Below are 72,089 nucleotides of genomic sequence, written 5' to 3'. Positions count from 1 at the left end.
CAGGAACAAGACAAGGTTGCCCACTCTCACCACTCTTATTCAACATAGTTTTGGAAGTTTTAGCCACAGCATTCAGAGAAGAAAAGGAAATAAAAGGAATCCAAATCGGAAAAGAAGAAGTAAAGCTGTCACTGTTTGCAGATGACACGATACTATACATAGAGAATCCTAAAGATGTTACTAGAAAACTACTAGAGCTAATCAATGAATTTTGTAAAGTAGCAGGATACAAAATCAAAGCACAGAAATCTCTGGCATTCCTGTACACTAATGATGAAAAATCTGAAAATGAAATCAAGAAAACACTTCCATTTACCTTTGCAACAAAAAGAATAAAATATCTAGGAATAAACCTACCTAAGGAGACAAAAGACCTGTATGCAGAAAATTATAAGACACTGATGAAAGAAATTAAAGATGATACAAATAGATGGAGAGATGTATCATGTCCTTGGACTGGAAGAATCAACATTGTGAAAATGACTCTACTACCCAAAGCAATCTACAGATTCAATGCAATCTGTATCAAACTACCACTGGCATTTTTCACAGAACTAGAACAAAAAATTTCACAATTTGTATGGAAACACAAAAGACCCCGAATAGCCAAAGCAATCTCTAGAAAGAAAAACGGAGCTGGAGGAATCAGGCTCCCTGACTTCAGACTATACTACAAAGCTATAGTAATCAAGACAGTATGGTACTGGCACAAAAACAGAAAGATAGATCAATGTAACAGGATAGAAAGCCCAGAGATAAACCCACACGTATATGGTCACCTTATCTTTGATAAAGGAGGCAGGAATGTACAGTGGAGAAAGGACAGTCTCTTCAATAAGTGGTGCTGGGAAAACTGGACAGGGACATGTAAAAGTGTGAGATTAGATCACTCCCTAACACCATACACAAAAATAAGCTCAAAATGGATTAAAGACCTAAATGTAAGGCCAGACACTCTCAAACTCTTAGAGGAAAACATAGGCAGAACACTCTATGACATAAATCACAGCACGATCCTTTTGGACCCACCTCCTAGAGAAATTGAAATAAAGACAAAAATAAACATATGGGACCTAGTGAAACTTCAAAGCTTTTGCACAGCAAAGGAAACCATAAACAAGACCAAAAGACACCCCTCAGAATGGGAGAAAATATTTGCAAATGAAGCAACTGACAAAGGATTAATCTCCAAAATTTATAAGCAGCTCATGCAGCTCAATATCAGAAAAAACAAACAACCCAATCCAAAAAAGGGCAGAAGACCTAAATAGACATTTCTCCACAGAAGATATACAGACTGCCAACAAACATATGAAAGGATGCTCAACATCTTTACTCATTAGAGAAATGCAAATCAAAACTACAATGAGATATCATCTCACACCAGTCAGAATGGCCATCATCAAAAAATCTAGAAAGAATAAATGCTGGAGAGGGTGTGGAAAAAAGGGAACACTCTTGCACTGCTGGTGGGAATGTGAATTGGTACAGCCACTATGGAGAACGGTATGGAGGTTCCTTAAAAAACTACAAATAGAACTACCATATGACCCAGCAATCCCACTACTGGGCATATACCCTGAGAGAACCATAATTCAAAAGGAGTCATGTACCAAAATGTTCATAGCAGCCCTATTTACAATAGCCCGGAGATGGAAACAACCTAAGTGTCCATCATCAGATGAATGGATAAAGAAGATGTGGCACATATATACAATGGAATATTACTCGGCCATAAAAAAAAATGAAATTGAGCTATTTTAATGAGGTGGATGGACGTACAGTCTGTCATACAGAGTGAAGTAAGTCAAAAAGAGAAAGACAAATACTGTGTGCTGACACATATATATGGAATTTAAGAAAAAAATGTCATGAAGATCATAGGGGTAAGACAGGAATAAAGACACAGACCTACTAGAGAATGGACTTGAGGATATGGGGAGGGGGAAGGGTAAGCTTTGACAAAGCAAAAGAGCGGCATGGACATATATACACTACCAAACATAAGGTAGATAACTAGTGGGAAGCAGCCGCATAGCACAGGGAGATCAGCTCGGTGCTTTGTGACCGCCTGGAGGGGTGGGATAGGGAGGGTGGGAGGGAGACGCAAAAGGGAGGGGATATGGGAACATATGTATATGTATAACTGATTAAATTTGTAAAAAAAAAAAAAGGAACGAAAATTTAAATGTTTAATTCAAGAAATTTCAATTAAAAATGCTACAAGTTTTAAAAAAAACAAAACAAGTAAACAAACAGTGGCAGAGATCGCTGGCTGTAATGTGTGGCTGACTTCTAATCAATGGCATAGAAATTCAAGTTATGGGTATCCTTTCTGAGTCTGATCCATACCATCTTCCTGTCCCACAACAAATAAACCAGCAAACAAAGAAACAAAGAAAGAACAACAATAACAACAACAGATTAACAAAAAAACTTCTAAGTTTTTTCTTGACTGGAGATGACTATGCCAAACTTGGAAGCCATATTGTTGAAAATGGCAGAGATTTTATCAGCCTGAGTTCTTAAATGACTATAGGGAAAGACCCCTATCTCCCTTCTGGACTGAGCTTTAGAAAGCTCAGTTTGCTCATCTATGAAATGGGAATAATAGCTACTTTATTTCGAGGACTAAATGAGATAATGTAAAGAAAGCATTTATTTTAATGTATGTCCGTAGAAGACACATGATAAATTTTAGTTTCTTTACTTCCTTCCATCCTCCCTTAGATGCGAGAAAACAATCCTTATTCTTGCTTTCTAAGCCACTGATTCCACTACCATTTTTTCCATTCTCTACCTGGCAGAGAAAACAATAGTTATAAGACTGAAACTTTGTTAACTTCCTATTGCCAAATCTACACATAAACGTGGATCCAAATCCCATCTCTCTCCTTTCCTCCTGCTTCAGTCATACTCTTGCTATTGAGTATTAGACAGTATTTACTGATTAGTGTGTGCCAGGCAATATGTGAAGCTCTGCATGGATTATATCATTAGACCTCATGAAGTAGGCACGATTTTGTATCTCCATGTTGCAGGCAGAAGAATTAAGAGCAGAAAAATTTAAACAGTTTGTTCAAAAAGCAAGCATGGTAGAACCTCCATATATCTTTAAACTCTCTCACTCTATTTTCACTTTCTGTGAAAGTCTGTGTTTAAACATGCTTATATCCCCACAGTCTTGAGAAAAGCCATTTCCTGAAACTACTGTTCCCTCCTTCATTGCCTTCATTTGCTGTCTTTATTTCTTCACTCTCACCCTTCAAGAAACCTGGCTTACATCCTCACCACTCAAATGGTTTGCTTCTTATTTTCTGGTAACACATCCAATGGAGACTGCCTACTTCTTATATCACTCAACCTTTCTGAAATATTTAGTTCTGTTGACTACTCTCTCTTTCCTGAAACATGCTCTCTTTTCCTTAGCAAACTTTTCACTCCACACTACTCTTCTAGCCACTCTTTCTCAGCCTAACTTTGGGGGTTCATTTTCCTCTATTTCTTACATGTTGGTATTCCTCAGGGTTCTTACCCCAAATTATTATTATTTTTTACTCTAAATATTCTGCTGTTAATATCATTCACTCCTGTGGTTTCAATTACAAAATATATGCCACGTATTCCTACCTTTATCTATTCTACCCATTGTTTTTGATTTCTATAGCCATTCAATCAAGTTCTATTTGACATTCCCAATTTAGATGCTGCACAGGCAGCTCAAACTTAACATTTCTCAAACTGAACGTATAACCTCTCTTTCTTTCTAAATATCTTTCCTTCTAGCAGTTCTCCCTCTAAATTTCCCTGTTTTGACAATTTGGCCATTTGTCCAAGTTGGAAGTGGCACATCATCTTTGGATCTGCTCCTTCAGTCATCCCCTATACCCAATCAAGCTCTAAGTCTTGCTAATTAACAAGAAATTCCATTTCCTAAACATAATTCAACTTGATAGGCTTTTGTTCATTCATCATTACCTACCATTTGCCATTATCCATGCCTTCTGAGCATTGAATGCTGAAGGTACATTATTTGCCATTCTCTGAAAAATATTTGTCAGAAGGTTTGCAACTATTTGATGATTCACCTCTCCTTCTAGATTGTGAGAGTTTTGAAAAAAGGAAGCTTGTCTTTGTTACAGTGAATTGGACACTTCCTAATTTGAAAATATATTTGCTAATAGTCCAGTTCATGGAAAGGCCATTTGCCAAATGACTGGGTTCATCAAAGTTACCAAATTCATCAATTTATTCCAAATGGTTTTCATAGTTAAAGCAATTTGGCTGTTTAAGTTTGGTTCCCAGTGATGAAATATGATTTTCTGCATATTAACTTTTTAATGTTGATATATCATCTGAGAACCTGACCAAAAAAACCACAAAAACTATAAATGCTAAAGGTTAGAAAAACAGCATCAGCATTAATAAAAAAAAAATTCTCAAAGGAGAAGCTGTTTTCCAACCTCCCCCCTTCTCTCCCTGTTTTATATTTAATGAGACCATTTGTCTACCTCTGAAATATTTTCAGCTATCTCTGAATGTCATTTTCTATTTTAGTAAACTTTAAGAATTCTCCTATTTCTTTTGCCATTTCCTCAAATGGCATACCAGCTTTCCTTTTATATCTCTAGCATTTAAAGTTTAAGATTAAATTAAACTTTAATTAAGGGTAAACTTTAAATTTAACTCACAGGCACTAAAGTAAATCAGAATTTTAAATTAAATTAAATTTTAATTAAATGAAATAAGTTAACTTTAGAATTAAATTTAAATTTATCTAAAAGAATCAGAATTAGTTTAAAAATCACATTTCCATAAAACTAAAAATGTAACTTCTATTAAGGAAAAATTAGGGTATCTTGACTTGTTTGGTAGCAATTTGAAAAATGATCCTTGAAAATGCAAAAAACAATGAAAATAAATGACCACAATGGACCAAATAAAAAGATGGTAAAGAAAGGTAAAAAATAAATTGAGTAAAAATACTATCAAAGCTAACAGATGAATACTAAAAGGTTGGCTCAATATAAAATGACAATTTATAAAGGAGTAAAAATCAGTGTAAGTTGAGAATTCCCATATGAAAACTAAGATTTTGCTTACTACATATGAACTATTTCATATTCAGTCATCAAATCAAATACAATTTTTAAAACCTATAAGATTATCTTTTGTCAAGTCAAAATATTTATTGGGTTAGTTGTCAGTGAATCAGCCATTTGGTGAACTGATTTTTAGTGACTTTTTCCACTTTTTGCCACCAGCAAACTTGCCTGTACTCTGCACCTTTCTCCAATTTCTACAACTTTCTTGTGTTCATTGAAGCCTCTATTCCTCCTGGCATTCTTCTTAAGGGATGTCTGCTAACCCTTTTACAACCAAGATACTTTAAGCTTCTCTGGTCAGAGATTTGTTGTTTGTTTTCCTCTTTTCAGGTTCACCTTCTTTTCCCTGGCTGAGGCTTAGTTCTATACTTTTTTTCTATGTTCTATCCCTAGGCAGTTTCATCTTGCCATGGCTTCAGTCACTATATTTGAGGAAATAATTTACCAGTCCGTGGCTCTAGACGTGACCCAGATCTCCATGGGCACACCCCACGTGCACTTGGATGTCTCAGAAACTCTTCAGACTCAATATTTTCAAGACCAGAGACATATTCTTCTCTTCTCCCCCACCACTCCAACGCTCTGATCTTCCTTGAAGTTTCATATTTTAGGACATGGCACCAACTTTCCCTCCAATGGCATAAGCCAGAAACCAAGGAGTTATTCATGCCACTTTCTCCTTGTCAGTCTCCAAATTCAACTCATCATTGATTCTTCCATATATTTGTCAAATATATTTTCATCATTCCTCTCCATTGCCACTATTTTAGTCTAAGCTTCCATCACCTCTTGTTGAAAGTACTATCACAGTCTGTTACCTACCTTATGGGGTTGTGTGAACTAAATTTTTACACCTAAAAGCTTAGAACAAAGTCTGACACCTAGTAAGCACCCACTAAATGTATGACAACTTAACAAAAGTAGTATGTTATTTTGTCTCCCTCATCTCCTCTTTTCTTAAGCTTTATTTAAAAATATTCAATATATTTCTAAAATACAAATCAGATTTTATCACTATCCTCTTTAAAACGTTTTAATAGCTCCACATTACTCCTAAAGACCTAAATTCATAACATGGCTCACATGATCATGCAAGTTTTAGCCCCTGAATATCTTTCCATGTTTCTTGGAGACCTTGCTCCTTCTTTGGGCTTCAGGCATTGACCTTTTAAGACCCTGGGATTTTTTTGTATACTTTTCTGTGCATGCCTCTTTCTACCTACCCCAGTGCCCGTTGCTATGAAGCTCCTCTTCCTCTCTTTTTTTTTTTTTTAGTAGACTTTATTTTTTAGATCAGTTTTAGGTTTATAAAGCTTAGTGGAAGAGTGTAGAAAAGTGTAAAATTGAGCAGAAAGTACAGAGAGTTCTCATATACACTTTAACCCCTCCACAGTAACAGCCTTCCTGACCTTCCTTCTCTGCAGCCTCCCCACTGCTAGATGCATTTCATTGGCTCTCATACAACCATATCCTGTTCTTCAAACACCACTTTGAGACTGTAATTTTTTATTGTGATTATTTGTTGCTTGTCTCTTTTCTTTTCAAGGCATAAACCCCATGAGGGTAAAGACTATGATTTCTTATCATGTACTTCCCAAGATCTGATCCAGAGCCTGGCATATAGTAAGAAGGTCTTCAATAAACATTCATCATTGTGATTGAATGTCATATATCATTTAATCCTATATAGTCTCTGGGTAAAACATAGTTCTGCATAATTACCATTACAGAACTTTGAAAACCTAAAATAAAAATGTACTGTAATTTTGTTATTTGTTTCTGTCTCAGACTAATTTAGAGTCTGCATTTATAACTGTTCTTGTACCGTAGCTCTTAAAAATTAAGCACAGATGTTACATTAAGTATACACACGCTGATCGAAATAAAATTATTCTGTCATGTATTAAGTATAAGAATTCCTTTCTGGGCTTCTCTGCTGGCGCAGTGGTTGAGAGTCCGCCTGCCGATGCAGGGGACACGGGTTCGTGCCCCGGTCCGGGAAGATCCCACATGCCGCGGAGCGGCTGGGCCCGTGAGCCATGGCCACTGAGCCTGCGCGTCCGGAGCCTGTGCTCTGCAACGGAAGAAGCCGCAACAGTGAGAGGCCCGCGTACCGCAAAAAAAAAAAAAAAAAAAAGAAAAAGAAAAAAAGAAAAAGAAAAAAGAATTCCTTTCTGCTTTCACGTTTTTCTTGTCTGTTTTCAAACCTCAAGTGTTTGTTTCCCTCCTCTAAAAATTTGCTTATCTTACCTGAGAGGTACATATTACCACAAGGGGGCAGGGATAGACAAATATTCAGTTCCTTTGACTCAGTTCTGTTATCATGAGGTTATTTGTGTTTGTTATTTGAGTATATTTAGGCCATTATTTTCTTTTTTGCATGAGTTTTTTTTTTTTCATTTGCCATTTCGTTTAAAATATATAAGTACTATTACCCTTTTCATACAGTATACATCTTAAAAGATGAACAGACCTCTACTACACAAATTATAGGCATGAAACAACTCATCTCTTCACTACATTAAGTAACTTTATAGAGTTATAAGGATGATATGCCAGACATTGCAGTGAATTAGTCATTGGTAATTTTATAGCTAGTTTCTATTCTTCTGTTTTATCATTAGCCTACACATACACGTACACACATATATGTTGGTGGAGGGAAAAGGAGATTTCATGCTTTTTTTTTGAATAAACATTTTAGGGAGTACTTAAGTATTTATGGCATAGAAATGAGAAATTGAACATTTTAGGAGGAATAGGATATCACAGTATAGTTTGCTTTATTGTTCTATCTTTTGTGCACTAAACACATATTCATCCTCTTGTTCACTTTAATGGAGAAAAACACATCCTGAGATATATGTGGCTTTCTTGACAGAATTCTCCTAAACAGTTTGGTGATCTAAGTACATGACTAATTTCATTTAATTGGTAATTTCAAAATTTAGTTCTCTGTAAATGAAGAACCCATCAAATTTAGAGTTGAATTTTAAGACTGTCAAGTTTAATGTTAATGATAACAAGATGATTTGTATGTGAACAAATTGGTTGGAGAAAGTTTAGAAGAGAAGGAGTTTTTTTTTTTTTTAGAGAAGCTAATAGCAGAAAGAATAAGACTTTGATTCAGATTGGGAGCCACCAAAGAACACATGGACGGTTTGAAGACAAGTCATCTAAACTTGATGCTTTTCCAGGCTTCTGTATCTGCCCTTGCTTGCCTTGCTCTGGGATAATACTTCGTCCCACCACCCCTCTCATTTTCCCCCAGACTGTGCAAGTAACTGGGCATACCTGTCATACTCTAATCCCTTGAACTCATGGAAGATATTGCTAATAGATCACAACACTCCCCGACCCCACTAAATCTGGCCTTAATATCTTTCTCAGTACAGCTTCTCAGAATAGCTCAGATACCAATACCAATTAATTACAGTTGGTTTATGAGGTGAAACATATTTTCCATCTTGGTGACTTAGCCCAAATTTGTAGCTGATTAATTCAGACCAGGATTGGGTGGCTTTGGAGAATATAATTTTGACTTGACTATGAAAATGTTTGTTGAACAGATTGTTCCTTCTTCCATACACATGGCAACAGAAGAATAAACCATTTAGCCCGAGGGTGAGAAAATAAAGGCAACTAAAAATTCTTATAATTGTATTAATCTAAGTCAGGCTGAATTAGAATATTCATCCATAAGCACCATACAAAAGGGACATGTTTATTTTGTTCTTCACTGTATCTCCAGCATCTAGCAAAGGTCTGACATATACCAAGGACTCAATAATACATGATGATTGAATGAGTGAATGGTATTTTATGCCGCATGATTTTCCCCATTTAATGAGGTAGTTGTTCACTCTAAGCTGGTGAGTAATCTGAAGAAAGCGTTCCTGGAGAAGTAAAAGAGAGAGTTTTCTTGAAGGGTAACCCATGGCCTTTTGGAAGCTAGCAACAGGAAGATACCAGCAGTAAAAGCTGGGAAACCTGTGAATGCCTTATTTATTCTGTTTCACTTCAAATCATCAAAGAATCATATGGAAGACTTTGGAAAAAATGAAGATTTCTCATGAGTCGATATGGATACTATTAAATTGGACATGAAATATTAGATATTGATACTCCTCTGAGACTCCATCTCTCAAAATATTTAGTTCAACTCAAATTTTTGAGGGGAAATATTTCAACATCTTTCAAGGACCTTTAATGTGATTTCTATTTCTAAAGGTCAGTTAAGTCCCAGGTTAATTCCTTTTAAGCACTGCTGTCCTAACCTAAGAATAGAAGGCTCAGAACTGAGAATCTTATTATTCATGTGACCAAAATAAGCATAAACAATTTTCAAGTTTAATAACTTGTGTCATAGAAGCAAATGGCCTCTGGGCCATCTGTCTTTTTTTTTTTTTTTTTTGCTGTACGCGAGCCTCTCACTGTTGTGGCCTCTCCCGTTGTGGAGCACAGGCTCCGGACGCACAGGTTCAGCGACCATGGCTCACGGGCCCAGCCGCTCCGTGGCATGTGGGATCTTCCTGGACCGGGGCACGAACCCGTGTCCCCTGCATCGGCAGGCAGAGTCCCAACCACTGCGCCACCAGGGAAGCCCCATCTGTCATTTTTTGACATGTTAAGGAAAAGGTTATGAAATGCTTCAGAGCTAAGTAATTAAATATACTAGTTCCTTAGATATTGTCTATGTCAGTGCTATCTAATAGAACTTTTTGCTATAATGGCAATGTTCTCTATTTGTGTTGTTCAATACAGTAGCCACTAGCTATATGTGGCCATTGGGCACTTGAAATGTGGCTACTGCAACTGAGGAACTAAATATTTAATTTTCTTTACAATAAGTAAATAAAATTTATATTTAAGTAGCCATATTTAAATATACGGTACTATATTTGGATAGTGCAGGCCTAGAAGAATAATGCCTAATTAGAGTGCTGAAATTTTTGAAATGAGATATTGAAAATTTCGACCAACAAGATCATAGACTAAAACCAGAGGAAAACTTCATAACTGTAGTATGGAAATTTTAAAAAGCAACAAGTTAAGCATCTCCCATGTGCTAGACTCTGCTAGGCAATTGTATATTTACCATCTCAGGGAAAGCTTATAACAACCCTACAAGTACAGGTTTTATTTTCATTTTACAGGCAAGAAGTCAGATGTGAAAACTTCTTCATGGAAATAGGATTAGAACTTAATACCCGTCTGGTTTCAAAAGCCATGCTTTTGTAAAATTTGAGTGAGCAGAAGAAAACTACCAAGGTGTAATTGTGAATGCATGTCTATGAGGTGAGGTCAGGGCTGGATTGAGTGTCACATCCAAATATTGGTCTAGAACTTTTTTAAAATTAATTTTTATTGGAGTATGGTTGCTTTACAATATTGTGTTAGTTTCTGCCGTACAGTAAAATGAATCAGTTTTACAAATACATATATCCACTCTTTTTTAGATTTCCTTCCCATTTTGGTCACCACAGAGCGTTGAGTAGAGTTCCCTGTGCTATACAGTAGGTCCTCATTAAGTTATCTATTTATACATAGTAGTGTATATATGTCAGTCCCAATCTCCCAATTCATTCTACCCCCCACCTTCTCCCCTTGGTAACCATAAGTTTGTTTTCTACATCTGTGACACTATTTCTGCTTTGCAAATAAGTTCATCGGTACCATTTTGGTCAGAACTTCTTAAATTCCTTGTCGCTAAGGCTGGAGCTGGTTTCTAATGATGTAACAGGGTTGAAGCTAAAGGTGGGTCAGGTGGTCTGGGATGGGTCGAAGAAGGATGGTGAGGCCAGGGAACAGGCGGGCACCAACGGAGAGCACTTCTGGGTGAACATCAGTCTCATAGAATACTGGTCCTCAGGTACATGGGCGACAAATTAGACTTGCTATTTCCATAAGAGTCGCTGACTTATGACAGCATCCTTGGCTGTAATTTAATGGTTGGATACGTTGATGTTACTTTTCTCTTTAATAATGCTCTGTGACCTGATTTTATCCTCATTCATCATATAGCTTATGCAATGCAGCGGCATTCATCTGGTAAGTGTGAGTCAGGGCACTTCCCTGTTATAATTGTGTAGAGAAACAATTTCTGTAACACCAGAAAGTGTGCTTCCTTATGGTGAGGAGGACGGAGACACGCCTCTACTTGCTGACTGTATCTTTAGATCTAGTGCCTCCGGGTATATGTATTTTCGTGAGAACCTAAATCACCTTGCGGAAAATGTATCCTGTATTCTTAGAATGAAAGGATAACAGCATTTTCCTGGCTGGTCTTTAGAGTGGGTGTCACAAAAGCTTGATTGGTCACTAGTTTGAATATTAAATAAAAGAATTTATTTAAAGAAGGCTGAATACCTTTGTTGAAGAACTGGCTTTCCCAATGGTTGAAATGAATTAGATATGAATGATGACCAGAGTATCTATATCAAGCTAGCCCTATATCTTGCTGAGATTCTTTTAAAACTAGAAATCCAGTATTAGAATTCTTTGATAAAGATTCAAATTCTGAGACAGGGTAATATGACCTAACCTGTTTCGAGTGGGCCTATGAATGGTCGGGGATATCTCTGAGGTCCAAATATGAATCTGATGCAAGAGAGGAGAGTCTTTATAAGATTATCAGTCCATGGATATAGTGGCTAAGAGGCAGCATGTGAGCCAAAAACAGGATATGAAAAGGAAACTGGATTTCTGAAAGTGCAGATGAAATGGTGCATCAATTTTCAGGTCCAGAGGAGAAGGGGAGCTGCAGAAGAAACACAGAAACAGAAACAAGATTGTCACAAGGTGGTGAGGGAGCAAATTACCTGAATTGGATCCCACTTATATTTGAGCAAATGTGCTTCCTGGAGCTGGGGGATTTGTTCTTAAAAGAACCAGTCCTGTAGGACAGGCATCTTGCCAAAGTTCTGGTTGGCTTCACTGCTGCAGGAACAGACACGTTTTGCAAAATCCAAATATTCATAGCCAGGGAAGAGCTCAATTCCCAGGAAATGATTGTTCTTTATTTGATATTCTTAAGCATCGACCATATATTAGATGATATGTAGCTTTAGAGAGTTGAATGGAATTTCTGCAAACATAGCCCAACTGCTGAATTTCTTCTGGAAAAATAAGAAGAAATCCAGCTGAAGAACTATGTCAGAAGCAATTTCTCTCCCTCCCTCTCTCTTCCTCTCTGTGTATGTGTGACCTTTATAAATGAGGATGATAAATCTCCTTTCCCAAAACTTATCTCAGCTTTGGAAAAGGGAAGTGAAAATGTTTTTCCCATTTGAGGGTGAGGTTATCTAAGTACCATAGTACAACATTTGTTAGAGTCTACTTGATTTAAACTCTGACTATACCCAAAGGACTCTGTTCTGCTTCACATGTGCTAAAGGGCCTCCTCTAGTTCATTCTACCTCTCAGGACTTCACACTCCCCGCCCACTTTGTAGGGGAAGACAGGCTGCTATCAGCCTACAGAAAACACACCCTGGGTTTCATGTATTATATCTCTTATAACACATATTCATTTTTCTCTTCTTTTACCAAGTACACAGTTGGCCATGGAGCTGGAGCTGGATGTGGCGCTGTGATAAGTAATATAGAGACTAGAAATGTTACCCTCTTTGCTGCCCATAAAAGTCAGCTCACGTTTTTCTTTCCATATACATGCAAGTAGGTCTGTTAACATGCTCAGATACATACAAAACACATATTAGGATTAAGTTAATAGTTCAAATCCATTCATTCTTTCAATAACTATGTATGTTGAGCACATTCTATGAGCAAGAACTGACCTCATGAATTGTCTCCAAACATTATTTTGTGTGTTCTTTCCTCCTGTATTTTATTCTTTTTCTTCTTATTTTAAGCAGATAACTTGTTTCTTGCCTCAAAGGTTTGTTTTGCAAAACAGAAAGTAGAAACTCTTTGGAAGCAACCCTCTTTTTGCTTTTCTAAAAGACTGTGCTTACAAACATTGGAGAAGTGGGGCGAGAGAAATACCTTCCCCACTGAGAAAGGACAGAGATTTCTCAGACGACGGTGGGAGCAGGGGCTTCTGGGTCTGCCAGCAGAACGGCCCTGCCCCTTTTCCTTGGCAGTACCCTTGGCAATGGCAAGACTCGAAGGGTACCCAGAGAGGCTGGCCCCAGGCCACAGAGTTCTCACCACTCCCAGTAAAGATTCCCAGGGCCTCATGTGTAGCACAGAACAGATGGAGGTCATGTGACACAACGTGAGAAGAAAAAAATGAGCTTTTCTGCAGTAATCAGTGTATAGCAAAGGCTGGATAGGCCTCTGAAGTGCCTTGGGACAGAATAAGACACCCCACTTAGATTTTTATATAATACTAAGGAAAGAAGGACAAACCCCAGCATTAATTATTGGGATTAAAATTCTCTCAGATTACTGGAATTTGGATTTTAAGTCAGTTAAGCAGGGTGGGATTTGCACAGATGGATTTGTTGATTAATTTTCCTACCTGTTGTCAATCTCGCAGAGAACATAAGTTTTAAACAAGTGATTATTGTAAATTGTATTGTAAATATAATGGAGGAATTCAGAGTAGTTTGGAAACAGAACTGGGGGCCTAGTTGGGAGTGTGTTTGTGGGTAAGGTGGAGAGGAGGAAATTATTCCTTGCAAGGTGTTTTTAGTTGTTATCTGCAGGATAAATATGAGTTAGCTTGGTTAAGGGGACATAGGAAGAAGGGTTGGAGCGTGTTCCAGGCAGTGAACAATATGTGGAAATGTCCTGAGGCAGAAAAGAGCTTGTATCAGCCAGTGTGACTAAGACATGAGAATAAGAGAGAGAATGGCTGGGACAGAGGACAAAGTGAAGCCAGGCCTCAGGTTGTGTGAGGCCTACTAGACCATATTAAACAATAATCGTGAGAGACATGGAAAGCCACTGAAGGATTCTAAGTAGGTGAATGACATCAAAGATTTGAGATTTTCTAAGATTAACTTTGGCTGCACCTTGGAGAATAAATTAAACAAACTGACAAAGAGGGTATGGAAGACCAATTAATAGGTCTTATGATTATGGTAGGTTGGACTAGGTTGTAGCAAGAAGGATGGAGAGAAGTTGATAAAAACAGATTTTTAGGAGATTGAATCAACAGACCCTGATGAGGTGGGGGGAGGGGTAAAGAGAGAGAAAGTTGCCTGTGTTTCTGGTTTGAGCAACAAGACAGAGGAGGTAAAATTATGGATTTAAGAAATACCAGTTGAAGAAAACATTTCAGGTTTTTTGAGCACAATGTGTTTGATCTGCTTTGGGGAATTCTAAGCTTTTATATGCACAACAACTATATTATTGAACTTAATAATAATTCATTAGTAAACTAAAGGTGAGTGTAATGAGTACTGTAATAGTGCTAAATTAAAAGTAGATAATTTTATTTCATTAGATACATTAAAAATAAATTAAAAAAGAAATTAAAATGGGTATGAGCTGTTACTGACAAAATTAACAACTTTGACCAAGAAATTTTCCAAAGGTAGACTGTGGCATGAATAAAATTTCTTCAGATTTCAAGATGACAGCAAGAAGCTGATAAAAGAAAGGTTATGAACTGGCTAACACAACACCCTGAAGCAGAAGGACTGAGAAGATATTAAGTTCTCCCTTAATTTCAAATATATTGGGCTTGCAAATTATTAGTATAAACAGTGGACATTCCATCAAGTAACAACAAAGACAGCCTATCTGTATACTTTCACAGTATATATACACAGTATATATACATTGACTCCCCCGGGTGAATCACCTCCAGGAACCATGAACCGAATGGATAAATATGTGGTTTTTGGTCAGAAAGGTCTTTACACTGTTGAATTGTAACGATGGTGATTGGTTGCTAAGCTTGCCACTTCTCTGCCCTCTACCTGCTAAGAACTTTCACTACAAAACTAGCCACTTGGCTTCTGGCACAAGTTCATCATAAAGCTTGCCACAGATTGAAGAATCCAGGTAGTTTCTAGCCAGTCTTTTCTTTCCTGCATACAGAGGCTCACAGTAGAGACCATGTGTGTTCACAGAATCATAGATTTTCCTCAAAGGAAAGGGAAAATGAAAGTAGAATAGATGCTTCAGGTAGCAAAATAGGTAGATAACCAATAAGACATTGATCTTAATGACATTGATCTTACCCTACTCTGTAGTATATAGTTAAATGGAAAGTTTTCTTCTTCTGAGATAAGAATAAACTACAAATAGCAGACAAGAACGTGCTAAAGGGTTTCAAGGTGCCTATCACAGCCAAGCAGCATTTTGGCAGAATTTGATTACAAGGCAGGTTGCAACAGTTGGGGAGCATTTGGCTGGGGGATATTTTGAAAAGGAAAGAGGAAAAGACTATGGAGAAGGAAGCCTGTTGTTCTCAGCAATACGGTCTTCCTTGTGGCCTTGTGCTTGGAAATTTTTCCTTCCCACATAACACTCATGGAGCAAGAGGCCCATCTACTCAATGGGTGGTTGTGAGGGTGAAATGAGATGACACATGAGGGATGCTTGGCTTGTTGCATAAGCTCCATAAATGTTGTCTATCATCATTATTAGTCAGGCTGGTTAACAAGGTCAGACATGAGATGTGACCTATAAGGTCATTTATTTTTTTTAAAATTTTTTTAAATTTTTTAAATTAGTTTCTGCTTTATAACAAAGTGAATCAGTCATACATATACATCTGGTCCCACATCCCTTCCCTCATGCATCTCCCTCCCTCCCACCCTCCCCATCCCACCCCACCAGGCGGTCACAAAGCACCGAGCTGATCTCCCTGTGCTCTGCGGCTGCTTCCCACTATCTATCTACCTTACGTTTGGTAGTGTATATGTCCATGCCTCTCTTTCGCTTTGTCACAGCTTACCCTTCCCCCTCCCCATATCCTCAAGTCCATTCTCAAGTAGGTCTGTGTCTTTATTCCCGTTTTACCCCTAGGTTCTTTTTTTTTTTTTTTTTTTTTTTTTTGCGGTATGCAGGCCTCTCACTGTTGTGGCGTCTCCCGTTGCGGAGCACAGGCTCCGGACGCGCAGGCTCAGCAGCCATGGCTCACAGACCCAGCCGCTCTGCGGCATGTGGGATCTTCCCGGACCGGGGCACGAACCCGTGTGCCCTGCATTGGCAGGCGGACTCTCAACCACTGCGCCACCAGGGAAGCCCACCCCTAGGTTCTTCATGACATTTTTTTTTTAATTCCATATATATGTGTTAGCATACGGTATTTGTCTTTCTCTTTCTGACTTACTTCACACTGTATGACAGACTCTAGGTCTATCCACCTCATTACAAATAGCTCAGTTTCATTTCTTTTTATGGCTGAGTAATATTCCATTGTATATACGTGCCACATCTTCTTTATCCATTCATCCGATGATGGACACTTAGGTTGTTTCCAGTTTCAGGCTATTGTGAATAGAGCTGCAATGAACATTTTGGTACATATCTCTTTTTGAATTATGGTTTTCTCAGGGTATATGCCTAGTAGTGGGATTGCTGGATCATATGGTAGTTCTATTTGTAGTTTTTTAAGGAACCTCCATACTGTTCTCCATAGTGGCTGTACCAATTCACATTCCCACCAGCAGTGCAAGAGTGTTCCCTTTTCTCCACACCCTCTCCAGCATTTATTGTTTCTAGATTCCTTGATGATGGCCATTCTGACTGGTGTGAGATGATATCTCATTGTAGTTTTGATTGGCATTTCTCTAATGATTAATGATGTTGAGCATTCTTTCATGTGTTTGTTGGCAGTCTGTATATCTTCTTTGGAGAAATGCCTATTTAAGTCTTCTGCTCATTTTTGGATTGGGTTGTTTGTTTTTTTGCTATTGAGCTGCATGAGCTGTTTATAAATTTTGGAGATTAATCCTTTGTCAGTTGCTTCATTTGCAAATATTTTCTCCCATTCTGAGGGGTGTCTTTTGGTCTTGTTTATGGTTTCCTTTGCTGTGCAAAAGCTTTGAAGTTTCATTAGGTCCCATTTGTTTATCTTTGTTTTTATTTCCATTTCTCTAGGAGGTGGGTCCAAAAGGATCTTGCTGTGATTTATGTCATAGAGTGTTCTGCCTATATTTTCCTCTAAGAGTTTGATACTTTCTGGCCTTACATTTAGGTCTTTAATCCATTTTGAGCTTATTTTTGTGTATGGTGTTAGGGAGTGATCTAATCTCACACTTTTACATATCCCTGTCCAGTTTTCCCAGCACCACTTATTGAAGAGGCTGTCCTTTCTCCACTGTACATTCCTGCCTCCTTTATCAAAGATAAGTTGACCATATGTGTGTGGGTTTATCTCTGGGCTTTCTATCCTGTTCCATTGATCTATCTTTCTGTTTTTATGCCAGTACCACACTGTCTTGATTACTGTAGCTTTGTAGTATAGTCTGAAGTCAGGGAGCCTGATTCCTCCAGCTCGGTTTTTCGTTCTCAAGATTGCTTTGGCTATTCGGGGTCTTTTGTGTTTCCAAACAAATTGTGAAACTTTTTGTTCTAGTTCTGTGAAAAATGCCAGTGGTAGTTTGATACGGATTGCATTGAATCTGTAGATTGCTTTGGGTAGTAGAGTCATTTTCCCAATATTGATTCTTCCAATCCAGGAGCATGGTATATCTCTCCATCTATTTGTATCATCTTTAATTTCTTTCATCAGTGTCTTATAATTTTCTGCATACAGGTCTTTTGTCTCCTTAGGTAGGTTTATTCCTAGATATTTTATTCTTTTTGTTGCAATGGTAAATGGGAGTGTTTTCTTGATTTCATTTTCAGATTTTTCATCATTAGTGTACAGGAATGCCAGAGATTTCTGTGCATTAATTTTGTATCCTGCTACTTTACCAAATTCATTGATTAGCTCTAGTAGTTTTCTGGTAGCATCTTTAGGATTCTCTATGTATAGTATCATGTCATCTGCAAACAGTGACAGCTTTACTTCTTCTTTTCCAATATGGATTCCTTTTATTTCCTTTTCTTCTCTGATTGCTGTGGCTAAAACTTCCAAAACTAAGTTGAATAAGAGTGGTGAGAGTGGGCAGCCTTGTCTTGTTCCTGATCTTAGTGGAAATGGTTTCAGTTTTTCACCATTGTGGATAATGTTGGCTGTGGGTTTGTCATATATGGCCTTTATTATGTTGAGGAAAGTTCCCTCTATGCCTACTTTCTGGAGGATTTTTATCATAAATGGGTGTTGAATTTTGTCAAAAGCCTTCTCTGCATCTATTGAGATGATCATAGGTTTTTCTCCTTCAACTTGTTAATATGGTGTATCACATTGATTGATTTGTGTATATTGAAGAATCCTTGCATTCCTGGAATAAACCCCACTTGATCATGGTGTATGATCCTTTTAATGTGCTGTTGGATTCTGTTTGCTAGTATTTTGTTGAGGATTTTTGCATCTATGTTCATCAGTGATATTGGCCTGTAGTTTTCTTTCTTTGTGACATCCTTGCCTGGTTTTGGTATCAAGGTGATGTTGGCCTCATAGAATGAGTTTGGGAGTGTTCCTTCCTTTGAAATTGTTTGGAAGAGTTTGAGTAGGATGGGTGTTAGCTCTTGTCTAAATGTTTGATAGAATTCGCCTGTGAAGCCATCTGGTCCTGGGCTTTTGTTTGTTGGAAGATTTTTAATCACAGTTTCAATTTCAGTGCTTGTGATTGGTGTGTTCATATTTTCTATTCCTTCCTGATTCAGTCTTGGCAGGTTGTACATTTCTAAGAATTTGTCCATTTCTTCCAGGTTGTCCATTTTACTGGCATAGAGTTGCATGTAGTAATCTCTCATGATCTTTTGTATTTCTGCAGTGTCAATTGTTACTTCTCCTTTTTCATTTCTAATTCTATTGATTTGAGTCTTCTCCCTTTTTTTCTTGATGAGTCTGGCTCATGGTTTGTCTATTTTGTTTATCTTCTCAAAGAACCAGCTTTTAGTTTTATTGATCTTTGCTATCGTTTCCTTCATTTCTTTTTCATTTATTTCTGATCTGATCTTTATGATTTCTTTCCTTCTGCTAGCTTTGGGGGTTTTTTGTTCTTCTTTCTCTAATTGCTTTAGGTGCAGGGTTAGGTTGTTTGCTCGAGATGTTTCCTGTTTCTTAAGGTGGGATTTTATTGCTATAAACTTCCCCGTTAGAACTGCTTTTGCTGCGTCTCATAGGTTTTGGATCATCGTGTCTCCATTGTCATTTGTTTCTAGCTATTTTTAAATTTCCTCTTTGATTTCTTCAGTGATCACTTCGTTATTGAGTAGTGTATTGTTTCACCTCCGTGTGTTTGTATTTTTTACAGATCTTTTCCTGTAATTGATGTCTAGTCTCATAGCATTGTGGTCGGAAAAGATACTTGATACAATTTCAATTTTCTTAAATTTACCAAGGCTTGATGTGTGACTCAAGATATGATCTATCCTGGAGAATGTTCCATGAGCACTTGAGAAAAATGTGTATTCTGTTGTTTTTGGATGGAATGTCCTATAAATATCAATTAAGTCCATCTTGTTTAATGTATCATTTAAAGCTTGTGTTTCCTTATTTATTTTCATTTTGGACGATCTGTCCATTGGTGAAAGTGGGGTGTTAAAGTCCCCTACTATGATTGTGTTACTGTCGATTTCCCCTTTTATGGCTGTTATTATTTGCCTTATGTATTGAGGTGCTCCTATGTTGGGTGCATAAATATTTACAATTGTTATATCTTCTTCTTGAATCGATCCCTTGATTATTATGTAGTGTCCTTCTTTGTCTCTTCTAATAGTCTTTATTTTAAAGTCTATTTTGTCTGATATAAGAATTGCTACTCCTGCTTTCTTTTGATTTCCATTTGCATGGAATATGTTTTTCCATCCCCTTACTTTCAATCTGTATGTGTCTCTAGGTCTGAAGTGGGTCTCTTGTAGACAGCATATATATGCGTCTTGTTTTTGTATCCATTCAGCCAATCTGTGTCTTTTGGTGGGAGCATTTAGTCCATTTACATTTAAGGTAATTATTGATATGTATGTTCCTATTCCCATTTCCTTAATTGCTTTGGGTTCGTTATTGTAGGTGTACTCCTTCTGTTGTGTTTCTTGCCTAGAGAAGTTCCTTTAGCATTTGTTGTAAAGCTGGTTTGGTGGTGCTGTACTCTCTGAGCTTTTGCTTGTTTGTAAAGGTTTTAATTTTTCCATCAAATCTGAATGAGATCCTTGCTGGGTAGAGTAATCTTGGTTGCATGTTTCTCTCCTTCATCACTTTAATTATGTCCTGCCACTCCCTTCTGGCTTGTAGAGTTTCTGCTGAGAGATCAGCTGTTAACCTGATGGGGATTCCCTTGTGTGTTATTTGTTGCTTTTCCCTTGCTGCTTTTAATATGATTTCTTTGTGTTTAATTTTTGACAGTTTGATTAATATGTGTCTTGGCGTATTTCTCCTTGGATTTATTCTGTATGGGACTCTCTGTGCCTCCTGGACTTGATTAACTATTTCCTTTCCCATATTAGGGAAGTTTTCAACTATAATCTCTTCAAATATTTTCTCAGTCCCTTTCTTTTTCTCTTCTTCTTCTGGAACCCCTATAATTCGAATGTTGGTGCGTTTAATGTTGTCCCAGAGGTCTCTGAGACTGTCCTCTGTTCTTTTCATTCTTTTTTCTTTATTTTGCTCTGCATCACTTATTTCCACTATTTTATCTTCCACCTCACTTATCCATTCTTCTGCCTCAGTTATTCTGCTATTGATCCCATCTAGAGTATTTTTCATTTCATGTATTGTGTTTTTAATTGATGCTTGATTCATCTTTAGTTCTTCTAGGTCCTTGTTAACTGTTTCTTGCATTTTGTCTATTCTATTTCCAAGATTTTGGATCTTGGAAATAGAATCTTGGATCATCTTTCCTATCATTATTCTGAATTCTTTTTCAGGCAGACTGCCTATTACCTCTTCATTTGTTAGGTCTGGTAGGTTTTTATCTTGCTCCTTCACCTGCTGTGTGTTTTTCTGTCTTCTCATTTTGCTTATGTTACTGTGTTTCGGGTCTCCTTTTTGCAGGCTGCAGATTCGTAGTTCCTGTTGTTTTTGGTGCCTGTCCCCAGTGGCTAAGGTTGTTTCAGAAGGTTGTGTAGTCTTCCTGGTCGGGGGGACTAGTGCCTGTGTTCTGGTGGTTGAGGCTCGATCTTGTCTTTCTGGTGGACAGGTTCACGTCTGGTGGTGTGTTTTGGGGTGCCTGTGGCCTTATTATGTTTTTAGGCAGCCTCTCTGTTAATGGGTGGGGTTGTGTTCCTGCCTTGCTATTTGCTTGGCATAGGGTGACCAGCACTGTAGTTTGCTGGTCGTTGACTGAAGCTGGTGCTGGTGTTGAGATGGAGATCTCTGGGAGATTTTCGCTGCTTGATATTATGTGGAGCTGGGAGGGCTCTTGTGGACCCGTGTCCTGAATTTGGCTCTCCCACTTCAGAGGCACAGCACTGACTCCTGGCTGCAGCACCAAGAGCCTTTCATCTACCCGGCTCAGAATAAAAGCGAGAAAAAATAGAAAGAAAGAATTAGTAGAAGAAAGAAAGAGAGAGAAAGAAAGGAAGAAGGAAAGAAAGTAAGGAAGGAAGAAAGAAAGAAAGGAGGGAGGGAGGAAGGATGGAAAGAAAGAAAGAAAGGAGGGAGAGAGGGAGGAATGAAAGAAAAAGGAAGAGTGAATGGAAGAAGGGAGGGAGGGAGGAAGAAAAGAAAGAAAGAAAGAAAGACAGGAGGGAGGGAGGGAGGAAGGAAAGAAAAAGAGTGAAAGGAAGAGGGGTGGGAGGGAGGGAGGAAGGAAAGAAAGACAGGAGGGAGGCAGGGAGGGAGGAAGTAAAGAAAAAGAAAGAGTGAAAGGAAGAAGGGAGGGAGGGAAGAAGGAAAGAAAGAGAGAAAGAAGGAAAGGCGGGACGGAGGGAGGGAGGAAGGAAGGGAAGGTAGGAAAAAAAGAAAGAGCAGGTAAAGTAAAATAGAATAAAGTATGAAATATAGTAGCGTTATTAAAATTAAAAAGTAATTATTGAAAAAAAAAAACGGACAGATAGAACCCTGGGACATATGGTGAAAGCAAAGCTATACAGAGAGAATCTTACACAGAAGAATACACATACACATTCACAAAAAGAGAGCAGGGGGAAAAATCCAAAATCTTGCTCTCCAAGTCCACCTCCTCAATTTGGGATAATTTGTTGTAAAAAGAGGAAAAGGGCGAGAAGTCTGAAATCTTGCTAAGTCCACCTCCTTAATTTGCGATAATTCGTTGTAAAAAGAGGAAAAGGGGGGAAAGTCTTAAATCTTGTCCTCAAAGTCCACTTCCTCAATTTGGGATGATTCGCTGTCCATTCATGCACTCCACAGACGCAGGGCACATCAAATGGACCGTGGAGCTTTAATCCGCTGCCTCCGAGGCTGCACAGAGAGATTTCCCTGACTCTGCTCTCACAGCTCCCGGGTCTCAGCCTTGGACCTGGCCCCGCCTCTGCGCGTAGGTCGCCGGAGGGCGTCCGTTCTTCGCTCAGACAGGACGGGTTTAAAGGAGCCGCTGATTCAGGGGCTCTAGCTCACTCAGGCAGAGGGGAGGGAGGGGCGCGCAGTGTGGGGTGGGCCTGTGGCGGCAGAGGCCGGCGTGACGTTGCAGCAGCCCGAGGCGCTCCATGCGCTTTCCTGGGAAAGCCGTCCCCGGGTTTCCGGACCCCGGCAGTGGCGGGGTGCACAGGCCCCCCGGAAGGCGGGGCGGACAGTGACCCGCGCTCGCACACAGGCCCCGCGGCGGCGGCAGCAGCAGCCCCAGCGTCCCACGCCCATCTCCGGGGTCCGCGCCTTTAGCCGCGGCTCGCGCCCGTCTCCGGCGCTTCCCAAAGCAGCCCTCTAAATGCCCTCTCCTCGTGCACCAGGAAACAAAAGGGAAGAAAAAGCCTCTTGCCTCTTCAGCAGCTCCAGACCCTTTCCCCGGACTCCCTCCGGGCTAGCCGTGGTGCACTAACCCCTTCAGGCTCTCTTCCTGCTGCCAGCCCCAGTCCTCTCCCTGCGCTCCGACTGAAAGCCGATACCCGAGCCTCAGCTCCCAGCCCCGCCCGCCCCGGCGGCCGAGCAGACAAGCCTCTCGGGCTGGTGTGTGCCTGAGGGCACCGATCCTCTGTGCCGGAATCTCTCCGCTTTGCCCTCCACACCCCTGTTGCTGTGCTCTCCTCCGCTACTCCGAAGCTTTCCCCCTCCGCCACCTGCAGTCTCCGCCCGCGAAGGGGCTTGTAGTGTGTGGAAACCTTTCCTCCTTCACGGCTCCCTCCCACTGGTGCAGGTCCCGTCCCTATCCTTTTGTCTCTGTTTATTCTTTTTTCTTTTGCCCTATCCAGGTATGTGGGGAGTTTCTTGCCTTTTGGGGGGTCTGAGGTCTTCTGTCAGCGTTCAGTAGGTGTTCTGTAGGAGTTGTTCCACGTGTAGATGAATTTCTGATGTATCTTTGGGGAGGAAGGTGATCTCCGCGTCTTACTCTTCCGCCATCTTCCCAGGGTCCTATAAGGTCATTTAAACTGTGGCAGTGTGGGGGAGAGTACTCATATTTATGATGCTCAGGCACTTGGCTAGGTACCTGATGTAGGTCCTTTCCCTTTATTCTCACATCAAATATATGCAGAGTATTAACATATCCATATTACAGAAGGAGAAATTCTGACTCAGAGAAGTTAAAACAATTTGTCCAAGGACACACAGTTTGTCAATGGTGGAGCCAGATATAAAAGTCTGTCTGATTATGGGCTTCTTCCAAGGATCTATTGTTTACAGTATGTTTCAAGAAGATCTGGGTTAGAGGAAAGGGAGCTAGCAAGGAGGAGGTATGAAATTTGGAAACTAAGTAGAGAGGAACATAAAAATGTCAGCACAGTGCTCCCAGACCATGTGCATGCCTCCACGGCTCGTTCCATACTGTAATTTGTGGATTTATTTGGATGGCCTCATTGACTAGACTGCATGCATCCTCTCAGTAGGGAGATGACTTTCTCTCTATCCTCAGGGCCATGTTCAAAGTCCAGAACATCGTAGGTGCTCATATATTTGTTGAGTGAATTGATTCATTAAACCAAGCCCAGAATTTCATGTTACAGCACACAAATGTATGGAAACAGGTAACAATACACAAGCCCAATCAATGGCATCTGTAAGCAGAGATCTTTTTTTTTTTTTTTTTTTTTTTTTGCTGTACGCGGGCCTCTCACTGCTGTGGCCTCTCCCGTTGCGGAGCACAGGCTCTGGACACACAGGCTCCGCGGCCATGGCTCGCGGGCCCAGCCGCTCCGCGGCATGTGGGATCTTCCGGGATCGGGGCACGAACCCGTGTCCCCTGCATCGGCAGGCGGACTCTCAACCACTGCGCCACCAGGGATCTTTTTACAGCAAAGTAATGTGTCCTGTAATAATATGTTTGGGTCAACCTGTTAAACAGTGTTGTTATGCACATTAACTTGAGGGCAGACCCCTTCATTCTAGTCACTGTAACCCTCAAATTCTCAGACAAATGCATTTCATGTAGTAGACAGTCAACAAATTTTTATCAAATTCTAAAAGAAGTTAACAGTTTAAAATCATACGTGATTTTCATATTTTTGGGTAGGAGTTAATATTTCCATGTCATTGAAATTTGATGCATTAACAACTTTGAATCTTAATACATGAAATGTATATGTGATTTGTAGTTTTAAGATTTAAAGTCACATCTAAATCATATCAAGTATCTGGATGAAAAGTGAAAAATGGAAGAAAAAATCCTAAACCAAATGTTTGGATATTGGAGGAATATTTGTGCTATGTAGAAACAACCTAAAATGTAATATTTTCATTTTTAAATGCCAAGCCCAAACCTACTATCAACATTATATCTACCTTTATAAATAGGCAAAACTAGCATCCAGCATTCACCTGATAACCTCAATTAGTTTAGATTTTGAGAGTACAGATTGAAACAAGAAAGGAAATGTTTGAGGTGCTGGGAAGTGGTATTAACATTTCTGCGACTCTGGTGTTTTAATTGTGCTGGAAAAAAATACTAACAGGTCAAAAATTGAAAGCTCAATGAGATGAAAACAACGAGGAGTAGGAAGGGGGAGACAGGGGTGGAGGAGGCTGAGAGTTTAATACCGACTTCCATCTAATTTAGGATTTGGATTAAAAAACAGAGAAGCTCCAACCTGCTCAAATCATGCTGCCATCTGTGACTCTGATGTGGCATGTGGAAGAGTAAAAACACATGATGGAAGATTACCAAGACAAAGAACAATTCTGGAATCTCGGCATAGGATTTTCCTTGTGTGGCTAAAAGGCTGAGCTACATTGGAAATATTTAGGTTCCTTTTCTGCTCAACTGAGATGCAAAGCATCTTTTAAAAAACATAGATGTTGCATTCTCTATAAATAGGAACCTTTGTGGGTTAATCAGACACCATTTTCCAGACTTGTCCAGGAGTTGCCTCATTAAGAAATATGTGTTGGTAGTTATTGATTATGTAACAAAAGGGAGAACAAGGGAAATTAAAAATCTTATTTAAGTGGCATAATACTTAATGAGTTCTGAGATGTTCTCTTTAGCCCCAGTTCCCATGGAAATTATTTAATGCCGAAAAGGAGTTCAAAGTACCAAGGGAGACTGCATGTTTTTGTATCACCTAAGCAGAGAAGCAAAGCAGGAAGGGTCTGCATCTTTGAATAAAACATTTTGGGTTACATGCACATCTGCATTTGCTCTTCTTAGAAAGGCATCCAGGAAGCTGGCTGGGGAAACAAGACAACATATTCTTTCAATTTAAAATTTTCATCTTATTTTGTATCCTTTACATACATGTTTCTAAAACGAGTTGATAAGGACAGAAATACCGTTTTTTCAGAAATCAAAGGGAAATTATGCGATACAAAAATACCCTAACATAATGCCATTTTCAGTGAACTTCCTGGATTATAAAGGGGCTTCCCTTCTATTCAGTGTAAAGGAATATTTTTATCTTTTGGAACAGCATCCTGGTCCAGCAGGCATGGTTTTGTGTGTGACAGACATCAAAGACAGACAGTACAACTGCCCCTTTCTCACAAACAGCTTTCCACTTTTCCCATGTTGCCTGCATTCAGTGTCATTGTATCCCATCTTGCCCACGTTCAATTACCATCTTGCTGAGCCTTATGGTGAGAAAAATTAACATGAACTTCAGAGCTTGAAGCTCTGGTCCCAGGGCTGCCTTTTTCTCTCGTTAGTTATGAGGTTGATGGCAAGTTACTGAACATCTACATACCTCAGGTTTCTCATTTAAAGAACAAGAACAGAATTGGCTAACAGTTGTAAAAATTATATAAGATGCTCAGTCATGCTAACTCCTGTCACCCTTTCCCATCAGTTAGCTAAACATATCATCCTTTACCAAAAAATAACAACGGGAGTAATATAAGCTCCTCTTCTGATTTGGTACGTAAATTGAATTGACTCCTATTTCCCCCCTTGTCTTTTTCTTAGTAACAGCACTCTGCTACTGTTATATCTTACTATTCCAGTTACTGTTATTTCCCTTGAGGAAATGACCCCCTACTTACTGTTATCAGATGCCATGGATCCAGGCCTAAGAACATCACATACATAGTTCCTTTGGCTACAGTGTTGGGTTCAGATGACCTGATTTGGTCTTTCAGCCAAAGCTGCAGGCAGGCAGGATGATGACAGCCCAAAAGCATCTCTCCTCTCTGAGGAGCCTGACCATGAATTCCATGGAGGAAAGGAGAGCCAACGTCTGTTCTCAATGACTTTATTTGAGCTCTTTAACCACACATGCCCAAAGCTAAACCCAGTGTGCCCTGGATTTTTTCATCAAATGAGTCAAGAAACTATGTTTTGCTTTAGTATTTTTGAAACTGACGCTTTCAACTGAAAGGGTTTTGATTAACACCTCCAAGGGTGGAGATCAACTGTAGAGGTGGGAAGCAAAGTGTAAATTTGGGTAAGATATTTTTTCATTTTTTACTTGCAAACCTTTTTCTTTAGATGGCCCATATATTGCAAGAAGCCCCAAATGGTCGTACATCATGAAGAAAGAAACAATACAGAGAACATCATCTGAAGCATGTAAAAATAATTATGCATCTCCACCAGAAGAGAGCACTGTAGTTGTCTAAGTGTGGCACTTAAGGAAAGAAATGCATGTTTTGGAACCCAGGAAAACATCTTCCTTAAGGGATAGACAAAAGAAAGTCAGGATAAAAGTTGTCTGCAAAGGGGAAATAGTTAACAGAAATGATCATTAGAGTAGAAAAACCATGTTGACTTTATAATTCCAACATGGACTTGAACAGTACTGGTTGTCCATACTGGAGGCATCCCTCTCCACTGGGAAGGCAGCAGTAAGAGGACACATCTCTGTGCCAAGTGGACAACAAATTAATGGAATTTGTTATCCCAGGGGTTTTATAAGCTAAATTAGTAATGTGGAGAGGCTTAGATAAATTTATTGTTGTGAGATAAATAGTCACTTTTTGAAGGATAGAGGGCAACTTGGGAAACACTGTCTAATATTTAATGTCCACAAAGTGCCCGGGGGGAGTGGAAAGACCCTCATGACTCATGGAGTTATGAGTCTGGTTTAACCTCTTTGAAACTGGGTGATCTTGAGCTCACTTGTCAATGTGGGGTCATAATACTGCTACCTGACATCACTGTAGGAAGGTCAAAACAGATCATTATTTTAGTGCCCTTGAAACACACTGAGTTAAGTTGCAAACAAAGTTCTAATACAAGTCAAAGGCTGCACTTATCATGACTGTCAGTAACCTCCTTGGACTGAACCCCACGATCATCTCATTTCTCAGTCTTTATCTTGTTTGATGGATCAGCACTAGTTGGCAAGTTATTCTCTCCTTCACTTCATTTCATCACCAGCATACACCCACAAGTCTCTTCATTCTTCCTTCTTATCTCTTCAATCCCTAAACGTTGGAAGTGCCCCAGGGCTGAGTCCCCTTTTTTCTTCAATCTACTCTTTCTTCCCATGGACAGTTCCATCCAGACCAATGGCTAATACTCTATACACTAGTGACACCCCAATTTCTATCTCCAGGTAGGATTTCCCCTGAAACTGGGGATCCCTATATCCAGCTTCACTTTGATGTCTAACAGGTGCCTTAAATTTACCATGCCCAAAGTAGGGCTCCTGATATTTCCCTCCAGTCATGTCCTCCTGAAACATCCTCATCGAAGTAGGTCCTCTTCAATCTTCTAGCTGCCCAGTCCAAGGTCTCGGTGTCATCCTCGACACATCACTTCCTCTCCTCTCTCTTGTCCAATCTGTCCTGTCAACTCTTCAAACTGCATCCAGTATTTGACCACTTAGCAGCACTCTCACTCTCTCCCCCTAGTGCAAACCACCATCACTCACCTGGATTATGAATAACTACCTAATTGTCACTGGGCTTCTGCCACTGTCCTTTAGTATTCACAACACTCAGCCAAAGTGATCTGACAGACGTGAGGTCTTGCCCCTCCTCTTCTCAGAATCCTCCAGTGGCTCCCATTGCAGAGGAGAAGCAGGTGTCCTTGAAATTTCATGAATCTGACCCACGATCCAAAAAATCATCTGTGTCTACTTACCATGTTGTTCACTCCACTCCAGCCACACTGGTACCCTTGTTATTCCCTCTACTATCACAGGCGTATCCCTGCCTCAGGACCTCTGCGTTTTCTGTTTCTGTTGCCTGCAGTGCTCATCCCTCAGATGTCCACATGGTGAGCTCCTTCACTCACATTAGGTTTTTACTCGAAAGTGTGCCTGTGAGGCCTTCTCTGGCCTAAATAAAATTTCATGTCTCCACACACTTCTTATCCCCTTTCACTTACTGATTTTTTATTTTATTTATCTTAGGATACTGATTTTTATTTCCAAAGAATTCCAGTCTCCATCAGGATACTGGAGAAATAAGGTCCTTGGCAGCAGGTTTTTGAAACGGTGGATTCACCAGTGTGAAGCCATGAGCTTCTGCCAATGACTGAGCTCTGCACGGAATAACTCTGTCACCGCCTGGGGGAATCTTCAGACCCAAGAACCAGGCCCATGAGACTTAGAGGGCCTTGTCTGCTGTCTTCACATCTCCAAAGGGCTGTCAGGGAAAGAAGAGCACATAAGTATAGCCACAGTAGGGACATACTAAGACCAGTGGGGAGGAGCTACAGGAAGTATAGAGTCCGACTTAGCATATGGAAGAACTTATATACTGGATCCCTTGATTGGAAGGCTGTGCCCCACCACAGCAAGGGAGCAGAGACCAGAAGATTATCTGGCAGTGCAGGAAGAGGAGTTAGCACTTCACAAGCTAGTGGGTGACTACTGGTTCCCAGACACTTGAGCCTTTTTGACATAGTCTGTCCCATCCTTCTCCTGTAGATAATGTCACTGAAGACTGTCCCTGATTCCATATCCTCAGCGGCAAACCTGGCTTCAGCTCACACACACACACACACACACACACACACACACACACATACACACAATGTAATCCACTTAATAAGTATACAAATTATTTGTATGTATGATATAGGTATATATGTATATATAAAAATGCTTGTGAATTTTGATAACTTTATCAAAATTTACCTACAGTAAACCCTGCTAAAAGCAGAGAAGGGAGAAAGAATTGTCATCAATTAATATTGTATAATTTACCCCAGAGGGCATACCATATTCATCAAGGAAGACAATATTCATTCAGCTGCTAATTAATTCAATCATTAGTAAAATTATTCACAAATATTTTTCAAGTGTTTGGAATGTGGTAGGCTCTAGACTATATGCATTCTCCTCCTGAATGGTCTTTACTTAACTATTCAGAGAAAAAAAATAAGGCAAAATGCTTCCCCAGATTCATACTGTCTGCCAACTTTCCAGGACTATGTCCATTGTGTGATACACACTCTGTGAGACAGGTGAATTTTTAGGGAAAAAAAGCCACAATGACTACTAATGATCATTTTTTTCTCTTGTAAATTGGACAGAATAAAAACATTTTCTTTTTTTTTTTTTTTGTAAATTTAAGTCATTTAATCTCCGTTTTATAAACCATGAGAACCTGGTTAAGAGCTATTCATCTTCTCTCCATATCAGGTCTTAGTATTTCATTTGTTATTTATTCATATACATCCTAGTTCATAATTTGAAACAACTTAAAGAGACATATGAAATACATATAATAATTTAGAATTAAAAGACAAAAATAGAATAAAAAAGCAGATTGAATACAAGGTCAAGATTAGGAAAAATTATTAAGAACTGCAGGACCTACAGATGACCACAATTGTTATAATTGAACAATAACTTTGTCACGGAGTTGCCTAGTGGCCAAAGTGAAAAGATAACCAGTTATAACTTTGTATCTTTAGAATCCTCACCATTACTATTAACTAAAAATAAAAACATAAATAAGGAAAAGGGGATAAGAAGTATTGTGTGGAGGCATGAGATTTCAGATAGGCCAGAGAAGGCCTCACAGGGGCTACTTTTGAATAAAAACGTAATGTTAGTGAAGGAGCTCACCACATGGCTATCTGGAGCAAGAGCATTCTAGACAGCAGAAACAGAGAGTGCAAAGGTCCTGAGGCAGAAATAGGACTGTGATAGTAGAGGAATAACAAGGAGCCCAGCGTGGCTGGAGTGGAGTGAACAACATGGCAGGCAGATGAAGATGATTTTTTTAGAGGTAACTGGGTCAGATCATGAAATATCAAGGACATATACGCTATTTATACTAAACTATTTAACTGTTTACTTGAAGACACACGGTAACTTTAGCCTTTGATTTCTATCAGTGTATGAACACTTAGGCAACACTTTTTACTGGTTATTAATTATAACAGGAATAAATATTTTAGTGATCAAATACATAGTCACTCATTATTTTATATTATACAGTCACATTTATTTTATATTTATACAGTTTTCATATTAGACAGGTCAAAATAAGTTTGTACAAACAGAAGCAGTTGGGACTTTTTTCTGTAAACAGTCTTTACCATTCGAACATGTCAAAAAACAAGAAAGAAAGAAAGAAAGAAAAAGAGAAAAAAGACACAAGACAGAAAGTCCAAAGAAATAGTTGTTTTCCCTTAAATTACTCTGTAATAATAACATACACACTTTCTTTCTTTTGTGGCAGATTTTTTTCTTCTAACTGCCTTTGCTTGTTTTGATTTTATAAGGTATGATGATTTTCATTTGTCTCAAGTCTTTGTATGTGAGCCACATCCAAATGGGGAATAAAATAGTAAAGCTGTCCCCATTTGTGTTTTTAAATAAGCCCTTTGTGTAGAAAAATATTTTGGAACCCATATTTTAAAATCATTATGCAAATAGGATGGTAAGAAAACAACCTACTCTAGTGTTAACTCACAAAATCTAAAAAACATTTTAATGGAAAATACAGACATTTTTTAGTCATTAAGCTAGTTTTTAGAGCTACCTCCAGACTTGTATGTCCCTGATACTTCACCATTCTCAACAACCACTAGTTTTTCTTTCTCTGAATACATATTTTCAAATCAAAGGGAACTCTGCTGTTAATGCCAGACCTGAATGAGAGAGAGAAGAGAAGGGGGAGACGAGAGGCTTTGTGTAATCTAGTATTAAGCTTCTGATGAAAATACCAGTTCTTAGTTTGTGGCTAGATTTTTTTCTTATAGTGTCTGTTGTGGATTGTAGTATGTCCTTCTAAAAGATAAGTTCAAATACTAACCCCTGATACCTCTCAATGTGGTCTTTTTGGAATTAGGGTCTTTGCAGATGTACTTAAGTGGGAAGGAGGTGATGATGTTAAGTCCTCATCTGAGCCCGAAAGCCCAGAACCAGGAGCGCCAACATTCCAGGGCAGGAGAAGAGGGATGTCTCATCTCAAGCAGAGAGAGCGAATTCACCCTTCCTCCACATTTTTGGTCTATTCAGGCCCTCAACAGGTGGGATGATGCCCACCCACATTAGGAAAGGCAATCTTTACTCAGTTTGTTGATTCAGATGCTAACCCTTTCTAGAGACGTCATCACAGAAATAATTTTACCAGCTATCTGGGCCCTTAGCCCAGTCAAGTTGACACATAAAATTAACCATCCATAAGGCATTGGTAGGGGAAGTATTCTGTTATTTTTGATTCAACCTCTGTCTTTTAGTGGGCCTGCGTCCCTGGGCTATGACCTTAATAAGTGTTTCTTAGCTTTTTTACCCCTTTTGGTAAGACAAGAAGTCCAGAAGGGGCTGGAGCAGGAGAAATGCCTTGCTCCAGGGCAATTATATTTGTCAATAAGAAAATGATTATTCTTTGAATACATACTAAATTCACACTAAAAGTGAATAAATTTCCTAATAAATACTGAAATATTTGAAGTTACTCAATTGTTGCTGACACCTGTTTTTCAACTTGCTCTTTGTGGTTCTTAACAAAGGGCAGAGAAGAGGGGAAATTTTGACATTACTCCGGGTTTGTTTTGCTTGGTGTGGATGCCTATTCCTTGTTGAGAACCTTGGGTAGAATAAAAAGATCAACAGAATGAAATGCTTTGTGTAGGTCTTAATACTGTCTTAGATTATATCTGAGGGTAAACTATATCAACTGATGTGCCCCAAACCACACATCTAATCTGCACTACAGGAAGGCTCCAATCCAAGTTCCTGAATTCCCACGAGGTGATCAACCATCCCAGTTTACATGGGATCAGGAGTTCTCCAGGGCCATGGGACCTTCAGTGCTCAAACCAAGAAGGCCTCAGGCAAAACAGAAAGTGTTGGTCACCATGGTGGAGAATTTCAAACCCTTATTTAAAACTGAGTAAAAAGGTAATACAAGATGAAGAATTTTTCCCTTTGCACTTATTATCTGTGTGCTGATTGCTTAGAGTATGCCTGTGTATGTGATGTGACAGATTACAGGAAGATCAATTTGCTGGCAAACAGTTTATAAATTACTTCATTACTCATATCAGCATCATCTGAGATTTCTATCTGTCTGACTAAACCAAACAATAAGTCAGACAGAAGCTTCTCTTTTCATGCATAAGTGCTGAGCTTATCTGCCTACTGGCAGCCTACGCCTGGGTGGGAGTTTGACGGCAGGTCTGAGTGAATCTTTCATCCCTTTACATGTTACCATTAGAAACAGGAGTGGGAGGAAACAGGATGGTGCTAGAGGGAAAACATCTTGGCACAGCCAGACTTGGGAACAGCTCATCTTGTCTCTACTGTCACCTCCACTGCAACCAGATTGCTCTTTCCTTAATGTAGCAACAGATCGTGGTCACTGACATGTTCAAGCATCAAATGACCCCAGACCTGTGTACTCCAATTCTTACAATTGGGATTAGAGCCTCAATGCCAGTGCTCCAGTTACAGTGATTATAAACATCTTGTCTCTTATTTCCCCTCAACCTAGGACTGAGGCACAGTGTTTTTATAGGCAGAACCCTGACGGTTACAGATAATTTGACTGCAATCTTGTTGGACATGGGTCTATTGCTCTGACACTAGATTGTATCTCACCTGCTGAAATTCCAGCATTTGTTTGCAACTCCCCTCTCATTCTCCTGGTCAAAAGGAGGTAGGTTTGTGTCAGACTAAACCTGGGCAGATGCCACAAGGCTGGGTACACAGCAGTGGGAAGCTTCAGCTCAGAAAACAGGTAGTGGTGTCCTGGTGGGCATCTGAAGGTCAGTGACTGGGACATCAACCCAAGGGGCTTAATGGAGGAGCAGACCCAATGTATAGAAGCAAAATAGGAGCCGGGGGCTCAGGAAGTAGTGGAATAAGGAAGGTGGGACTCTTTTTTTTTTTTTTTTAATACATTTATTTATTTATTTATTTATGGCTGCATGGTTCTTCATTGCTGTGTATGGACTTTCCCTAGTTGCGGCAAGCAGGGGCTACTCTTCGTTGCGGTGCATGAGATCTAGGCACACAGGCTTCAGTAGTTGTGGCTCACGGGCTCTAGAGCGCAGGCTCAGTAGTTGTGGCGCATGGGCTTAGTTGCTCCGCGGCATGTGGGATTTTCCCGGACCAGGGCTCGAACCTGTGTCCCCTGCGTTGGCAGGTGGATTCCTAACCACTGCGCCACCAGGGAAGTCCGAGGAAGGTGGGACTCTTAATGGAGACACCTGGGAGGGGCTTTGAGAGGTTGGTGAGCAGACACACACTGTAGCGCTTACCCTGGGATGGCTCTGATTTGTGAGGCTTGTTAAATGTAAAGAGGATGAGATGCAATGAACACCGACTTGATCTAACAGGCAGGTCTATTGCTATACCCTGCACATCCCTAACAAGTAGTCTTCCTGTAAGGAAACAGAAAAGTCTCCTTAACAATTATAAAATTATTGTAGGTACTCTTTATCCAGCCAGTACTCTGGCTTCTGTCTTGTCTAGATATAGTTCTGTTATTGGCCTGTATCTAGATTGATTTTGAGTCCTTAGGGAATATCTGTTTGGATGAATTTTTTTTTCTCTAAGGCTAGATCTTGACTAATTGTTTAATGATGGTGTAACTAACAGAGAGAAATTGTCTAAGATGATAATTGCTATGTTAGAGAAAGAAAAATTGAGACTGCCTTAGGCCAGGAAAAGCAATATTTCAAGTTTTTATTTTGATGTTATAGATGAACAATTTTGGAAAATTTTGCTTGAGTATTTTCTATCCTTGGAACAGCAGTTTCTAACTTGTTCAGAGGTAATGGCATTATGGCCATTAGGGTTTGGGGAGTGTTTGTTGATGGGAAAGTCTCTAGCCATACCTCTGCTTGACTGCATATAGCACAGGGCTATGTCTCTGAGGTGTGTGTTTCTCAGGAGAGAGAGTTTGGCTGGAGGCTTTTCCCAACTGAGCAGACATTGCAAGAACCTTGATCTCTACCACTTTGAAGAAAAGTGCAGTCCCTGTTATTTTGAAAAAAAATGACTCGTGGAGTCTCTACTGCACTGAAGGATGGGTCCTTAGTTTATTGTTCAGAACTTCACTGGAAATAAAAGCACAGCTTTTCAAGGATTTCTCTTCCAGAAGCTCATTTCATCCAAATTAAAAATAAAATTCGGAGATGCAGTTAATGTGTGTTAGCCCTTGTAAGACCAACACAAATCTTTAAGACTTCTCTGTGAAGAGCTTTAGGTCTTTATAACTGCCATGGATGGGGAATATGGCATATGTGATTGTGTGTGTTGAAATGCTTTGTATTTGATGACTTAGGAGTGATGACCACACCCAGCCGCTACTGGGAACAGTTTTGATGGCTCTGCCTCTTTTCCCCTCATTTTTATCTATTTTTGTAAACAAAATGGTTACTAAGAAAAAGAACACTTTGAAATAATTTAAACCTTTTGTCTTTAAATATATTATGTCAAAACTAAGAGTTAATAGAATGGATCTAACCAGTGAATTTGAAAGGGAGATGGCCTCCCCTACAAAGATTACACTAGTGGACACTTACATACATTTACTTTGTGCCTGGTACTTGTCTAAGCACTTTGCAGATATTTATTCATCTAATTTTTATAGCCATCATATGGAACAGGTACCCTTATTATTTTAATTTTACAGATGAGGGAATTGAGGCTTGGAGAAGTTAAGCACGGTCTGAATTGCACACACACAGCTGGAGCTGAAGGCCAACCCAGGGAGACTTATTCTAGGGCCTATTTAGATAGTGGTAGATATTCAGTCATGGTGGGCTCAGGCCTTGATACAGTTCTCTGGTTTACATAAATCAGCTGTGCATTTCCTTGTTGAAATCCACACCAATGGGAATCATTAAACAAATGACATGAGGAAGGTTATATTTTCTGACTGGGTGTGCTAGGGGCATTAATATCTCTGGTTTTATTTGGATCCCACTAATTTCTTAATCATTTGGACGTGCTTTTGCAGGCTGTTTTTGCAATTATTTCCTCAATGACTCTGATTACCTCTTCTCTCTGTTAATCACCTTCTCCAATTCACATGAACTTACCAGAGTGCTGACAGTTGTAGCTGCAAGAACAGAATGCCCTGACTGCTCTTCTAAATTATAATTCTCTCAATACGGGGGCTATCTAAATATTCTCTTTTTTCTGTCAACTGGAAAAAGCCCTGATATTTATTCTTCACTGACACAGAGTCTCTGAAACTTGAAATATATTTCTGGCCTTCTCAAGCCTTCCTAACTTTCTCTTTCCAGCTTGAAGACCTTTCTAATTTGTCCTTTCTGCCTGTCCTCTGTGATTACTCATTCCATCTCTTCCAGGCACCTGCACCTCTTCTCCATGTGGCTATCCTTCCTCATCTTCAGGTATCTCCTTCTTTCCACCATACTCTGACCTTACTTTTCTATGCATTAAACTTAAGAATTAACCCTTTACTTTTTCTTTTGTCAAACGAATCCTTAACTTTTTCATCCCATTCACTAAAAAGAGCTCATGAACATAAATGTTTATAACTCTCTCCCGGTCTTCTCCTTCTCTCCTACTTCTCAAAATATGCAGCACATTGTTTTGGAGGCACTTCCAATTTAAGAAAAAGAAGAGCTAAATTTATCTGTGCCAGACATAATAGTACTTACAACACTCCAAGAGGTTATTATAATTCTCAGTTTACAGATGAGAAAGCTGAAGACGAGAGAGAAAAGGAACTTGTTCAGGGTCACGTAGCTACTAAGTGGTACAGCTGGGTCTGAATATGGATAAATTCTGTGTTTTCAACCCCCATATTCTACTGCCTTTTAAAAGACAACAGTATGTCTACCTAGCCTCTGTTATCCCACTGTAATAAATATTATAGTTTCTGTGTCACTTAATAAATGGGATGATCAGTATTGCCAAGTATGGAATTTGCTGCTTCCAAAACATTTAGATGCCTTACATGCATAGAATTTCCTAGTGATAGTTAATGTGTGATATAATAACTCATCTTTTATTTTGAAGAAGATGTCATGACAGGCCTTAAATCAGTGAACCCCAAAGAACTTCATGGGTGTAGCAGGCTCCAATATCTTTGTATGGTTTATATCCCTCCCTTTGGGCCATGTCTCCTATTGAGGAATATAGAGTAGTTTCCATGCATCATGTCTGATTGACATGATGTCATCAATATAGTGTATTAATGTGATATGCTGCAGAGTGTTCAGATGGTTCAAGTCCCTTCAGATTATACTGTGATAGAGGACAGTAGAGTTAACATAGCCCTGCAGCAAGACTGTTAATATTTACTTGTCCATATCAAGTGAATTCAAAGTACTTCTGATCTCCTTTACTGATGGATATTGAAATGAACACATTCACCAAATCAATAGGCACATATGACATACCTGGGGCTGTATTAATAATGCTCTAGTAAATATATCAGATCTGGTACAGCAGCTGTAACTGGGGCTAACACTGGTTATGTGTGTGTTGGTCCACTGTCGTCCACCAGGATCCATCTAGTTTTTGCACAAGCCAGACTAACGAATTAAATGGGGATAAATGGGAATCACCACTCCTGTATCCTTTAAGTTTGACTGTGGCAATAATCCATTCTACCCAATAACAGATCAGATTTTTGAGGGAGTTTCACTACTTCAACTGGATGTCAACTTCCGATGTCAAACACTCCAAGAGGCTGTATTTTAGTGGAAAATTCTTAAATATTAACTTACAATTTAAAGACTGAGCAAAAAATGTCAAATTTCTCCATTCATTAAACAAATCATTTTTGTATACCTATTAGAGCTTGGTGAAGGGTATGGATAATACTTAGAGGTGAGAAAGCAACAAAGTAACCTGAAAATATATATAAGAAGATATAAATAGAGATTAAGTAAATGAAAATATGGTGAAGATACAGGGAAGAGCTTTAGAAGTCAGTAGAAGAACTATACAAAGTACCTAGAAGTTGCTGGAAGGTCTTGATGAGGAAAGATAAATCTTCTAAGGAGTATTTATTATAGTAATGCTTAACATTAACAAGCACTTATTATGGGCTAGGCACTTTATTTACATTTTCTCAATTTATTCTTTCTATAATCTTAAGAGTTGAATGCTATTATGGTTCCCATTTTACAATCAAGAACATTGGAGTTTAGAAAAGTGAAGTAATTTGTCTCAATTCTGATCCAAAGCTGGTAAGTGGTGGAACTGAGATTTAAATGCTCTTAACCCCATGCCAAATACATATCTGTTGGTAGCGATGTGCCCTGGTGGAGGCTGCGGTAATCTAAGCCTGCAGTGATTGGAGTGGGAATGAACGCTCTTAAATTGGGGAGGAAGAAAGATGCAGAAATACATAGCAATAATGTCCTAGGAAAGCCTGAATGCCTTCACCTGAAGATAATTAATGAAGGGAGCATCATTTTGGGGATAAACTTGCTGCAGAAGATGGAGACATGAGGGGAATTTAGTTACTAGAATTTCCCTGTCTTACAAAGGCTTGTCAACATAACTAATACTCTGTGAACCATAGAAATAGAAGACAGTTATGAGGATGACCTCTTAAGAAGCAGAGAAGGCTTCTTAGCCCCTCTTTTCTTCATTAGGTATGTTATAATCCCCATCTCCCCCATACTTCACATTTACCCTCTGACAGGACTCTAACTTAATTCTTACTTGTTCAGCACTAACTTATCACATTCGTTTTGAAATGCGGATGACTGACGTGGTGTTTAAATGTAAACTCACTGGTTTAAATGTAAACTCACTGGTTAAAATGTAATTTTCACATAATATAGGCACATACCATGCTATAGCTTTTCTTATTTTTTAATGTAATTTTTAGAAGGCTATATTAAATATCAATAATGGAAATTAAATACATTACCTGCAACCACCATAAAATAGATTGCTCAATATTTTATTACTTTACAGTTCTTATTAATATGTATACATCATTTTTACATAATTGTAATCAAAGCAGAGATATAATTTTGTTTTCTTTTTCCCATTAATTATGAGCATTTTTCCATATAGCTATTTAGTTTTTTGAATTAACATTTTCCTGGCTGTATTTTACTGCATAGAGTCACTGTAGCAAAATGCATTTAATCATTTCTATACCACTGAACATTTAGGTTGTTTTAAGATTTTACTGACATAAATAAAGAGCAATAAGCAAAATAGAAATTGGAGTCTGGGTCACCTATGTTTGAGTCCTGACTTTGCTATTTATCTATACAGGGATGAACATACTCACAAATATCTGTTGTGTTAGAAACCAGACTTGGTGCTGGGTATGCAGTGGAGCATAAGAAAGATGTGGCCCATTCCCTGCACAAAGATGCAGTAAATGGATCAGTGTGATGATAACAGTAATATGCATCTCACATGATTGTCGTGAGGAGTAAAAGACATCACAACTGCAAAGTGCTTCACCAGTGCCTGGCATAAAATGTGTCCAATATTATTCTTATCCTTATGAGTATTATTACTGTAGTGATCTTATCGCTATTATTGTTATTATTTAGGCTTAAAACTTGCTTCAAAGCTACTGGTTTTCAAAGATTATGCACTTATTGATTGCTCTTAGTAAGCATAATTTAATATTTCTTAAAGCTTCCTTAAGGTCATATTAGTTTACAAGTTGAGTTCTTAAGTGACAGCTGTAGGGGAGACCACTGTTCTCATGTATTGAGCACCCTCTGTGTATCATCAGGCACTGTGCCAGGCCCCAGAGGGAGAGCAGTGGAGCCTGACATCTGACCACAGACTAGTTGCTTCCTCAAGAAGATGATGATTTCTGTTGTTTTTGATATAAAGCCACATGATCAATTTTCAATGTTCATATTTCAAAAACTATGGGAACTCTGACACAAAGTGCAGGAAACCCCTAAAATCTGCGGTGCTAGAATATCACACTTCTAATAAAACAAATAAATTCACTTTCTGAAGTTTCCTTAAGTCTGCATGACTGAATTTTTATGATCATCTTAACGATGATGGACCTCTTTAATCCCTCAGCATAGTTATAACATTGGCTTTGACTCCTAAATTATGAGTCACCGTTGCTACTTGTTAAAGCCCACAAAGAATTCAGCCTACTTTTGCAGCCAAGTTGATATTAAATAGAAAAATTTTGTTACAATACAAATTTTGCTCATCAGCTTTGCTGGAATCTCCTTATATGAGACTATGTACAAGAACTTAGTTACTAAGATCCTGTTTAATTCATGTTTGCTTATGAATTTAATAACTTTAAAAAATTACATCTGAACACATATCTTTGTTGTTGAGTAGAGATGCCTAACTATAAGCCATAGACTACACAGAAAGGGATCAGATGTAGCTTCACCCACAGTGCCCTTTGAAAGAAATAATTTCTCTGTACCAATACTTTTTTATCTCTCAGTCAGTTGTTTTTGAACTCACTTAAAGTGTTACAATTTGATAGGTTTTGATATCTGTCTACACTCATGAAACTGTGATTAAAGTCAAGTGTTTAAAGGTATCCATCATTCCCGAATGTCTCTTCATACCATTTTGTAATCCTTATTCCTCACGCTTCCCTGTCTCCACCCTCAACTTCAGACAACAACTGATCTGCTTTTTGTAACTACAGATTAATTTTCTGTTTCTGGAATTTTATATAAGTTGAATCATATGGTGTGCACTCTTATTTGCTTGGCATCTTTCACTTTGCTTAATTATTTGGAGATGCACCCATATTTGTGTGTATCAATATTCTGTTCTTTGAATTCTTGAGGATTAGTCCATTGCATGGATATACTGAAATTTGTGTATCCATTTACCGGTTCATGAACATTTCAGCTGTTTCCAATTTTTGGTTATTGCACATAAAGTTACTCTGAAAGTCATGTATAAGACCATGTGCTTTCATTGTTATTGAGTAAATACCTAGGAGAGGAATGGCTGGGTCATGTGGTAGGTGTATGTTTAGTCATTTAAAAAACTGCCACACTGTTTTCTCCAGTGGTTGTCTCCTTACCTTCCCACCAGCAGTGTGTGAGAGTTCCAGTTGCTCCACATCCTCACCAACACTTGATTCAGTTAGTCTTTTCAATTTTAGCTGTTCTAGAGATTGTACTGAAAGTGAAGTCAGCATCTATGGGTCATAGGCCAAATTTGGCCCATCACCTGGCTTTGCAAAGAAAGCTTTCTTGGAACACAGTGTTGTGCATTTGCTTATATATTTTCTATGGCTGCTTTTGCTTTACAGTCGCAGAACTGAATAGCTGTGATAGAAATCATCTGGCCGATAAAGCCTAAAATGTTATGATCTGGGTCTTTACAGCAAAAGTTTGCTGACCCCCAGTGCATTGGTATCTCTTTGGTACCTTAATTTGTATTGTCCTAATGACTAATGACACTCAAACGTCACTATATAGGTCTTTAAGCTTCAGGCTGTTAAACCTAACAGCAGGTGGCAGAGTTACACTTTTCTCTGTTACTACTATGCCTAATACAACTGGAAAGAACATAAAAATCATGTGTTCCAAGTACTCTTCTAAAACCAGACTCAGTTTTTTGTTTCTTGTGTTCTTCACTATGTCATCTTTAATTATTATATTCATAGGTGATCTAATCTTCCCACAACCATAAGAAATTACCTCTTGTACTACAATTTTCTGCATACTTCCAAACACCTTTTCTCTGAAGTAGTATTGGTTTCCCAAATGGGGACTAAAGTTTTGATTTGTTGGCCCTTAGACTGGGGCTGGTCTAAAAGTGACACTTTTTTTTTAAAATCCTGTTTTACCCCTAGGTTCTTCATGACATTTTTTTTCTTAGATTCCATTTATATATGTTAGCATACAGTATTTGTCTTTCTCTTTCTGACTTACTTCACTCTGTATGACAGACTGTACGTCCATCCACCTCATTACAAATAGCTCAATTTCGTTTCTTTTTATGGCTGAGTAATATTCCATTGTATATCTATGCCACATCTTCTTTATCCATTCATCCGATGATGGACACTTAGGTTGTTTCCATCTCAGGGCTATTGTAAATAGAGCTGCAATGAACATTTTGGTACATGACTCTTTTTGAATTATGGTTTTCTCAGGGTACATACCCAGTAGTGGGATTGCTGGGTCATATGGTAGTTCTATTTGTAGTTTTTTAAGGAACCTCCATACTGTTCTCCATAGTGGCTGTACCAATTCACATTCCCACCAACAGTGCAAGAGGGTTCCCTTTTCTCCACACCCTCTCCAGCATTTATTGTTTCTAGATTTTTTGATGATGGCCATTGTGACCGGTGTGAGATGATATCTCATTGTAGTTTTGATTTGCATTTCTCTAATGATTAATGATGTTGAGCATTCTTTCATGTGTTTGTTAGCAGTCTGTATATCTTTGGAGAAATGTCTATTTAGGTCTTCTGCCCATTTTTGGATTGGGTTGTTTGTTTTTTTGTTATTGAGCTGCATGAGCTGCTTATAAATTTTGGAGATTAATCCTTTGTCAGTTGCTTCATTTGCAAATATTTTCTCCCATTCTGAGGGCTGTCTTTCGGTCTTGTTTATGGTTTCCTTTGCTGTGCAAAAGCTTTGAAATTTCATTAGGTCCCATTTGTTTATTTTTGTTTTTATTTCCATTTCTCTAGGAGATGGGTCAAAAAGGATCTTGCTGTGATTTATGTCATAGAGTGTTCTACCTATGTTTTCCTCTAAGAGTTTGATAGTTTCTGGACTTACATTTAGGTCTTTAATCCATCTTGAGCTTATTTTTGTGTATGGTGTTAGGGAGTGATCTAATCTCATACTTTTACATGTCCCTATCCAGTTTTCCCAGCACCACTTATTGAAGAGGCTGTCCTTTCTCCACTGTACATTCCTGCCTCCTTTATCAAAGATAAGTTGACCATATGTGTGTGGGTTTATCTCTGGGCTTTCTCTCCTGTTCCATTGATCTATCTTCCTGTTTTTATGCCAGTACCATATTGTCTGGATGACTGTAGCTTTGCAGTATAGTCTGAAGTCAGGGAGCCTGATTCCTCCAGCTCCATTTTACTTTCTTAAGATTGCTTTGGATATTCAGGGTCTTTTGTGTTTCCAAACAAATTGTGAAATTTTTTGTTCTAGTTCTGTGAAAAATGCCAGTGGGAGTTGGATAGGGATTGCATTGAATCTGTAGATTGCTTTGGGTAATAGAGTCATTTTCACAATGTTGGTTCTTCCGATCCAAGAACATGGTATATCTCTCCATCTATTTGTATCATCTTTAATTTCTTTCATCAGTGTCTTATAATTTTCTGCATATAGGTTTTTTGTCTCCTTAGGTAGGTTTTATTCCTACATATTTTATTCTTTTTGATGCAATGGTAAATGGGAGTGTTTTCTTGATTTCACTTTCAGATTTTTCATCATTAGTGTATAGGAATGCCAGAGATTTCTGTGCATTAACTTTGTATTCTGCTACTTTACCAAACTCATTGATTAGCTCTAGTAGTTTTCTGGTAGCATCTTTAGGATTCTCTATGTACAGTATCATGTCATCTGCAAACAGTGACAGCTTTACTTCTTCTTTTCCGATTTGGATTCCTTTTATTTCCTTTTCTTCTCTGCTTGCTGTGGCTAAAGCTTCCAAAACTAAGTTGAATAAGAGTGGTGAGAGTGGGCAACCTTGTCTTGTTCCTAATCTTAGTGGAAATGGTTTCAGTTTTTCACCATTGAGGACGATGTTGGCTGTGGGTTTGTCATATATGGCCTTTATTATGTTGAGGAAAGTTCCCTCTATGCCTACTGTCTGCAGGATTTTTATCATAAATGGGTGTTGAAGTTTGTCGAAAGCTTTCTCTGCATCAACTGAGATGATCATATGGTTTTTCTCCTTCAATATGTTAATATGGTGTGTCACGTTGATTGATTTGCATATATTGAAGAATCCTTGCATTCCTGAAATAAACTCCACTTGATCATGGTGTATGATACTTTTAATGTGTTGTTGGATTCTGTTTGCTAGTATTTTGTTGAGGATTTTTGCATCTATGTTCATCAGTGATATTGGCCTGTAGTTTTCTTTCTTTGTGACATACTTGTCTGGTTTTGGTATCAAGGTGATGGTGGCCTCGTAGAATGAGTTTGGGAGTGTTCCTCCCTCTGCTGTGTTTTGGAAGAGTTTGAGAATGATACGTGTTAGCTCTTGTCTAAATATTTGATAGAATTCGCCTGTGAAGCCATCTGGTCCTGGGCTTTTGTTTGTTGGAAGATTTTTTATCACAGTTTCAATTTCAGTGCTCGTGATTGGAATGTTCATATTTTCTATTTCTTCCTGATTCAGTCAGGTTGTGCATTTCTAAGAATTTGTCCATTTCTTCAAGGTTGTCCATTTTATGGGCATAGAGTTGCTTGTAGTAGTCTCTCATGATCTTTTGTATTTCTGCAGTGTCAGTTGTTACGTCTCCTTTTTCATTTCTAATTCTATTGATTTGAGTCTTCTCCCTTTTTTTCTTGATGAGTCTGGCTAATGGTTTATCAATTTTGTTTATCTTCTCAAAGAACCAGCTTTTAGTTTTATTGATCTTTGCTATCATTTCCTTCATTTCTTTTTCATTTCTTTCTAATCTGATTTTTATGATTTCTTTCCTTCTGGTAACCTTGGGTTTTTTTTGTTCTTCTTTCTCTAATTGCTTTAGGTGCAAGGTTAAGTTGTTTATTCGAGATGTTTCCTGTTTCTTTTTTTTTTCTATTTTTTTATTAGTTTCTGCTTTATAACAAAGTGAATCAGTCATACATATACATCTGTTCCCACATCCCCTCCCTCATGCATCTCCCTCCCTCCCACCCTCCCCATCCCTCCCCTCCAGGCAGTCACAAAGCACCGAGCTGATCTCCCTGTGCTCTGCGGCTGCTTCCCACTATCTGTCTACCCTACGTTTGGTAGTGTATATATGTCCATGCCTCTCTTTCGCTTTGTCACAGCTTACCCTTCCCCCTCCCCATATCCTCAAGTCCATTCTCAAGTAGGTCTGTGTCTTTATTCCCGTTTTACCCCTAGGTTCTTCATGACATTTTTTTTCTTATATTCCATATATATGTGTTAGCATACGGTATTTGTCTTTCTCTTTCTGACTTACTTCACTCTGTATGACAGACTCTAGGTCTATCCACCTCATTACAAATAGCTCAGTTTCGTTTCTTTTTATGGCTGAGTAATATTCCATTGTATATATGTGCCACATCTTCTTTATCCATTCATCCGATGATGGACACTTAGGTTGTTTCCAGCTCCGGGCTATTGTGAATAGAGCTGCAATGAACATTTTGGTACATGTCTCTTTTTGAATTATGGTTTTCTCAGGGTATATGCCTAGTAGTGGGATTGCTGGATCATATGGTAGTTCTATTTTTAGTTTTTTAAGGAACCTCCATACTGTTCTCCATAGTGGCTGTACCAATTCACATTCCCACCAGCAGTGCAAGAGTGTTCCCTTTTCTCCACACCCTCTCCAGCATTTATTGTTTCTAGATTTCTTGATGATGGCCATTCTGACTGGTGTGAGATGATATCTCATTGTAGTTTTGATTTGCATTTCTCTAATGATTAATGATGTTGAGCATTCTTTCATGTGTTTGTTGGCAGTCTGTATATCTTCTTTGGAGAAATGCCTATTTAAGTCTTCTGCCCATTTTTGGATTGGGTTGTTTGTTTTTTTGCTATTGAGCTGCATGAGCTGTTTATAAATTTTGGAGATTAATCCTTTGTCAGTTGCTTCATTTGCAAATATTTTCTCCCATTCTGAGGGTTGTCTTTTGGTCTTGTTTATGGTTTCCTTTGCTGTGCAAAAGCTTTGAAGTTTCATTAGGTCCCATGTGTTTATCTTTGTTTTTATTTCCATTTCTCTAGGAGGTGGGTCCAAAAGGATCTTGCTGTGATTTATGTCATAGAGTGTTCTACCTATGTTTTTCTCTAAGAGTTTGATAGTTTCTGGACTTACATTTAAGTCTTTAATCCATTTTGAGCTTATTTTTGTGTATGGTGTTAGGGAATGATCTAATCTCATACTTTTACATATCCCTGTCCAGTTTTCCCAGCACCACTTATTGAAGAGGCTGTCCTTTCTCCACTGTACATTCCTGCCTCCTTTATCAAAGATAAGTTGGCCATATGTGCGTGGGTTTATCTCTGGGCTTTCTATCCTGATCCACTGATCTATCTTTCTGTTTTTATGCCAGTACCACACTGTCTTAATTACTGTAGCTTTGTAGTATAGTCTGAAGTCAGGGAGCCTGATTCCTCCAGCTCCATTTTTCGTTCTCAAGATTGCTTTGGCTATTCGGGGCCTTTTGTTTTTCCAAACAAATTTTGAAATTTTTTTTCTAGTTCTGTGAAAAATGCCAGTGGTAGTTTGATAGGTATTGCATTGAATCTGTAGATTGCTTTGGGTAGTAGAGTCATTTTCACAATATTGATTCTTCCAATCCAGGAGCATGGTATATCTCTCCATCTGTTTGTATCATCTTTAATTTCTTTCATCAGTGTCTTAAAATTTTCTGCATACAGGTCTTTTGTCTCCTTAGGTAGGTTTATTCCTAGATATTTTATTCTTTTTGTTGCAATGGTAAATGGGAGTGTTTTCTTGATTTCACTTTCAGATTTTTCATCATTAGTGTACAGGAATGCCAGAGAGTTCTGTACATTAATTTTGTATCCTGCTACTTTACCAAATTCATTGATTAGCTCTAGTAGTTTTTCGGTAGCATCTTTAGGATTCTCTATGTATAGTATCATGTCATCTGCAAACAATGACAGCTTTACTTCTTCTTTTCCGATTTGGATTCCTTTTATTTCCTTTTCTTCTCTGATTGCTGTGGCTAAAACTTCCAAAAGTAGGTTGAATAAGAGTGGTGAGAGTGGGCAGCCTTGTCTTGTCCCTGATCTTAGTGGAAATGGTTTCAGTTTTTCACCATTGAGGACAATGTTGGCTGTGGGTTTGTCATATATAGCCTTTATTATGTTGAGGAAAGATCCCTCTATGCCTACTTTCTGCCGGGTTTTTATCATAAATGGGTGTTGAATTTTGTCAAAAGCTTTCTCTGCATCTATTGAGATGATCAGATGGTTTTTCTCCTTCAACTTGTTAATATGGTGTATCATATTGATTGATTTGCGTATATTGAAGAATCCTTGCATTCCTGGAATAAATCCCACTTGATCATGGTGTATGATCCTTTTAATGTGCTGTTGGATTCTGTTTGCTAGTATTTTGTTGAGGATTTTTGCATCTATGTTCATCAGTGATATTGGCCTGTAGTTTTCTTTCTTTGTGACATCCTTGCCTGGTTTTGGTATCAAGGTGATGGTGGCCTCGTAGAATGAGTTTGGGAGTGTTCCTTCCTCTGAAATTGTTTGGAAGAGTTTGAGAAGGATGGGTGTTAGCTCTTCTCTAAATGTTTGATAGAATTCGCCTGTGAAGCCATCTGGTCCTGGGCTTTTGTTTGTTGGAAGATTTTTAATCACAGTTTCAATTTCAGTGCTTGTGATTGGTCTATTCATATTTTCTATTTCTTCCTGAGTCAGTCTTGGCAGGTTGTGCATTTCTAAGAATTTGTCCATTTCTTCCAGGTTGTCCATTTTATTGGCATAGAGTTGCTTGTAGTAATCTCTCATGATCTTTTGTATTTCTGCAGTGTCAGTTGTTACTTCTCCTTTTTCATTTCTAATTCTATTGATTTGAGTCTTCTCCCTTCTTTTCTTGATGAGTCTGGCTAATGGTTTGTCAATTTTGTTTATCTTCTCAAAGAACCAGCTTTTAGTTTGGTTGATCTTTGCTATCCTTTCCTTCATTTCTTTTTCATTTATTTCCGATCTGATCTTTATGATTTCTTTCCTTCTGCTAGCTTTGGGGGTTTTTTGTTCTTCTTTCTCTAATTGCTTTAGGTGCAGGGTCAGGTTGTTTACTCGAAATGTTTCCTGTTTCTTAAGGTGGGATTGTATTGCTATAAACTTCCCCCTTAGAACTGCTTTTGCTGCATCCCATAGGTTTTGGGTTGTCGTGTCTCCATTGTCATTTGTTTCTAGGTATTTTTTAATTTTCTCTTTGATTTCTTCAGTGATCACTTCGTTATTGAGTAGTGTATTGTTTAGCCTCCATGTGTTTGTATTTTTTACAGATCTTTTCCTGTAATTGATGTCTAGTCTCATAGCATTGTGGTCGGAAAAGATACTTGATACAATTTCAATTTTCTTAAATTTACCAAGGCTTGATTTGTGACCCAAGATATGATCTATCCTGGAGAATGTTCCATGAGCACTTGAGAAAAATGTGTATTCTGTTGTTTTTGGATGAAATGTCCTATAAATATCAACTAAGTCCATCTTGTTTAATGTATCATTTGAAGCTTGTGTTTCCTTATTTATTTTCATTTTGGACGATCTGTCCATTGGTGAAAGTGGGGTGTTAAAGTCCCCTACTATGATTGTGTTACTGTCGATTTCCCCTTTTATGGCTGTTAGTATTTGCCTTATGTATTGAGGTGCTCCTATGTTGGGTGCATAAATATTTACAATTGTTATATCTTCTTCTTGGATCGATCCCTTGATCATTATGTAGTGTCCTTCTTTGTCTCTTCTAATAGTCTTTATTTTAAAGTCTATTTTGTCTGATATAAGAATTGCTACTCCAGTTTTCTTTTGATTTCCATGTGCATGGAATATCTTTTTCCATCCCCTTACTTTCAATCTGTATGTGTCTTTAGGTCTGAAGTGGGTCTCTTGTAGACAGCATATATATGGGTCTTGTTTTTGTATCCATTCAGCCACTCTGTGTCTTTTGGTGGGAGCATTTAGTCCATTTACATTTAAGGTAATTATTGATATGTATGTTCCTATTCCCATTTCCTTAATTGCTTTGGGTTCGTTATTGTAGGTATATTCCTTCTGTTGTGTTTCTTGCCTAGAGAAGTTCCTTTAGCATTTGTTGTAAAGCTGGTTTGGTGGTGCTGAACTCTCTCAGCTTTTGCTTGTCTGTAAAGGTTTTAATTTCTCCATCAAATCTGAATGAGATCCTTGCTGGGTAGAGTAATCTTGGCTGCAGGTTCCTCTCCTTCATCACTTTAATTATGTCCTGCCACTCCCTTCTGGCTTGTAGAGTTTCTGCTGAGAGATCAGCTGTTAACCTGATGGGGATTCCCTTGTGTGTTATTTGTTGTTTTTCCCTTGCTGCTTTTAATATGATTTCTTTGTGTTTAATTTTTGACAGTTTGATTAATATGTGTCTTGGTGTATTTCTCCTTGGATTTATTCTGTATGGGACTCTCTGTGCCTCCTGGACTTGATTAACTCTTTCCTTTCCCATATTGGGGAAGTTTTCAACTATAATCTCTTCAAATATTTTCTCAGTCCCTTTCTTTTTCTCTTCTTCTTCTGGAACCCCTATAATTCGAATGTTGGTGCGTTTAATGTTGTCCCAGAGGTCTCTGAGACTGTCCTCTGTTCTTTTCATTCTTTTTTCTTTATTTTGCTCTGCATCAGTTATTTCCACTATTTTATCTTCCACCTCACTTATCCGTTCTTCTGCCTCAGTTATTCTGCTATTGATCCCATCTAGAGTATTTTTTATTTCATGTATTGTGTTTTTAATCGATGCTTGATTCATCTTTAGTTCTTCTAGGTCCTTGTTAACTGTTTCTTGCATTTTGTCTATTCTATTTCCAAGATTTTGGATCATCTTTACCATCATTATTCTGAATTCTTTTTCAGGTAGACTGCCTATTAACTCTTCATTTGTTAGGTCTTGTAGGTTTTTATCTTGCTCCTTCACCTGCTGTGTGTTTTTCTGTTTTCTCATTTTGCTTATGTTACTGTGTTTGGGGTCTCCTTTTTGCAGGCTGCAGATTCGTAGTTCCCGTTGTTTTTCGTGTCTGACCCCAGTGGCTAAGGTTGTTTCAGTAGGTTGTGTAGGCTTCCTGGTGGGGGGGACTAATGCCTGTGTTCTGGTGGTTGAGGCTCGATCTTGTCTTTCTGGTGGACAGGTCCATGTCTGGTGGTGTGTTTTGGGGTGCCTATGGCCTTATTATGTTTTTAGGTAGCTTCTCTGCTAATGGGTGGGGTTGTGTTCCTGCCTTGCTAGTTGCTTGGCATAGGGTGACCAGCACTGTAGCTTGCTGGTCGTTGACTGAAGCTGGGTGCTGGTGTTGGGATGGAGATCTCTGGGAGATTTTCGCTGCTTGATATTATGTGGAGCTGGGAGGTCTCTTGTGGACCCGTGTCCTGAAGTTGGCTCTCCCACTTCAGAGGCACAGCACTGGCTCCTGGCTGCAGCACCAAGAGCCTTTCATCCACCCGGCTCAGAATAACAGGGAGAAAAAGCAGAAAGAAAGAATTAGTAGAAGAAAGAAAGAGAGAGGGAAAGGAAGGAAGAAGGGAAGAAAGGAAGGAAGGAAGGAAGAAAGAAAGAAAGGAGGGAGGGAGTGAGGAAGGATGGAAAGAAAGAAGGAAAGAAAGGAGGGAGGGAGGGAGCAATGAAAGCAAAAGGAAGAGTGAATGGAAGAAGGGAGGGAGGGAGGGAGGAAGGAAAGAAAGAAAGAAAGACAGGAGGGAGGGAGGGAGGAAGGAAAGAAAAAGAAAGTGGAAAGAAGAAGGGTGGGAGGGAGGGAGGAAAGAAAAAGAAAGAAGGAAAGGAAGAGCGGAGGGAGGGAGGGAGGAAGGGAAGGTAGGAAAAAAAGAAAGAGCAGGTAAAGTAAAATAGAATAAAGTATGAAATATAGTAGCGTTATTAAAATTAGAAAGTAATTATTGAAAAAAAAAAAAAAAAAACGGACCGATAGAACCCTGGGACATATGGTGGAAGCAAAGCTATACAGAGAGAATCTTACACAGAAGATTACACATACACATTCACAAAAAGAGAGCAGGGGGAAAAATCAAAAATCTTGCTCTCCAAGCCCACCTCCTCAATTTGGGATAATTCATTGTAAAAAGAGGAAAAGGGCAAGAAGTCTGAAATCTTGCTCTCTAAGTCCACCTCCTTACTTTGGAATAATTCGTTGTAAAAAGAGGAAAAGGGGGGAAAGTCTTAAATCTTGTCCTCAAAGTCCACTTCCTCAATTTGGGATGATTCGCTGTCCATTCATGCACTCCACAGACGCAGGGCACATCAAATGGACCGTGGAGCTTTAATCCGCTGCCTCCGAGGCTGCACAGAGAGATTTCCCTGACTCTGCTCTCACAGCTCCCGGGTCTCAGCCTTGGACCTGACCCTGTCTCTGTGCGTAGGTCGCCGGAGGGCGTCCGTTCTTCGCTCAGACAGGACGGGTTTAAAGGAGCCGCTGATTCGGGGGCTCTGGCTCACTCATGCAGAGGGGAGGGAGGGGCGCGCAGTGTGGGGCGGGCCTGCGGCGGCAGAGGCCGGCGTGACGTTGCAGCAGCCCGTGGCGCTCCGTGCGCTTTCCCGGGAAAGCCGTCCCCGGGTCTCGGGACCCCGGCAGTGGCGGGGTGCACAGGTCCCCCCGGAAGGCGGGGCGGACAGTGACCCACGCTCGCACACAGGCCCCGCGGCTGCGGCGGCGGCGGGCGGCGGCAGGCGGCGGCGGCGGCGGGCCGCGGGGGCGGCCCACGCCCGTCTCCGAGGTCCACGCCTTACCCGCGGCTCGCGCCTGTCTCCGGCGCTTCCCTAAGCAGCCCTCTTAATGCTCTCTCCTCGCACACCAGGAAACAAAAGTGAAAGTGAAAAAAGACTCTTGCCTCTTCAGCAACTCCAGACCCTTTCCCCGGACTCCCTCCGGGCTAGCCATGGTGCACTAACCCCTTCAGGCTCTCTTCCTGCCGCCAGCCCCAGTCCTCTCCCTGCGCTCCGACTGAAAGCCGATACCCAAGCCTCAGCTCCCAGCCCCGCCCGCCACGGCGGCCGAGCAGACAAGCCTCTCGGGCTGGTGTGTGCCTGAGGGCACCGATCCTCTGTGCCGGAATCTCTCCACTTTGCCCTCCACACCCCTGTTGCTGTGCTCTCCTCCGCTACTCCGAAGCTTTCCCCCTCCGCCACCTGCAGTCTCCGCCCACGAAGGGGCTTGTAGTGTGTAGAAACCTTCCCTCCTTCACGGCTCCCTCCCACTGGTGCAGGTCCCGTCCCTATCCTATTGTCTCTGTTTATTCTTTTTTTCTTTTGCCCTACCCAGGTATGTGGGGAATTTCTTGCCTTTTAGGGGGTCTGAGGTCTTCTGTCAGCGTTCAGTAGGTGTTCTGTAGGAGTTGTTCCACGTGTAGATGAATTTCTGATGTATCTGTGGGGAGGAAGGTGATCTCCGCGTCTTACTCTTCCGCCATCTTCCTCCGGGGAGCTGTTTCCTGTTTCTTAAGGTGGGATTGTATTGCTATAAACATCCCTCTTCAAACTGCTTTTGCTGCATCCCATAGGTTTTGGGTCATCATGTCTCCATTGTCATTTGTTTCTAGGTATTTTTTTATTTCCTCTTTTATTTCTTCAGTGGTCACTTCGTTATTAAGTAGTGTATTGTTTAGCCTCCATGTGTTTGTATATTTTACAGATCTTTTCCTGTAATTGATATCTAGCCTCAGAGCGTTGTGGTCGGAAAAGATTTTTGATACAATTTCAATTTTCTTAAATTTACCAAGGCTTCATTTGTGACCCAAGATATGATCTATCCTGGAGAATGTTCCATGAGCACTTGAGAAAAATGTGTATTCTGTTGTTTTTGGATGGAATGTCCTACAAACATCAATTAAGTCCATCTTGTTTAATGTATCATTTAAAGCTTGTGTTTCCTTATTTATTTTCATTTTGGATGATCTGACCATTGGTGAAAGAGGGGTGTTAAAGTCCCCTACTATGAATGTGTTACTGTCGATTTCCCCTTTTATGGCTGTTAGTATTTGCCTTATGTATTGAGGTGCTCCTATGTTGGGTGCATAAATATTTACAATTGTTATATCTTCTTCTTGGGTCAATCCCTTGATCATTATGTAGTGTCCTTCTTTGTCTCTTGTAATAGTCCTTGTTTTAAAGTCTATTTTTTCTGATATGAGAATTGCTACTCCAGCTTTCTTTTGATTTCCATTTGCATGGAATATCTTTTTCCATTCCCTCACTTTCAGCCTCTATATGTCCCTAGGTCTGAAGTGGGTCTCTTGTAGACAGCACATATATGGGTCTTGTTTTTGTATCCATTCAGCCAGTCTGTGCCTTTTGGTTGGAGCATTTAGTCCATTTACATTTAAGGTGATTATCGATATGTATGTTCCTATTACCAGTTTCTTAATTGTTTTGGGTTTGTTATTTTATGTCTTTTACTTCTCTTGTGTTTCCTGCCTAGAGAAGGTCCTTTATCATTTGTTGTAAAACTGGTTTGGTGATGCTGAATTCTCTTAGCTTTTGCTTGTCTGTAAAGGTTTTAATTTCTCTGTCGAATCTGAATGCGATCCTTGCTGGGTAGAGTAATCTTGGTCGTAGATTTTTCCCTTTCATCACTTTAAATATGTCCTCCCATTCCCTTCTGGCTTGCAGAGTTTCTGCTGAAGGATCAGCTGTTAACCTTATGGGGATTCCCTTATATATTATTTGTTGTTTTACCCTTGCTGGTTTTAATATTGTTTCTTTGTTTTTAATTTTTGTTTTTGTTTTTTTGCAGTACGCATGCCTCTCACCGCTGCGGCCTCTCCCGCTGTGGAGCACAGGCTCCCGATTCGCAGGCCCAGCAGCCATGGCTCACGGGCCCAGCCGCTCCGCAGCACACGGGATTTCCCCAGACCGGGACATGAACCCGCATCCTCTGCATCGGCAGGCGGACTCCCAACCACTGCGCCACCAGGGAAGTCCCTGTATTTAATTTTTGATAGCTTGATTAATATGTTTCTTGGCATGTTTCGCCTTGGATTTATCCTTTATGGGACTCTCTGTGCTTCCTGGAGTTGATTAACTCTTTCTTTACCCATATTAGGGAAGTTTTCAACTATAATCTCTTCAAATATTTTCTCAGTCCCTTTCTCTCTTCTTCTTGTGGGACCCCTATAATTCAAATGTTGGTGCATTTAATATTGTCCCAGAGGGCTCTGAGACTGTCCTCAGGTCTTTTCATTCTTTTTTCTTTATTCTTCTCTGCAGTAGTTGTTTCCAATATTTTATCTTCCAGTTCACAACCAAAGGAAATGAGCCTGTGCAGTTTCTCCTCCTAAGTCTAAAGTCCTGGAGCTCTTTATGTTGTTGATGCCCCTTTATCTCCAGGTGCCTTCAACACATTCACACCTTTAACCACAGTCAGAAGGCAAAGATGCTGTATTACATACAGTAAAAAGGTAAGACTTAGCACCCATAGCATGCACTGCACCATATGAGATACTGTGGTTGACACAGGTCCTGGACGATCTTTCCTTTCCTTAATGCAGAGCTCCGATTAGCTGCTCTGAGCTGGTCTGTCCTCTTGCCACATAAAAGATGCAATTCAACAGAGTAGAAATTACTGAGAAAACTCATGTGAGTCATTCTTAGGAAGCCAGAATTATTTTAAGGGAGAGAATAATGTAGCATTACAGAATATGGAGATTAGGAGCTTCACTTTGCGAATTTCTTGCTTTGTTACACCAGGCATATTACTTACTCTCTCTGTGCCTTGGCTTTCTTCCTTGTAAAATGAGAAAATAATGCTGTTTGTGAGGACAAAATGAATTAGTAAGTGTGAAGCCCTTTACCTCTAGTGATGACTCAATGAATATTAACTGTTATGATTCTGTGGAGGCCAGCATGCTTATTATGATTATTTTAGAAGACCTGACTCTCCACTTTCATTTCCTGTTTCCTGTAAGTTTTAAAAACTTTAGGATGTACATTAACTATTTTCAGAGGTAATGAGCCACTTGAAAGTTCTCAGGGATGGCCAAGTAGGTTAATATTATATGGCATTTCACTTGGTGTACTTACATTTCAGGGCTCAAGGGCAGTGTGTGCCCATGTTTAATGAGGAAAGTTTTCAAAACTGCTTTCATGAACTATTGGAAATCTGAGGTTTAATTCTTTAAAGGGGAAAGTAGCTTTCATTAACTAAGCAGGTTTGAAGGTATTTCAGGGAACATTTTGGTAGAATCTTTGTGACATTTTGTTAAACAAGCAACCAAAAAGTATTTAATTTAGCCTAATTATTACCACCAAATCTAACAACTTTTTATTAGTTTGTTCATTTTTGGAATTTGTGAGCAAGAAGCAGCAGAGTTTGCTTTGTTGAGATGTTCTGACCTATAATAATAATTACCCATTCCTGGAACTGGCTAGCCAGAAATGCTGTATCTGGAGGACAGAGTCGCTTTTAAAAGAGAAGAAAACAGAACACAGTGTAACTCCATTTTAAGGTACCTCTGATAGGCAAATCTTAGGAGACACTGACTTCAAAAAGGTCACTCTGGGTTTAACTAGTTTAACACCAGCCATTCTTCTGAAGGACCTCGCTGAAAGACCCTCATTCTACATTAAGCAAAAAGACCCAAAAGAAGCCTGCTGCAAACAACAAAATGAAAAATTAGCCTACAGAAAAAGAGATTTGCAAATGATATACCCAATAAGGGGTTAATATAAAATATGTACAAAGCAGGCATACAACTCAACATCAAAAAAATCAACAGTCTGACTAAAACATAGGGAGAGGGCCTGAATAGCCATATTTTCCATAGATGACATACAGATGGCTAACAGGCACATGAAAAGATGCTTAACATCACTAATCATGAGAGAAATGCAGATCAAAACCACATGAGATACCACCTCCCACCTGCCAGCAGGGCTATTATCAAAAAGACAACAAATAACAAGTGTTGGAAAAGATGTGGAGAAAAGGAAACCTTCATTCATTGTTGGTGGGAATGTAAATTTGTACAGCCACTATGGAATATAGTATCGAGGTTCCTCAAAAAATTAAAAATAGAACTGCCATATGATCCAGCAATTTCTCTTCTGGGTATTTACCTAAAGAAAACAAAACAAAAATTTCATAAGATATATGCACCCCAATATTTATTGCAACATTATGTGTAATAACCAAGATATGTAAGTAACCTAAGTTTCCATTAATGGATGTATCAACAAAGAAGATGTGGTATATCTATATATATATCTATATATTACTCTGCCATAAAAATGTTGTCTATGATTTTGTAAAATTCATTTACTAATTACACTATTTTTTTAAGATTCCTTTGGATTTTCAATGTACAAAATATCTGTAAATAATTATAGTTTTTATTCTCTCTTTCCAATTTTTATTTATTTATTTATTTGTTTTTACTGCTTCAGTATTCTCCCTTGGACATCTGGTACAATGTTTTATAGTAGTGATCAAAGTGGACAACCTTCATTTATTCTCTATCTCGGAAAGCATTCACATTTCACTATAGCATTATGTTAAATTTTTTTAGATATTCTTTATCAAATTTTAAAAGTTCCTTTATATTCCTAGTTTGCTGAGAGAATTCAGCTTAAGTGGGCCTTGAGTTGTTAAATATATTTTCTTCATCTAAGAAGCATTAAGATGATCTTATTCTTTTCCTTTTTTTTTTTTTTTGGCGGTACGCGGGCCTCTCACTGTTGTGGCCTCTCCCATTGGGGAGCACAGGCTCCAGACGCACAGGCTCAGCGGCCATGGCTCACGGGCTCAGCCGCTCCACAGCATGTGGAATCCTCCCAGACCGGGGCACGAACCCATGTCCCCTGCATCGGCAGGCGGACTCTCAACCACTGCGCCACCAGGGAAGCCCTCTTTTCCTCTTTTATTCTGTAAATACAAACAAAGGCTGAATCAAATCCTTTGCTTTTCAAATGTTAATCCAATATTGAATTCCTAGATTTTGTCTGCTTTGTCATGATCTTTGTAGCACTTCATTATTCATGTTCAGAGAACATAGTTATGATTTCAAATTTTTGAAATGTGTTGTTGTTTGCTTTATGTCTAGAAACATACACACATAGAATGGTTACACCCTTCTGTTGAATTGACCCTCTTATTGTGTAATGTCTCTCCTTATCTTCAGCAATACTTCTTGACTTATAGTCTTATTTTTAAGATATGAATTTGCTATATGACATTTCTTTTAGTTTTATGTGTGTATAATGTTCTTTTACTTTAATACTTTCTGTGACCTCATTTTTAAAGCATGTCTCTTGTATCTCTATCTGTATCTGTATCTCTATCTCTGTCTCTATCACCTATATCTATATGTTGTTTTTTTGTGTGTTTATCCTGCTTAATAAATAAAGGGAAAGATTTCTCAGAGGAAATTACTGAGTTTTACTTATTTTTAATTAAAAAAATTTTTATTGAAATATAGTTGATTTACAATGTTTCGTTAGTTTCAGGTGTAGAGCAAAGTGATTCAGTCATACACATACACACACACACACATAATTATTTTTAGTAGTGTGTATATTTTAATCCCAAACTCTTAATTTAACCCTCCCTCCACCCCCATCCCCTTTGGTAAACATAAGTTTCTTTTCTATGTCTGTTAGGCTGTTTCTGCTTTGTAAATGCATTCATTTGTATCATATTTTAGATTTCCCATATAAAATATGTTATCATATGCTACCTGTTTTTCTCTGTCTGATTTACTTCACTTAGTACAATAATCTCTAGATCCATCCATGTTGCTGCAAATGGCATTACTTCATTCTTCTTTATGACTGAGTAATATTCCATTGTGTATATTTACCACATCTTCTTTATCCATTCATTTTTCAGTGGACACTTAGGTTGCTTCCATGTCTTGACTATTATAAATAGTGCTGCTATGAACATTGGGGTGCATGTATCTTTTCAGATTAGAGTTTTAAAATAACCCATGTGGCACCCTAACACCTGCTTATTGCTCTGTAATCTCAACCACCATGATGACTCTTCCATTTTGGAAAGTATATATAGGAAAGGAAGAGAAAATGGGGAGAAAAGTGAGTATGAGAAGAAAAAGCAAGATAAGAAGTGAAAGAAAGATGGGAAGAAAATGTGCCATTATTTTTTAAATACTGTTCTTCCTCTACTCTCTCTGCTTTCCTTCTGTAAATCCAGTTACACATATGTTTGGTCTTCCCATGAATCCTTTGTTTCTCACCCTTTTTTATTCCATCTTTTTGTCTTCTCCTGCTTCTTCTGAATATGTTCTGACACGTTTTCTAGTTCACTAAATTTCTCTTCTGTTATGTGTCATTTAGTATTAACCTTAGCCACTTTCTTAGTTTTAATACTGTATTTTCAGTTTTTTTCCAAAGCCATATCTTCTTACAACATGTAACTCTTCTTTTCCTAAATATTTTTATATTAATTTCCTTTTATTTTACCTGAAGAATAATTATAACAATAGCCCTTAACTGATAATAACCAATACTTAACACAAAAATAATTTTGCATCTCAATTCTTTAGGTGTTTCTTCCCTTAAGCTAATGACTGTACCTAAATATTGTCAAAACACCAGAGCAATTTGTCCACTTGGTTAAACCTGATTAAGAAAAAAAAGAAAAGACATAGAAAAACAGAAAAAGGATTTAAGCTTTTCTTAAAAGAATACCAATATTTTCTTAGTCTGTAGATATCACATTATTATCCCTTCTAGAATAGATAGATAGCAATTACTTTGCCCCAAATTGCATCTTCTATATTTCCCAAGAAATGGTTCTACTCTGAGTCTCCCCACAGTCTGGAGGCCAGGAAGTTCAAGCAGATCCTACTTCTTTGGTATCAATTAGCTATTTAAGTGTTCATGCCTACCTGAAGGTGGGCCAATCAGAGCTCTCCTCTGAGGTTTTAAAACTTTGGATTGGAGAGACTAGATTCCACATTTCCTTTAATCTCAAGATTGAATCTCTAATTCTGAATAGGATGGAGATATACTCTAGCCTGGGGAAGAAGCTGTTTCATAGCAGATACAGAGAAAACCAATAAACAGAAACAGAATCACCTAGAGGACTCCTTGTCCATCCTTTTGTTACCTGAGTCAATAAATCCTTCTTTACCTAAGTTTGGTTTCTGTCAGTCACAGCCAGAAGAGTTCTGACTAAGCATTCTCTTTTTCTTTTCCTGAGGGCTGAAAGTTATAGTGTAGAATTTATAGTTTGAACCATTATGGCTTAATCCAAAGATCTTTCATATTTCAAAAGTGTGTCTAAATTTCACATCTATTACTTCAATAGAAGCATCTTAGTATATTGGAAAGAACACAGGGAAGAAGTTTGAAGGTCCAGAAAGTTAATTTTCCTCTCTGAGCCTCTGATTTCTCACCTACATAATAGAGTGAATATTTGCGTATCACACAATGTGTGGGAAGGACTAATTGAATTGATACAACTGAAAAAAAAATTCTAGAAACCACTGGATCCCAAAAGGAAGACAAGACACAGAAGACAATTTTTTTCAAAGAGAAAACAGCTTTAGAGAATCCAATAAATCCAATGTAGGATGGTGCTATGAACATGGCCAGTACTTACCTCAGTTGCACGCTGTGGGCTTCTCTGTGGGTTTCCAAAGCCCTTAGCTAAGCCCTTAGTGCTCTTAGCTCTTGTGAATAGGAACAGGTTGGAAATGAGAGAGGAGTTAATTTCCCTGGTGGCAACTCTCAAGCCATGAGGATTTGAGCAGGTGTATACATGCCCCATCTCCTTGTCCTTCCGTGAGATAAATCTGAGACAGGTTCTACATGGTTCCTCAGTGAGTCCCCAGTAGAATTGGAACCCTGGTTATCCTAAGTGTTAACCACCTAAATAAGACACACTTTATTGCCTTTTTCCCCTTCCTATGTTACTCTCCCTGCTCCCTTACTTCTTCTTGGTCCAATCTTGTCTCACATAAGCTACTTGCAATCCAGATGACATCATCTCAGATGCTACTTCCAGGGGACTCAGGGATAAGATAACATAGTAAATGTTTAATTGCCTGAATCAACCAAAAGGAGAAAAGGCAATGATAATACTAATATTTGTTAATACTAATATTTGAGAACTCATTGGTCCCCCAGATATGACTATGAACCCCCAGGAAACAAAGGATTTTAGTTTGATAAACTCAATTATATTAAACCAGAATAATCAAAAATTCCTATTTGGTTTTAGAATGAAGATTGACATATATAAATACACATGTAAACAAACCCATACACACATTATCACACAGTCAGTGGGAAGTATTTCCAGATCATTCTTGTTTGCGGTATTAGTTCTTTGACCCTAGAGGGTAGCAGCAAGGAAGAAGTCTATTCACCTCAGATAAAATTATAAATTAGGTGAGTAGATGGACAGTTAAGAGATGGACTATTTTTTGTCTGCTTATAAATAAAATATTTCTAATTTTATTAAAATACCATTACTAGACATACTAGAATTAAACAAGGGAGGAGGTCTGTATCTTTCTTTCAAGAAGTCAGCTCCTTTTTTCACTGAGCCCAAAACTATCCACTGTCTCCTCTTACTATCCTGCTTTAAAATAAACTATCAAGTATTTCATGAAATAGAATCAATTCTGATGTCCATTTGGGATGAGTCTGCCATAATGTAACTCTGTGCTGTCAGAGAAAATAAAATATTTTCCAAAGGAAAACTACTTATGTGTAAAGCAAACATGATACCATAGTTTGTGTGGAAGGGTACTATTTTCTAATTACTAATGAATATTTTTCCCCTTACATTCCTTTTCCTCTTTGACCTTTCCTCCCTCAAGCAGGTAGGCTGTTTCATGGGGAAAATGTAGAACAACAAGTAGAAAAAAAGTCTCTTTCTTTTGCTCCTCAGAGGACTATGCTTATCAGTCTGTTTATAAGTAAAGTGATGTTTCTAACTTTTATTAAATGATATAGAAGACAGTGAAATAGTATTAAACATATTTATACTTGAACTAAACATAGGAAGTTCAGATCTACTTTTAAAGAAGTCAGCTGTTTTTTTCCGTTAAGCCCAAAACTAAATGTATCGTATCCACTTCCTCTCAGAGGAACAAAAGTTACTCATAATATTGATGAAACGTGTAAGGGAAAATATGAGCAAGAACAACCCTCCCACCTCACACATCATCTAGGAAAGGTTCCCTGAGTGTGTGAGAGAGAAAAGACTCAGGCAGAGAGATGAGTGCACTGAGTGGTGCAGGGTGAAATGTCCCTTATCTTGCTTCCAGGACTGAGCCCCAGTGGGCAGGAAAAAACCCACTTAGCCTTGGGGGGCCCAGGAGGGGAAAACATATGTGTCTCCTTTCTTAGTCAAACCTCTGAGAAAGAGCAAGACCCCAGAAAACTGAATTGACTGAGCAGCCTACCTTAGCAGACAGGACCTTAAAAGAGACTAGCTATGATTTTCACACTCTGTGGAAAGAAAAATTGACAATTTATGTGCACCTAACAGGAACATGGAAGAAATAGCAAGAGTTGCTGGCTCTGATGGGGTCTTGTTGACAAAAACCAGGAAAAGCTCATGGATATGCAGGGGCCAATAGCTGAGACTCAAGTGAGATGATGGCCATCTCTCTGGACTCCAGTGTCCACAGCAAACAACAGACCAGATGCCTCCTCTCTGCCCCCAGTACCTTGGCACTATGTATACTCTCTGGAGCTTCTGTGCAACTTAGAGGGAAAATGGAGGGGCCACTGATTTGGCTGAGATTAAGTTTTCACCTCTCTGGAAAAGTTAGGATACAAAATAGTAATTATGTTAGATTATAGAAAATAAAGGATTTTTCAGTATTCTTGAATGTGCATGAATATATTCAATATGATGTACATTCTAATCACAGTTGTATTTTTCATAGAAATTTTATTTGGTTAAAGGATATATTTCTTCTTTCTTCTAGATTAAAAAAATAATAAAACAAGCTCCTTACAAAGAACATTAATGTGACTTTTTATTTTTTAAACTATTGTCAAACCAGAAAGAAAAAAAGAAGCAACAGGAAGGGAAAAATGAAACTCACAGATTTCAGCACAACATGAACTGATTTACTTCAGTGAAAATCTCCATGTTATGTAATTAAGAGGCTTCTCATTTAAATTCCTTTACACTTTAAAGAAGTGAATTTTCTTTCATTAAGAAAATTAGAATAGTCTATCTCTCACTCCTCTATAACTATAACAAATTATGATAATTGTGCTTAAGAAATGTCAGCCCTGATTTATCCCCATATGGTGCCCCTCTCCCACTTCCATTTCCACTCACACATTCAGTATGTAAATTGCTTTCTCAGGTACTCTAATACGAATCAGTTGCATTGAAGGCCACAATCGGCCTCTCTGTATCCTTGGTCTTTGCAATGTAACTTTGCAGATTCTTCCATCAAGAGGTAAGTCTATTTCTTTACTCCATGAGTCTGGGCTGGCCTTGTGACTTGCTTTGGCCAATAGAATGTGGCAGAAGTGGCACTGTACCACTTCTGAGCTTAAACCTCAGGGGTCATGCGTGCTTATGTTTTTTCTCTTGAAACCATACCACCACACCACTGACATGTGAATAAACCTGGATCACATTGAAGGTTAGGGCTTCAACATATGAATTTTGGAGGAACACAGTTTAGTCTATAAAAGTGTCTCAAGAGGTCATACAGTTCAACCCCTAAGTAAGATGTGTCTACATCTAGATTTTCCTAACAAAGGGGATCAAAAAACCTATTTAAAATATTACTGGAATTGATGATTTGACAACCATTGTGGTAATAATTCATTTCTGTTAGAGTCAGTAGGTTCTTGCTTACGTATACTTATAAAGTTTCAATTTGTTAAAATTAACTCTTTTAATTCAATTCAACACTTGTACTCACCTCTGTACAGTTAGGAAATGAATGATTAGTGTGTTATCAAAATTTCATTTCTTGAAGGAAGAGTGGTCATATCATTGCTTCCTCTCCTCACTGTGTTTATTGATGTTTATGATTGCCAGCACTTTATCTAAAACCACTGGTAATACCAGTTAGAGTCTCTAAAAGTTCTTTCTTCTAGGCACCATTTGAAATTTTCTTAAATTAAATAACATTATATAAAGCATGCTGTTTCCATGGTACCCACAGAATACAATTCAGAACTACATAAACCTCTTCTTCCACAGGAGGAAAATGCACATACAAAAAAATTTTCTTTAGTATAAGAACCAAAATATGTTAATTTTAGTTGAAGTAATTGATCTTTTTTTTTTTTTTTTGCTGTACGCGGGCCTCTCACTGTTGTGGCCTCTCCCGTTGCGGAGCACAGGCTCCAGACACGCAGGCTCAGTGGGCATGGCTCACGGGCCCAGCCGCTCCACGGCATGTGGGATCTTCCCGGACCAGGGCACAAACCCATGTCCCCTGCATCAGCAGGCGGACTCTCAATCATTGCGCCACCAGGGAAGCCTGAAGTAATTGATCTTTACATTGGTATAGAAGCTGATCTATAGTGATCTCTATATATATACACACACACACATATACACACACATATATGCACAAAATATCTATGTAGTATGTATAGATATATATCCTACATATTATATTATATATACTATCTCTATACTATATATACATATATATGTATATACTATATGTACATATATCTGTATAGATATAGTATAGTCATCTTTGTATAAAGGCTTTAGTCACTTTCTTAAGAGTACATTGTACTGATCTATGCCAGTTTTATAACATTCTTGGATTAATTTCATTGATTCACTTATTCTCTGTATTAACTAGTGAGATCCTATAATTTGTTAGGTTCTACTCTAAATTCCAGGTTATGGTGGCAACCAAATGAGACAAAGACCCTGCTCCTGAATCTTACTATCTAGTGGGAAGAGAACAAGACAAAAATGAATGTAAAATACACTGTCTATATGTTCTGAAGGAAAATAACTCAAGATAAGTGGAGAGTGAAGGGGGACTATTTTAATAGAAGGGTCAGGGCTAGTCTCTCTGAGCATATGTGATTTGAGTAGAGATCTAACTGAACTAAGAGAACAACTTATACATATTTTCTGGTGGAAGAAAAATGCAAGCAGAAGAAACAGCAAATGTCAAGGCCTGAAATAGTCACAACTTTGTTTTAAAACTTCTAGCTCAAGTAGTATTTCCTACTCCTTTATTGTTTTTTAAATCTTTAATTAGAGTTTTTTATTTTTTATGTTATTTACTTATTTTTTTTAAAGTGAAGTTCAAAAAGTAGCAAGGGAAAGTTTTGTATAAAAAGACTGAAGAATGTTCTCCCTGGAGATTTCTAAGTTTAGCGTTCTTAAGTATTGAAAGGATTTGTCTGGCTTTTTCAGGCACATAACATTGTCCTGGAGCTGAATTAAGTGATCTACTGGTCATGCACTATTCCTCTGTCTATCATTAATTCATTAAGTATTTGTTGTCACCTAAGATATTTCAGGCACTGTGTTAGAAGCTGAGGGTACTCACTGACAAGTAAACCAGGGTCCCTGCCACCACAAAACTGTTTATTCCTACTTAAAGTTAGTTGTCATAGTGATAAGGACCTAGATTCTGGAGTCAGACTGTGAGGATTTATATTCTAGCTCTGTCATTTACTAAATTTAGATGTCACACAGTTTATGTTTATTTATGCTTCAAATTTCTGTTTGAAAAATGGGGATTTATTCATTTCACAAGCATTTATTGAGATATTTCTAGGTATTATAGGTGCTTTGGGATACAAGAGTCAACAAAAAAGACAAAAATGAAATAGTATTTAATTAATTGGAATGTTTAAGGATTGTGTAAGATAATATATACGGTGCCTGAGGCACAGTAACTACTAAATAAATGTTAGACATAAATTTCTTATATTGGTAAATATAAAGCTCTAATTAAAGGTAGTTGAATTGAATTGAGTTGTTCTATAGAGCAGGAGGCAACCTGGGTTACAGTCTGAAAACACAAAGGATGTTGTTAAAGTTATGGATAATTAAAGCGAAATAGCTTAATGAAGAGAAATGAAAACATCTAGATGTCTGAGGTCTATTCCTACCTTTTGAGGTTGTCCCTGAGCAGCAGCCATGCCCGTCCCCATTCTTCTCCCTGTCTGTGGCAAAGCTGCAAGTTGCTTGCCCAGTATCCATCTTCCTGCTTTCCTTTTCATTCCCAATTTTGTTTAGGCTATCATGCTTCATCTAAACAAAAGTACTACAGTTCCCAGCATTCCTGGCAGCCAGGGATGGTCAATAAGATGAGATTAGAGGTGACGGGGTGAAGCTTCTAAGAAGGGTCTTTAAAAGAAGGAAGGACTCAGTTTGAACATGCTTTTTACGCTTCAGTATTCACCCCTTCTCCAGAACACAACTTCAATGCTGGATATGAAGCAGCAGTCTTATGATAATGAGGTAACCATCTAAAACAAGAACAAACTCGGGGTTGGTGAAATGGAAGGCTAGAGTGACCTTGTTTCCCCAGTGGCATTGTTGAGTTGTCAAATCTGCCCTAGATTTCCTACTCAGATCCTCTTGTTATATATGCAAAACATACCTAAACTTGCTTAAGTCAATGTTACATTTGGGGGGAAGTAAGGGGTAGTTTCAGTTACTCATACCTGAATGCATCTTATAACCAATATAAGGTTTCTGGATGCCACTACCTACTAGAAAGCTTGATGGATCATCATGGTGGTGACTTTGGTATTCTTAGGTATGTGGGCACTTGCCCACATTACAAACCTGCTTTACTGACAAAATAAAACCTGTGGCTCTGTTTCTACCCTCAAATTCAGTCTTGTCATCCCTTATAGACCTTTTCCTCCGACAATGACATGGACCCTATTTTACATTAACTTGAACCCTAGGTGTAAGCCTAATATGAGGGGTGACCAAACCTCTTCTCATGAGGGGTGGAAAAGCCTTTCCTCCTAAGGGATGCCCAGCATAGTGATGGATACTCAGTGGGTGCTTCAGGAACACACATAGCTGAGGCTGTCGATGTCATTCACACCAGAAACAGCTTTCTGCCACTCTTTAGTGGCATCTGTGTGTCATTTAAATCAGCACTGTGGCTTCCTTACACCTGTGTATTTCCCAGTTTCAAGACGTTCTTGGTTATCAAACCAGAAAAATCAGTTGGTTTTTTGCATAAATGAGTAAAACAGTTTTCATCTTCCAGTAGTTAAAAGAGAACAATCTAGATGATTTTTTTTTATCCATACCTTTATTTTAGATGTTTTAAAAAATGGATCTTTTATGTCTAGCTACATGAAAAAATTCTTTTGATTGATTTTCTTCAAAGGTTTCCTCTCCCCACGCTTTTCTCTTTCTTTCATTTCTAAAATGTAACTTGAGAAGTACACATAGGCAAAAATCTATTTTTACATACATTTGGTTGGAAATCAAATGCTGGGGGGGAAAGCCAGATATAAATTGCACAGCCATATTTTAAATTTGGACTCAACTAGAGCATCATAGACTGGGAATATACCACTTCATTTAGATTGGCTTGTCGTCTACAGGTGCCATTCTTAATTATCCATCACTCCTGGAAAGGATTTGTCAGAAATCCTGAGGCATCATCATTTCCCGAACTTCTTCCAGCTCCTGTGCCTCAGTGTGCCAGCCAGCCTTTCCTCCTTTATCTTCTCTACTAGTACAGCATCTTTTAGGCATTTCTTATCAATTGCAGGGCTGAAGTCAGCACTTCCCTAGAGTGGCAAGCTTAGGATTCCTTCCAAGGAGTTGCAGGAAAAACTGAAATAGTTATGGGCAGAGAATCAGTGCATACTGCATTTCTCCAGGTCAGCTGAAAAACTGCCCTTGAACCTTCACATTTCCTTTTCGACTAATCAGTAAGTTTTCTTTCAGAGCTGAATGCATATGTACGCTGTGATTATCCATAGATGTCTACTTAAGTTGTGTGTTGTAGTGGAAATGGCATAGTGTTGGAGACACAAGACTCTGAATCCTACCAGTTCTTATTAACATGATTTCAAACAAATAGACCAAGTCCCAGAAGTCTGTTCCTCATCCGTGGAATGGGGTTAACAAGGTCTGCTCTATCTTATAGGATTGTTGGGAGGTTTGACAATGGGATGATATATAGGAGTGTTTTGTACACTATAAAGCACTATAAACATGTAATTACAAAATCTCATCACGGAACCATAACTCACCACCTCTTTCTACAGGTATGCCTCATAGAAGGGAAATACTGAGGTCTCCGACTTAGGATGGTTTGACTTACAATTTTTCAACTTCATGAAGGCTTAAAAGCAATATGCATTCAGTAGAAGAGGTACTTCAAATTGTGAATTTTGATCTTTCCCTGGTCTAGAAATAGGCCCAGGTACTCTTTTTCTGTGCTGGGCAGCAGCAGCGAGTAAGCCTCAGCTCCCAGTCAGGCACATGGTCATGAGGGGAAACAACTTATAGATACACTTGCCACCATTCTATACCCATACAGCCATTCTGTTTCTCATTTTCAATACAGTAGTCAATAAATTAGATCAGATATTCAGCATGTTATTATAAAATAGGCTTTGTTAGGTAACTTTGTCCAACTGCAGGCGAATATAAATATTCTGAGCACTCTTAAGGCAGGCTAGGGGAAGCTATAATGTTTGGTAGGTTAGGTGTAATTAAATTCATTTTCAACTTAGGTTGAGAGATGGGTTTATTGGGACATAACCCCACTGTAAGTTGAGGAAAATCGGTAATTTTACTTTCATGCCAAGTTCTTATAAATACCATCCATTGCTGCCAGGCCAGGGCAAACCTCAACCCTCCCCACCCTGCAGTCCTGAGGTCTGGCACAGCGATAATGGGTTAGACCTGGGGGCTCAGATCCTGATTTTTTTGCTTACTAATTGTGGGATCTTGGATGAGCTACTCGACATTTCCAAGCCTCAGTTACCTCATCTGTAAAACTGGGATATGGATATCACTACTTAAGCTTGATTTAGGGATCATACATGAGAAGCTCAGTAAAGAGGTTAGTATTGTGCCTGGTATACAATGAATTATGAATTTTAGCTATTATTATTAATTTGCTATGATCATTGCCAAAATTATATCATATGATACTGAGAAGATGACTAATATGTTATTTTTCTTCCCTGTAAATGGCTAACAGTTTGCCGTGGGCCTGTGGTACTCTCTCTAAGAGCTCATGCCACCATTGGCAGCTGGGTGGGTTTTTTGTTCTTTAAATCTTTTTTGTTATTTAGCTTGAGGCCATTTTAATTTGAATTTGATCTCTTGGCCTCTACTGTCTCCATATTTCCCATTCTGACATAAGAATGATCAGTATTTCATAGATAATGTAAATTCATTTTCTGCCCAATGTCTGTCATTTTACATTTTAATTTATGCATTTATTTATATGAATAGTCTGATAAAGGAGAAATAATAAAATCACATTTAATTATACATTTATTTAACTTTAATTTTGGGGAAGAGGATAAAAATATGTCAAGTATATATTATGTTCTGGAAGATCTCATGTATGTGGTCATGGTACTTATGGATTTATGATTCAGATTAATGTATCTGAATCATAAATCAAATTAATCGGGTTAGTGAAATTAACCCCATTAAGCTTTTAGAAACTATATCTAAAAACACTATATTTCCTAAAATGCAACCGAGAAAATAGTTTTTAGATCATAAAGCTCAACACCTAAAAATCTTAGCATGAAAAATCAGTTAAGAGAACTGAAATGAAGACAAAGATTCATCAGAGAATCTACTTTTGTGGGAATTTCTGAATGGACTTGTTGAAGGCTTATGTTTATTTTTTGCTAATATATTGATAGGGAAGCTATTGAGGACCTGATGTGGATGGGCACAATGGGAATTTTTAGACCAAAGAATTGGGGGAGGGTGAAAGCTAATGAGAAAATAAATGTATTTATTGATAAAAGACTTGCTCATGCATGAGCTTAGAATGGGCTGACTAATAGGACAGGGCTCACATCTACATGTCTTCATTCCTACAATACTTGGAAGCACACACTCTACTGAGATGTCTAGTCCATCAACATGTGTCACACACAGGACCTCTAGGGTATTGTTTAATAATAATACTATTCATCCATCCCATTAAAAATTTCTGAATATTACTTTTGAATTTCATTCTAATCAACTGCTGTCTCTCTTTTCACCCATGTCCAGTCTTCCTCTCCTCCTATCTGTGTTGGAGATCCCCACACCACACCCAGCTTCGATGATTTACTAGGAGGGCTTGCAGGACTCAGGATATAATGGTACTCACAGCTAAGATTTATTACAATGCAAAATCAGCAAAGGGAAAAGGTACATGATGAAAGGTCCACATGAAACCAGGTAGTATTTGTTTATTTGCCTGGTGACCTCACCACAGTTTGGGATCAGACTCTTAGCCTTATGTGCTCAGAAACTAGCCTCAGCTATGTCTCAGTTCAATAAGAATGATTGGACATAAAGATGCTAACTCACACTAAGAGACCTCAAATAGGCCATTTTGTCAATTTAAAATGAGAAAAATCTGTGAGACCGACTTGACATTCACATTTGTCTAATAACTACATTTGCTCCCTGTAGAGAAACTATGCTGAAAGCCAACTTATCAGAGAGATGCTTGATAAGCATGGAATCAGAACAAGGGGATTTATATACATTGTATAATTTCAATATTTTATGGCATTAGGCTCCCTTAACTGGACATAACAATCTCAGCAACAGGGATGTACCTTCAGGCAGAGCAGATTAACCTGTAAGCCTGATAAAACTCATCCTGGATACTATTTGTACAAGAATTACCAACCTTTGCCTGCCTCTTTTTTCTCTATATATGACTCTCTTTTTTCTCTATATATGACTCTCTTTTTCTCTCTATATTTAAGTGGCTGATCTATCCTGTGTCTAATTGGCACATTCTTTCTGATTTTATTATACTTAAATAAGATCGTAGTCTAAATTTTACTGGCCGTGAGACAAGTCTATTTCTTAAGATGCAATTTTGCAAATCTCTGCTTTGATAGATTTTGTTGATTTCTGAGGGCAAAAATCAATCAATTTTCTTATTCTTATTTTGTTTTTGAGGTGATGAGAATACCTTGGCATTGTAACTGCTTGTTTACTTTACACAGTTGATTTACCCAGAAATGTGTAATCTCTTAGGTATCAGGGACTTTGACGTATTAATTCTGGTGTCTCAATACCCAGCCCAGAATTTGATCACAAAAAAATATGTTGCATAAATGAAAGTTAAGAATTTTCTTTGGTAGTAAAGTGATGTTCACTTTATTTGATCTTTTAAACTACATTTAAATAAAAGTGTTATTTAGAATCTGTAGTAATTTTAACATTTTAGAATTTGTGATTTGTTTGGTGTTCTTTTTAGAAAGTGATATTCAATCTCAATTAATAATGTATTGAGACAGAGGGGAAAAAAGGTAGTTAAAAGCAAGGTTATTAGCTTGTAATTCATTACATTAAAATACTCATATGTTGAAATTATACAGTATATTGTGATAAATAATATTTAGCTTATCAACAATATAGTATATATAATTATTTAGTGTATATAATTATTTATTAATTGCTTAAATTTGAAATAGCCAGATGTATATGATATCAATGGGCCCCTAACTTTGACTTATTTTTGTTACCAAGGTTTCTGAAGGCCAGAAACATTTTTTGACAACGGAGGTAGATTGATTATTCTAAAGAAAAGCTATCATGTTTATAAAGTTTAACTGGTTTATATGTAACAACTTTATTCCAGAATGTTCAGGTACTTGAGTCTGTAATTTGCAACCAGTTTATCTTGCAGTTTATATCAAAATGTTGAGCTTGTCAGGTATTCATAAGGTTCCTTGTGTTGTATTGAGATCTTGTTTTTATAGTCAGAGCAGCCACGTTACTGCAGGTGTAATAGAACCATGGGCTAAAAAGTATCATATATATACAACAGAGTTATTATATGTCTTACCATCCACAAAGTAGTGGACTAAGTAAACATAGAAATGGGCAATGAAAACATGTGCTTACTAAATTGGGACATGATAAGAGAATGAATGGCTGGCTTGCAAGATTAAACAAATGTGTGTTAAAGTTCTGTATATGTGAAAGTACAGTGGATTTATTGTTTGTAGACTTTTTGATGATGGACATTCTGACCAGTGTGAGGTGATACCTCACAGTAGTTTTGATTTACATTTCTCTAATAATTAGTGACACTAAGCATCTTTTCATGTGCTTTTTAACCATCTGTATGTCTTCTTTGGAGAAATGTCTGTTTAGATCTTCCACCCATTTTTTGATTGGGTTTTTTGTTTTTTTTGATATTGAGCTGCATGAGCTGTTTGTATATTTTGGAGATTAATCCCTTGTCGGTTGCTTCATTTGCAAATATTTTCTCCCATTCTGGGGGTTGTCTTTTCGTTTTGTTTATAGTTTCCTTTGTTGTGCAAAAGCTTTTAAGTTTAATTAGGTCTCATTTGTTTATTTTTGCTTTTATTTTCAATACTCTAGGAGGTGGATCAAAAAAGATCTTGCTGCGATTTATGTCATAGAGTGTTCTGCCTATGTTTTCCTCTAAGAGTTTTATAATAAATGAACTTATCTACAAAACAGAAATAGAATTACAGATGTAGAAAATAAATTTATGGTTACCAGGGGGTAAGGCAAGGGAGAGATAACTTGACAGATTGGGATTGACACATACACAGTACTACATATAAAATAGATAACTAATAAGGACCTACTGTATAGCACGGGGAACTCTACTCAATACTCTGTAATGACCTATACAGGAAAAGAATCTAAAAAAGAGTGGATATATGTATATGTATAACAGATTTATTTTGCTGTACACTTGAAACTAACATAACATTCTAAATCAACTATACTCCAATAAAAATTTAACAACAATATAAAGAAAGTAAAGAGGGACTGCCATTGGATAGATTGTTGAGACATTTTGGAGAAGATAAGGAAGAGGGGTTGGGGGTGTGATACAAGAGCTTACATAAACATCCTTTTTACTTTAAGTTTTTTTCTTTCTTTCTGGCTGATCATATAGTGCTGAGAACTGTATTGCATTTACAAGTTCCAGAGGAAGGATCAATTGCCAAACATGACACTCTGATACCATTTCTAAATACAACTATTCAAATCTGTAGAGAGATGGTGGCATGAGTGTTTCCTTCTCACCTGTCTAAGCTGGAATTAAT

This window comes from Mesoplodon densirostris, chromosome 2 (assembly GCF_025265405.1).
Source record: "Mesoplodon densirostris isolate mMesDen1 chromosome 2, mMesDen1 primary haplotype, whole genome shotgun sequence".
Lineage (NCBI taxonomy): Eukaryota > Metazoa > Chordata > Mammalia > Artiodactyla > Ziphiidae > Mesoplodon > Mesoplodon densirostris.
Note: the sequence above shows the minus strand (reverse complement) of the source record.